The sequence below is a fragment of the Durio zibethinus genome, chromosome 24 (assembly GCF_047325235.1).
Source record: "Durio zibethinus cultivar Kanyao isolate XHJ-2024 chromosome 24, ASM4732523v1, whole genome shotgun sequence".
NCBI lineage: Eukaryota > Viridiplantae > Streptophyta > Magnoliopsida > Malvales > Malvaceae > Durio > Durio zibethinus.
In genome coordinates this window covers 5,449,684-5,521,772 of record NC_143185.1, presented here as the reverse complement: position 1 = coordinate 5,521,772, position 72,089 = coordinate 5,449,684, and the positions used below count along the sequence as shown (strand labels likewise).

General features: G+C 30.2%; 4 protein-coding genes and 2 pseudogenes across 7 annotated transcripts; 4 read left to right on the top strand and 2 right to left on the bottom strand.

Annotated features, from left to right (window-relative positions):
- Nucleotides 1-2,600: 2,600 nt before the first annotated feature.
- On the bottom strand, nt 2,601-5,607 carry LOC111316017 (two-pore potassium channel 3-like). 2 transcript variants are annotated; one of them, XM_022918031.2, is made up of 2 exons: nt 4,467-5,607; nt 2,601-3,981 (listed from the first exon to the last, which is right to left on the bottom strand). In XM_022918031.2, exons 1-2 carry the CDS (start codon nt 5,492-5,494, stop codon nt 3,939-3,941), a joined length of 1,071 nt encoding a protein of 356 aa, XP_022773766.2. In that variant the 5' UTR covers nt 5,495-5,607; the 3' UTR covers nt 2,601-3,938. The 2 variants fall into 2 exon arrangements, with proteins under 2 accessions (XP_022773766.2, XP_022773765.2); XM_022918030.2 differs by having other exon boundaries at nt 2,601-3,251; nt 4,467-5,598.
- Nucleotides 5,608-21,552: 15,945 nt separating this feature from the next.
- Nucleotides 21,553-32,191, top strand: LOC111316768 (uncharacterized; annotated as a pseudogene). The gene is made up of 9 exons (XR_016333059.1): nt 21,553-21,836; nt 22,379-22,422; nt 22,531-22,648; nt 22,744-22,861; nt 27,506-28,137; nt 29,251-29,891; nt 30,287-30,461; nt 31,119-31,516; nt 31,633-32,191. The product of XR_016333059.1 is annotated as an uncharacterized LOC111316768 (transcript).
- On the top strand, nt 31,811-33,645 carry LOC111316767 (AT-hook motif nuclear-localized protein 16 pseudogene; annotated as a pseudogene). The gene is made up of 3 exons (XR_016333058.1): nt 31,811-31,952; nt 32,234-32,294; nt 32,409-33,645. The product of XR_016333058.1 is annotated as an AT-hook motif nuclear-localized protein 16 pseudogene (transcript).
- Nucleotides 33,646-45,137: 11,492 nt separating this feature from the next.
- Nucleotides 45,138-47,973, top strand: LOC111316016 (uncharacterized). The gene is made up of 4 exons (XM_022918029.2): nt 45,138-45,474; nt 46,005-46,448; nt 47,390-47,420; nt 47,540-47,973. Exons 1-4 carry the CDS (start codon nt 45,363-45,365, stop codon nt 47,709-47,711), a joined length of 759 nt encoding a protein of 252 aa, XP_022773764.2. The 5' UTR covers nt 45,138-45,362; the 3' UTR covers nt 47,712-47,973.
- A 318-nt stretch (nt 47,974-48,291) lies between these two features.
- LOC111316336 (uncharacterized) lies at nt 48,292-49,622 on the top strand. The gene has a single exon (XM_022918324.2). It carries the CDS (start codon nt 48,353-48,355, stop codon nt 49,289-49,291), a length of 939 nt encoding a protein of 312 aa, XP_022774059.2. The 5' UTR covers nt 48,292-48,352; the 3' UTR covers nt 49,292-49,622.
- Nucleotides 49,623-65,407: 15,785 nt separating this feature from the next.
- On the bottom strand, nt 65,408-68,011 carry LOC111316014 (glycerol-3-phosphate acyltransferase 1-like). The gene is made up of 2 exons (XM_022918028.2): nt 67,142-68,011; nt 65,408-66,596 (listed from the first exon to the last, which is right to left on the bottom strand). The coding sequence occupies exons 1-2, from the start codon at nt 67,880-67,882 to the stop codon at nt 65,715-65,717; spliced, it is 1,623 nt and encodes a 540-aa protein (XP_022773763.1). The 5' UTR covers nt 67,883-68,011; the 3' UTR covers nt 65,408-65,714.
- Between the last annotated feature and the right edge of the window lie 4,078 nt (nt 68,012-72,089).

Sequence of the window (72,089 nt, the reverse complement as noted above, 5' to 3'; positions counted from 1 at the left end):
TTAAAGTAATTCTTAAAAGCAAAAATTAATTTCAATAGTAATACTAAAATAAACGTAAATGTTGTTAGATCAAATCATTGGTTCAAGTCAAACTTGAGGGTTCTCTCACGTGGGCCAAGGTTTGGATAGCTTCTTGCTACCAAATAAGAGGAGATGCATGCATTGAAAGGATTAGCACGCTAGCATTTCAGGTATGAACTTGAATTAGGTATAGATCTGATTGATAAGGTCAAAAAGGCTGAAAGAAGCTTTTGGTGGGTCAATACTCTGACTATAACACTTGGTTTCTTTTTCTATGTTAGGGGTTTTTTCTTTCTCTCTTTTTGTGTCTACATTTACTGACAAATACAATGGATTTTTTCGAAAACGATCGTCCAGTCTAATTCTAAATTCGAAGTGCAAAAGGTTCAAATTTGCTTTTCCTTTTTTTTTTTTTTTGGATTTGATTGGTGTCGTTGGGCTTTTGGATTAATACCCATGATGCTCTAGCAAATGATGGATCAAATTGGGTTGAGTTTGAGTTGCATCCAAAGATGGTCATTGATGCTTAGGGGAGTCTTAGGTCGCTCCAAAGTTTTGATAACCCTTAATATTTGTATACAGTTTATATATTTAATAAATTAAAGTTTATTGATTCTAAATTAAAGTTTGTAATTTCATTTATTTATTTTTTGATTTCATAAATTAATTTTATAAATTACAATTTAAGAATGGTTAAAATCATATTATTATTTCTCCATTTATTATATCACAAATTACTTCTTATAAATCTTTAAAATTAAGAAATTTATCACAAATTTTAAAAATACAAACAAGAAAAATTAATAAAAATTAAATTAATTTTTTAGCTTTCTAGACAAGACTTTAAAATTTAAATCAAGTACCAAATGCTTTTTTTTTTTTTTTTGCTTTTTCTTTATATCTTACTACAATTTCTCATGATCTTATAATCTTATACTCAAAATTTCTTTATATCGTATAATTTTTCACTTTTAATTTCATTCTAAATCTTTATTTCATATTGTCCTGCAATATATTTTAACAAAAAAGGTTAAAATCAATTTTGAATTTTTATGTTTCAACTTTATTATTTTAAAAAGTAAATTTTTATTTTTATTTCTATAAAAAGATATTGTTTAAGGATTGATTTATTTGTATTTGTATTTTAATTTTAATATCAATTGGTCCCATCAAAATTAAGTGTCACAATTCACCACTAGTTGAGTCATTCTAAATAAATAAAAAAAAGTCATGTAATTTGCCGGTTAAAATTATTTTGGATTTAAATTATTTTGTATTCTAGTCATTTAAATTTAGGACTCGAATTACTTAAGTTCGGATCATTCATGAGTTCAAATCGTTAACTTTTGAAGTCCAATAAAATTAGATCATGAATGAACTATCGACATAAAATCATATTTCATTAGGTGCAATTAACTTATTCAAAATTACATTTTTATTATTTGTAGTATATCTTTAATTTTGATTTTTGATATCATAAAAATTTTTATTTATGATATATAATTGTAAAAAAAAATAATTTTATTTATGGTGTATAATTGCATAAAAATTGATTTAATTATAATAATAGAAATTCTTTATTTTTAATCTTTTTTACTCATAAGTAAAAGGATACTCATAAATAAGAAAGATAATTTCCAAGGTTTATAAAAAAAATATAAGCAAAAAATTTGAACATACAAAAAGTTATTTAATACTAGTATACTACTAATTTATGTTGTATCTATTATTTTAATTAAATTAAATTTTTTAAAAAATGCTTAATTTAAGTTCAATCATTTTAAGTTAATTTTTCGAATCATTTAAATTTAATTCATCTGATAAAATTGAATTTAAATCGTTTCAAGTTTGAATTATTATGAGTTCAAGTCATTTTTTGGTTTGAATCATATTGAGTATAGATTGATTAGGTTTATTTTTATGATTAAAATTTTTTTTATGTACATCATTTTCATCGATAAAATTAATAAATTTGTGAACAAATATATATATATATATATATATATATATAAATGGACACCCTAAAAAAATCATAAATCCGTCGCTATCACTAAGTAACGATTTAGCCCGGACTTGCATTCCAAGCTTTCTTTCTTCCAAAGGGCTTGCTCATTGGGCATTCCATTCATTATTGGCAGTTCCCATATCTTCCATATCATCTTCCATTCATTATGCAGAATCCAACATAAAGTATCTTGAATCCTGCCTCGTAAGAACATTTAAACAAACGCAGCTTTTACATGCTATTCTTTCCCTAAATTTAAATTTGTTAGCTCTAGATGGAGAATTCATAACATGATTGAGACAAGTTATCACTGGCTACTTCTAATTTTATGGTTTACCGGCATGATTATAATGCAAATATTTTGAGACAAAAAGAAGAAATCCTTGGTGAGTTCTGCTGCATTCATGTTTCTGATTTTGAGCATATGTGCTGAGTTTGTATTAATTCTGCTGTGGCTGATGTCATATAGGTGATATCCCCTTCAATTTTGTTACCCGCAGTTTGTGTGCAAGAAAGCATCTTTTGGTGAAATCATTACTTACTAACATATAAGAACTAAATGAACTCTGAAAACTAAGTAGCATAAATCCACTTTGTCATTGCATTTTCATCATCGAATTGATCAACTTCGAGAATTTTTCTGCTCCGATATTTTATAATTTCTCTGATACCAGTTCCAAGTAGACATCTTTCTGAATTAGTGAAGGATAACAAATGACAAGCAAAAATACTGAGGATCTAATCTAGAGCTTAACTTGGTTCATATAGTCAACCTTAAGAGTTGACATCCAGCAGGTTTGTGGTTCAATTCCAGTAGCTGCAATCTCTTCTCATGTTCCCAGGCTGGGTCTCATTTTGTACTAAAAAAAAAAACTAAGGATCCCTTTGTTTTCACTTGCAAAGAATTTCTCAAATAACTATAACCGTATGGGAAGGATGTAGCACTAATTGCTTGCTTTTATACAAGTTGAAAAAATGATCACCTATCCTTGTGGTTCTGCTTCTGTACAGCATGAAGAGTTTTGCGATTAGGCAATCTCCATGGGCAGAAATGATTCCTGCCTTTTCCCGTCATTCTAGTCAGTCACTATCCATGAGATCAGCAACTGTAATTTTTCCACAATTGCTGTTGTCTAGTGCATCAAATTGGTTGCAGATCTGCAGGATGTCCTTCTCTGCGATCTTTCCCATCTCCTTGAGCTTGTAGATTACAAATTCAGATTTACTGCAACCATTAGAGAATCAAAATGATCTATTACATTCAGTAAACGCCGGAAAATTGGTGTAAATATAGGAACCTGATAATGCAAATGTAAACATCCAAATGGCTATATGATATGACTCCTCAAACAGACAGCAGGGATGCAGTGAGATGATGAGAGAAGGTGGTTATTTCCTTCTGAGTTTGATTGAAACAAATACTTGTAAACATGATAAACTATCAGATTCATGATGATTTAGAAACTTCACACATAGTAGATACTTTCTTAAAGTTCGAATTCAAACCCGTAACTTAACTCAGTTCATGCAGCCATACTTAGAGTGTGGCTTTCTGTGCTCATTACTCATGCTTCATTCCTATATTATACCCTCTTATCTATTATCTCTACGTTATAAGCTGTTTACTCTTCATTGGAATCTCTGCCGGGCCACTATGAAACTTAAATGCCTCTGTTACTGATTATATGTCCCATACTCAACCCTAATGTAACCTACTAGGCAACTACTATTAAGAGGGATGGCTGACTTGGTAGAAATTATTTGGCACTGTAATTGGGAACTATGTATGACCAAGTGTGGTACTTATCTTTCAATCTTGGTGCTTCATGAGTCAGGAGGATAAAAATCTGTTGATCATTTTCTTTGACCTTTGTTGCTGGAGAGAATTGAAATATGTTCCTTTCTAAGAGTGTCATTGAACAACAATTTCATGTCTTTCTTTTGCCCCAAAATATCTGCAAGAATCACTAAGTAAATATTTTGCATATCCTTCAATTCATCAATGTGTCTTAGAATAATTCTGATTCCTCCTATCTCAAAGTCTTGATTGTTCCTTTATCATGTCAAAGATCAACTAAAGCAAGCAACTAAATGCAGAGTGGCACTTTTATTTTTTAGGTAAAAAGTACACCCTAATCTAAGGATAAAAAAAGAATTACAGACGATAAAATTTAAATTTTAAATCTAATTGGATGTCACAGGACTAAGCTTTGGATTCAAAATGAAACGTTGAATTCGTTCTTTAAAGTAATTTCATGAAACCCTTGATTGCTGGTGTGAATGAGCCAATTCTTTCAATTGTTTGTAATATCATCCTGTCTGGTAAAGCAATTATGTATTGGGACATGAAGGAAAACTATATATCCAGGATATAGGTACAAGAAGTACAATAAATTGTTCAAATAAATAGTGCGAATGTATGGTAAAAGATCATTAGTACCTGATGGATCCATCATTATCGAGGTCTGCTGCAACCAAATCCCCCAGCGTCATCTTCTTCTGAAGAACCCATTTCGCGATTTTTCGATTTCTCTTGTCAATCCTAAGCTCAGTTAGGTATAGGAATGCCCTTGCAACAGCTAATGTACTTACCAGTAGCCACAGAATTGCAAAAGACCTCCCTGTTACCGTTGTGAAATTGAAATCACCGTAACCAACAGTTGTCACAGATGTAACAGAGAGATAAAAGCTATTAACCCAGTCCAAGTTTTCCAGAAAATGCGCCGCTACTGTACCTATAGCGATGCAGCCGATGACTACAACCAGAGCCAGGCACACTTTTATTCTTATTCTCATTCTTCCTTTTGCTTTATCTATCATATATGTTTGAACCATCGTGTTGAATTGATTCTCATCGACTGTGCTCAAAAGGACTGACTCTTGTCTATCACAAATGTAAGTAACCAACCCATTAAGCAAAATATCAATGAATCCGAAACCAATCAATATAAAGAAACAGGTGAGAAGCTTTGTAAATGTTGTGTCTGGGACAATATCCCCATAGCCAATCGTGCATAGAGTAACCACAATGAAGTACAAGGCATCTACAGGCTTGAAAGTTTCAGTGCCCTTGAAACTTCCATTGGTCATGAATATCAAAACACCAGTTATTACGTATAAAATCAGCCAAATGAAGGCTTGGCGGACGATGAAAGGAGTTGATTTTGAGTCCGGTTTTGTGTCTTCGGAACCTTGAAATGCTTCCCTAACATCAGTGAAAACTGATGGAGCAGAATGCGAGCGACGAGTGATTTTTCTTTTCTTGTTCAAGTTGGCAATGAGGTTAACATAGGAGGAAGATTTTGGTGTTGTGATGATGGGGATAATGGCATCATTGGTGATGAGATGTGCCGTGGATTGGCGTCGTGACTGGCCAAGATCAAGGTACCCGGGTGAGATCCTTATCGATGATGACCGTCTGCTGCACTCTTCTTCTGGCCCTGTCTTGGGAAGAAAAGGTTGATCCATATTTATTGAATTTTCATGACATCAAAAATCAGACTGCGGTTTTTAGGGTAATGGTGACAATTCGCTTGTCCCGGACACATGGAGCGGAAGTCCTGAAAGAGAAAACTGAAACTACCAGTCAAACCATTAATGTAGGAGAAGTTTGGTTTTGTTGGTGGTTCATCTAACAGTCGCACGGGCGAAAGTATGACCACAGATAACTAACCACTCTGAGTCAGAATTGGTCAAAATTTCGCATGAAAGCTCCAATAGTTCCTGCCTTCCTGGACTGGTGACTGGTGTAAGCTTTTGCCATAAAAGAAATGGGCAAGTTGTTGGTTCTATGAATATTTATGGTAGGGTTTAAGATTTAGTGATATGTCCATCGGAAATGCTATTCTACTAGACCAAGGTATGCAATTAGTGGAAGTTATGATAAAAGGGTTTAGGTTTCGAAAGAGATATGACATTACGAGGTATTTATAGAAGTGCCATACTATTAAATTTCATACGGGGGGTAACTCTTATTTCACATAATGGTTGTAGACCCCCCAAAAAAGGCATGCATAAAAATAAATGCTAAAGAAATTTCAACAAAATTGTCAAAAACTTGGTATAATTGGCGTTACTATTAAACCAACCAAATCGGGTTGGTTGTAAGGTTTTCTTATACAGTAGAAGTATGCGTATAATGCTCTTTGGTAGGAGTATTTTATGGTCAATAAATGTATAATTATATTTTATTACAAGAAATGACTCATAGTTGGCTTAAGGCTATTTTAATCATTTAGTTTGAGCTGACGTGATAAACCGATCTGATTTTTTTTAAGCACACTTCACTAATACCAATTTGGCAGGTCACCAAGCTTTCATATATACATAACCCCTCACTCTTTCTAGATGAAGAGGCCATTCATTTTTTCATAATTCTATCATTTATTAATTTATTTTTTTATCTTTTTGATAATTTTATAAAAAAGAGTTTGTAGAAATTTAATTTTATTCGAAACAATTTAATATTGTTTATCTAAGCTCATTTTAGGAGTCGGTTTGAAGCTTATAAGAAAGTCATTTAAAAATACAAGGTATGAGCCCAAAATGGCTCAAGAAGAATTTGAATCCAAATTGGCCATTAAAAATAACCCAAATGATAAAAGCCAACCAAAAAAATTGGCCCAAAAAATAGTGATGGCACAATTAAGAAAAGAAAGTAAAAGACAAAGGTTATGAATTTGGCTTGAAAGTTGACCAAATAAAAAGCCCAACTATTTTCTTTGCAAACAAAAAAAGAGAAAGCTCAAAATCAAACCAAAAAGAAAAAAGAAAGAGCATGTTTTCTCTACATAAAGAGCATGGAACATGAAAAGGGCTAGGAGAGCCCAACTCAACCTAGTCATTTTATCATCACGAAAAGTCTACATGCATAGAAGACAATCTAATGGAATAAAAGTCGGTGGCACCAACACAAAACCAACCTACTGCAGACAAAAACATAGTTAGTAGCCTTTGGGCATAAAAGAGAGAAAAAGAGAATAGAAAATGGGAGACAACAAAGAAAGAAAAAAAAAAGTTTAGGAGGAAATCAAGAATAGAAAAAGAACCCTTGGGAGGCCACTAAGAGAGGATAAAAATACCAAATAAACAAAAACACAAAAAAGAAAGAAACTGAAAGCAAGAAGGAGGTTCAAGATCAACCATAAATAGAAAAATTAAGGAGTTTTTATCTTTTTCTTTGGAACGAAGCTATAAATCACAATGGAAAGGTAACTTTCCCTCGATCTTTTTCAGTGGATGCCTTTTTTTCGTTACTTTCCTTCATCTCATTTTGAATAGCCTCTTCCTGCTTTTGATGTATTGTGTGTTGCCATAAGGTTCATTTTTGTTCACCTAATTCTAATTTTTGTAAAAAATGGATGCTCTTTTTTTTTTCATCTTTCTCTACATGAAAGATGTAAGTTTTATCTCAAATAATTACATGTGGATGAAAAAAAAGAAGGTACATGGACTTCGCAACTTCATTTTTGTCGGTTTAATGTTATTTTAGGTTTTAAGAGAAGTTTTTTTTTTTAAATAGTGAAATGGCCTCCAAAATAAAGAAGAAAATGTAAGGAGGTTTTCTCAAGAGTTTGTCTTTTTCTGTTCTAGCATGCATAAGGTTTGCAGAGGCTTAAGGCCATAAGAGTTTTCTGCCATAAAAGTTTCCTACCTTTTGGTCATTTCATTCTTTTTTTAAGGTAGGTTGTGCATGAGTAGTTGAAAGTTTTCATCTTTACGATTTATGATTTGTTTCTTGCATAAAGTATATGATGTCTGCTGTTTCATTTGTACTTAGAGCCTAAAATGTCAAGTTGTATCAATTACTGGTTTTTATTGCACGTGAGTTAAGATCGTGCCTCATTCTATACATCATTTGTTAAATCCTTTCTATGTGAGGGTTTGAAAGTTCATCTTTTTTTTAAGGTAGCTAATGCTGGTAAGCTTGGTTAGAGTCTTAAGAGTTATGGAATTTTAGGCATTTTTCAAAACAAAAAAATGATGGGGCTTGTAACATCAAGTACTATTATATTATCATACCCCCTTTTCCTCATTATTTTCTAGCATTAAATGGAAAGAAGTGGAAGTACAAAAAGAAAAAAGAAGAAATGTTTAAGAAAGATAAGTGAGGGGAAACCTTTACACATTTTAGGGTTTTTTTTACATAATGATTATTTGTATGTATGGAGAGAGCTTTACCCATTGGCTATTTATTCATATGATGGCCGTTTATAGGAAATGGTAGAAAGTAAAGGTAGGCTTATAATTTCAAAGCTCCCACTTCCCATATTTTTGTTTTAGGTTGTATACAAGAGGGAAAGAAAACTCAAAACTAGACATGATTTCAAGGTTCCTTCATTCGTGTTTCTTAGCTTAGGGTTTATAGGTTAAAAAATTTTATAATACATTTGTCTTTTATGTTTATCTCTTTCATGCTTTTAAGTTCAATTTAAGCTTACTAAAAAAAGAAAAAAAGAAAAGAGTGCCATCATGAAGAAAGCTTAAAGCTTTCATACTTTTTTATCCTATACGGTAAAGAAAGCTTAAAAATGACATGATTTCGAGGTTCCATCATTCATGTTTTATAACTTAGTTTTATAGGTTAATAAATGTTACAGTACATTTGTTTCTTTTATATATTATACGTTTGTTTCTTTTATGCTATTAAATTTAATTTAAACTTAAATCTTATATATTATGATATTTGTGTGATTTGAACTTTCATGTTAAATTTAATTTCATACAATTTATTTTTTTATATTGTAAATTATTTTTTATTCAATTTATTTTCTATGCACACTAGTTTCATGCAAATAATAATAATAATAATAATAATAATAATAATAATAATAATAATATAAAAAATTTAAGGATGAGAGTTTAAGAAAGTTCAAATAGTAATTTATTAAAATATCTATGTGAAATATTTTTCTAAAAAAAATACTATCAAAGTAATATAGTATTTAAGAAAATATTCAATACAAAAGAATTTTATTTATCTATTTTCCTAAAATTATATTAGTTGATGATAAAACAATACGTAACTACTCTTTTAGTAATGAAATTAATATTGTGATTAATTAATTTTATCTTTCACAAAATTTAATTCATTAAAAATAATAATCAAAAGTAAAAATTAGAATTAAAATAAAAGTTAAATGAGAAAGAAAAAAGTAAACGAAATATCTAATAATGAGATTATAAGAAAGTCCAAGTAGAGATTCTTAATAAATACGTAGGTGAGCAAATTCCTTTAAAATATCATTAAAGTATCAGGGTATCTAGAAAAATTTTCAATAAAAGATTTTATTTACTTTGTCCCTTTCAAAATTTTTAATAATGATGATGAAAAATTAAGAGATTAAAACAAAATTAAAATAAGTGACGAAAAGTATAATATAAAGAAAATAAGTAATATATATTTTTAGTGTGCATATTCTACTTAATTGTTTGCATTATATAATTTTGAAAGTATCGTGAGCTTCCAATGATAAGACTTTGAAAAGTCCAAGTAGTAATTTCAAAAATTCCCTAGGTGAAAATTTTTTTCTAAAAATATTGCCAAAGAATTGAAATATTTAGAATGATTCTCAATATGAAAATTTCCTATTTATTTTCACCTCTAAAAATGAACTTTTCTATGATATAATAAGATTACGAATTAATTCATGTGCATCATATTTCATATATATCAATTATAAACATAAAAGAAATTTTCTATGATAGGACTCCAAGAAGTTCAAGTAATAATTCTTGAGAATTCCTTAAGTGACAAAAGACTTTTAAAAATTATCAAAGTATTGAAATATTTAGCAAATCTTTTTAATACAAAGATTTTTATTTATTTTTTAATTTGAACAATTTTCTTAAAAAGATAAAAAAATTATAAGAGTATGCTTTTTTTTAGGAAATAAATAATTATATTATTACATGACTTTTAAATATTAATAAGTTTTATAAAAGTAAATGAAAAATTTTCCAAAGATAAGATCTTAAAGAAGTCCGTAGTGATTGTTTAGGAATCTTTAGGTGAAAAAATCTATTTAGAATGCCGTCAATGTATTGAAGTATTTAGAATAATTTTTAGTAAAGATTTTTTAATTTTTTAGAATAAAAATGTATTTTAAAATATTATAGTTGTTATATTTTATTACATGCATTATAAATATGGATTTTAAAGAGAAATATGAACCGCTGATGATGGAATTTTTTAGAGTTTTGAGTAGTAATTCTTAAAAGATCCTTAAGTGAGAAAGTTCCTTTTAATATTGTCAAAGTATTAGAATGTTGTAGGAAAATTTTCAATATGTAAAGTTTTTATTTATTTTTCAAAAATAAAAAATACAAACAAAATAATAAATATGTTTTTTTACAATAATGAAAATTAAGAAAATTAGATTTTAAATATCAAAATTAAAACCATTTTAGTCAAAATTAAAAGATAACATATAATTAATTGGTATCATTTTTATAGGCTTTATAGGGGTGCTAATCATTTCTCATGTGTAACAAACTCTCAAACCCATACTATTTTCGTAGACCCAAAAAATTATCTTTTTGATAAAGTTTTAATTAATTTTAAAAAATTTATTAAAATGATAAATTTTAATATGTGGCCAATCGCACTTAGCCAAAACAGATTGGTGGCAACTTCTTTTTTTTTTTTTTCAAATTCATATAACGACCTCAAAAATTATTACGACAGCTTGACGACTTCACTGGAGAAATCATTTTCGTAGAGAATCAAGCCAATGCTTGGTATTTAAATACTAATGTATTATCTTTAGTTTTGTTTTAATGGTCTTAATTGGTATTTAACATTAATTTCCTTAATTTTAGTTTTTTCCTAATAATAATAATAATAAAGGAAAATGAAAAAATTGCATTTCATTTTGCCCATGTCATTTATTATTTGCTCTTTTATTTTATGTTTTGTATGTATTATTATTGTTATTATGAGGTACTTAGAATAAGGATTATAATACTCTATTCCTTTATTCACACATGACACATTTATATCATGTATAAGCTTTATACCCAGGCTCCAACTCTTTTAGGAGAGAGTAAAGTACTTATACTTTCATGAGGTGATAACTTCCACAATAGCAAGCGAAATACTTTTGCTAAAATTAAATCATTTCTATTTGTAGCTTATAATTGGTGAGGATTAGAGTACCTTACTAATCCAGAGTGGATGCCAGTGGGGAACAGTTTTAGGACTTTTTAGATGTAAATAAATCCAAACCAAGCATATAGTAAACCATAAAAGTCACCCCGAGGTAAAGCCACACCCATTTTTTTGTATACTGTTTCCAAAAATTAGGGCAAGTAAGGGAACATTTGTATTGTAATACTTTTCTAATGAGAATCATAAATGTGCCATTCATATTTGTTTTGATTTTTCAAAAAAAAAACATACAATAAGATCTTTATCTCATTTCCCTTTTGTTTTTTAAAAATAATAGAAAAAGAAAACTTTTCCTTTTGTTTCTTTCTTTTTTTTAAGCTTTTATTACTATTTTCATTTTTTTCTATATACTAACTTATTTTTTTTTCCTATTTTTGTATTTATTTTGCATAAATTAATTGGCATACTATGGTAACATAGTGAGGTATTTGTTCCAAGGCATCTTTTAGCAAAGTTTCTTTTCATGAATCCTATAATGAAATATATATTTCTTCTTCTATAAGTGCTCTATGTGAATCATACAATGAGGTCCATAAATGGACCAAAAAAAAAGATCGCTTACCTATTGGTTTTGTGTCGGGGTTATAAAAAAAAGTACATCTAAATCTTATACAAAATAACTTAGAGGATTTGGCTACCATATGAAATCAAATGAATGAAGCTAGAAAGGAAAAATTTTGTGAAAAGCATAGACAAATTACATATCTCATCTCACTAGTAATTGAAGAGCATTTAATTAGAGCAGCCGTCCAGTTTTGGGACCCGTTAGATATATGTTTCACATTTAGTGAGAAGGATTTGACATCGACCATCGAGGAATATTTGATTTCAATACGATTGGAATTACAGTATCCTAATGAGATATATGTCAAAAGACCAAAGTCAAGCTATTATAAGAAGATATTTAAATTGATGGGAATGAAGGTAGAGGTTGTGAATGCTTTGATGAAGGATAAAGGCAAAGGTGTTAGCTTACCTTGGCATTTCTTTCGTGATTCATTTTGGGACACTTGAAAAATGATCAAGGCAAGGCAATGTTCACCTTAGCAATTTATGGCATGGTGATCTTTCCAAAAGCTTTAAGGTACATTGAACTGGTGGTAGTAGATCTATTTAAACAAATTAAAAGTCAGGTGACTAATCCCATTCTAGCCATCCTAGTTGAGATAATCAAGTAATTGAATTTTTATTGTCAGAATGGGGGTCATTTCATAAAAAGTGCACAACTATTATTTGTTTAAATAAAAAGCCATTTCAAATGTAAGAAAAGTGTTTTTTCAAAGCCTTATCTTTGAAATAAAGCCCTGGTCAAAAAGTTTTGTCAAAGTCAATGGCCAATATTAAAATTCAAAAAAGAGTAGGTAGTATTTTTTTGAAGGCTTACTAGTATGCCTTATGTGCTTATGTTATATCAAGGTGGATATGATTTGTGGGTACTACTTTTGATATTGTGAAGAGTAGTAAGTTATGCTCCACTAATGATGTTAAGGTAATTTGGTGCGAAGTAATTTGTCCCTGCAACATATAGACTCACCCAAGTATAATTTGCTTATGGAAAAGTGGGCTTGTCAAGAACAACAAAACAATCAATTTGGGTATGAAAAAAGACTTGGAGGCTAAGATTAGGACCTATCATTGACAAAGTCACACTTGATTACTTGGTTTGGAAGGCAAAGCATTTTAGAAGCGTTATGCTCCCTTTAGATGATTTATGATTTCAACAAGTTGACTTATGGGCAAAAGAACCCTTGTTAGAAATAGAGCTTGCTAGGTAAGAACTTTAAGTAAAAAAAGAGAAATTAAAGAAAGTGAATTTGAGACTTCGAGAAAAAATGTGACAAAAGAAATATAAAGCAAAAGCCTAAGAAAGTAGACTAAAAAAGGTAAAGCAAGATTACGATGTAGCCCCAAATGATCTAAAGGATTTACATCAAAAAAATAAAAAGATGCAAACCCAATTAAAGGAAAAAAAAAGTGCTAAACTTGGTATTAGGCAACATAGGGAGATGATTGAACTTTAAAAAGATATGTAACTTTGGAAGGCAAAGCCAAAAAAAACGAGGAAAAAGTCATCAAGATTTCTTGAGAATAGAAAAATTGGAAAGGTTTGTATTTAACGGCTTTAACAAGGTTGATGGAATGTCAAAACGAGAATGCTAGAATAAAGGCTCAAACAAAATATGAAAAGAAAAAGCACTATGAAATGCAAAAGGAGAAAAAAGTACTTTGCCAAGTTATTCAAGAGATGAAACAGCAATTACGAGACCATAATGACTATATTTCCACAATCATCAAATAATGGCAAAATAGGAAAGATGATGGGAGATACACTTATGATCTTGAGGTGGATGCTCGTATGAAATGAAAGGTAGAGACTTAGGAAGACAACAATACATAGAGCATTTGGCTAGTCAAATTTGCAAGGCAAAGAAGAAAGCAAAAAAGATGGTTAAGAGGCTAAAAGCTTTGATACAAGAGATCAACCCAATTGAAAGTTATAGGCAATATCTATTGAACTTTTTGGTTGAAGCTAAAGATCATTATGAGCAAATTAAATGTTTTTATGGTTACAATTCTAGAATGATAAACTCTCTGTAATCAAAAGTTATTTGAAATTAATGAAAAGTTTTAATGTTTAAGATATGTCTTGGAGTAAATACCTTTTAATGCATTCATGCATACAGTGTGCATGTTCATGCTTTCTCAATGTTTTATGTCATTAAAATGATGTTTTTAAATTAAAATAAAATTTTACTTTCAAAAAAATAATGACATCCTAATTTTCCAACTTGTGGTAATAAAGATTTAAGGATAGCTCAATCATTAAAAATTTGAAACCAATCTACTTGCCACCAATACAATATATGGTCACTGATCAGAATTATGAAAAACGAACAGGTAGTCAGAATAGAAAAAATGAAAAAAACTCAAGAAGTATGCAAGAATGGATGATTGAAATGCAATAGAAGATGCGAAGACAAATGACGGAGTTAAAGAAGTTAGTAGAGGCATGGCCAAAAGGAAAGGTATTGCTAAAACCTCTACTGCAAGAGAAAAAAATTGACCCCAAGAAAACAACAATGTCAAAGAAGAACTACTTTACCCACCTAGGTATATACCACCTCATACCTAAGCTCTTTAAATGATGTATCCATTGCCTATGGGTGGGCAACCTTACCCATTCATGAATGTGAACTTACTGATTAATCAATAACAAAATTAAGGGTAATTTGAGTACAAACCAAGATATAATCTGGTTGATTCAATTTTTGTTTCTGATTTAGATGATCCAAAAGAGCAAGAAAAATTAAGAGGTATATCGAAGTGAAAAAAGAAAGAAAAAAAATTTAACATAAGTATGACTTGCTAGAAGATAGACTAAAAGCCATCGAAAAAATGTATATCTTTAAAAGTTTTGATGCAAATAAACTCATTTTAGTCCCTGATCTAGTAATTCCACTAAAGTTTAAAACTCTTAATTTTGATAAGTATGATAGAACTAAATGCCATCAGCTTATTTCAGAATATTCTATCATAAAATGGCAGGTCACACTAACAATGATAAGTTTTTGATCCACTACTTCTAGGATAGCATCATTGGGTTTGTGACCAGATGGTATATCAAATTAGATAAGAGTCGCATACATTCTTAAAAAGATCTTGCTAGATTTTTTTTTATCAATACAAGCATACATAAAAAATAGCTTCTGATAGGTTGTCATTGTAAAACATGAAAAAAAGAGCCAATGAAACTTTTAATAAGTATGCCCATAGATTGAGGGATCTTACTACTTAAGTATAGTCGTATTTGACTGAAAAAGACATAACTGTGCTTTTCATTTGTATTCTTAAAGCATTATACTATGACAAACTAGTTGACAATGTAATGAAAAATTTTATTGATATGATGATTTTTAGTGAAATAATAGAAAGCGTCATCAAGAGTGGCAAGATTGAGGTAGGTGATACCTTTAAGAAAGCAATGTTACCTAAGAAGAAAGAATGAGAAACATATGTTGTGGCCTATATAAATCAACCACCCAAAAATTTTATCTCATATCACCCCATTCCAACCTACCTTGAATAGAAAATGGGGGACCAAAAAAAAAAGTTTAGGAAAAAATCAAGAATAGAAAATGAAGCCCTTGGGCAGCCACTGAAAAAGGAAAAAAAATACCAAACAAACAAAAACACAAAAAAAAAAGAAATGGAAAGCAAAAAAAAGGTTTGAGATTAGCCATAAATAGAAAAACTAAAGAGTTTTTATCTTCTTTTTTGGAACAAAGTTGTAAACCATAATGGAAAGGTAACTTTCTCTAGATCTTTTCTTATGGATGCTTTTTTTTGTTACTTTCTTCCATCTCACTTTGAATAGTCTCTTTTTGTTTTTGATGTATTGTATGTTGCCATAAGATTCATTTTTGTTCACCCGGTCATAGTTTTTGCAAAAAATGGGTGCTTTTTTTTTTTTTTAATTCATCTTTATATACATAAAAGATACATGTTTTATCTTAAACAATTACATGTGGATGAAAAAAAGAAGGTATATAGACTTTGTAGCTCCATTTTTGTCGACTTAATGTTATTTTATGTGTTAAGAGAAGTTTTTTTTTTTTAACAGTGAAATGGCCTTCAAAATAGAAAAAAAAAGGTAGTGAAGTTTTCTTAAGAGTTTGTCTTTTTCTGTTTTAGCATGCATAAGTTTTGTAGAGGCTTAAGGCCATAAGAGTTTTCTACCTTCTAGTCATTCCATTCTTTTCTAAAGGTAGGCTTCGCATAAGTAGTTCAAAATCTTCATCTTTACAGTTTATGATTTGTTTCCTGCATAAAGTATATGATGTTTGCTATTTTATTTGTACTTGGAGCCTAAAGTGTTAAGCTGTATTAGTTATTAATTTTTATTGTATACGGGTTAAGATTATGCCTATTCTAAACATCATTTGTTAAATCTTTTCTATGTGAAGATTGCATGAAGCTTTGAATGTTCATATTTTTTTTAAGGTAGTTAATGCTTGTAAGCTTGGTTAGAGTCAAAAGAGTTAGGAAATTTTAGGCATTTTTCAAAATAAAAAATGATAGGGCTTGTAACATCAAGTACTATTATATTATCATATCCCATTTTCCTCATTGTTTTCTAGCATTAAATAGAAAGAAGTTGAAGTACAAAAAGAAACAAGAAAAAATGTTTAAGAAAGATGGGTGGGGAAAAGCTTTACACATATTGAGGGTTTTTTTTACATAATGATTATTTGTAAGTATGGAGAGAGCTTTACCCATTCGTTGGTTGTTTTTTCATATGGTGGCTGTTAATAGAGAGGGGTAGAAAGTAAAAGTAAACCTATAATTCCAAGGCTCTCACCTCCCATATTTTTGTTTTAGGCTTATGTAAGGGGGAGAGGAAGCTCAAAACTAGACATGATTTCAAGGTTCCATCATTCATGTTTCATAGCCTAAGGTTTATAGGTTAATAAAATTTATAATACATTTGTCTTTTATATTTATCTATTTCATGTTTTTAAGTTTAATATAAGTTTAATATAAAAAAAATAAAAGAGTCCCATCGTGAAGAAAGCTTAAAGCTTTCATACTTTTTTATCTTATATGGTAAAGAAAGATTAAAAATGACATGATTTCAAGGTTCAATCATTCATGTTTTAAAGCCTAAGTTTTATAGGTTAATAAATGTTATAGTACATTTGTTTTTTTTATATATATTATATGTTTATTTCTTTCATGCTATTAAGTTTAATTTAAGCATAAATCTTATATGTTATGAAATTTGTGTGGTTTGAGCTTTCATGTTAAATTTAATTCCATGCAATTTATTTTTTTATATTGTAAATTATTTTTGATTCAATTTATTTTCTATGCACACTAATTTAATGTAAATATAATAATTATAATAATAATAATAATAAACGAAATTTTCAAAGATGAGATTTTAAAAAAGTTTGAGTAGTGATTTCTTAAAATCTCTAGATAAGGCTATTTGTCTAAAAAAATACTACCAAAGTAATAGAGTATTTAGAAAAATATTCAATACAAAAGAATTTCATTTATCTATTTTCCTAAAATTATATTAGATGATGATAAAACAATATATAACTACTCTTTTAGTCGCCCTTAAAATTATCTATCTAACTTTCAATAAATCGAAACATATCTCAATATAATTTCTCGCTTTAGAGTGTTTCATATTGAAGTATTGCTAAGATGTTGAAGGTTGGTGTCTTGGCCTTCAATCATTTAAATGGTATCTTTGACCTTTATAAGGTGCCAAAAAATCTTCCTCATTTATGTATCCAACATTACACAAATAGTAAAAATCTAATCTAGTGTTACAATATTACTATACATTTAAAATATATTTTATGGCATAACTAAAATCAAAATATTAAAGTTAATACCTTGTGAGATCCTTAAACTATTTTTATGTGTAATGGTATCCTTAAACACTTTGTCATCTACTGTAAAACATTTCCATCCCTATAGAATATAAATGAATTGCATGTCTGGTGTGCAAACACCAAAAACTTTGGTAGCAATTCCATTTTTTCTAATCTTATACCTAGGCCTATCAACTGAGTCTTCATTTACCCTTCTAAATGTTCCATCTAAGGCACTTAAATAACCCTAAACCCAACAACTTTGATTAATATATTATTATAAAATTAAGATTTATTAATATTTATTCAAAGCAAGTAATGATTAATGCTTTACCTTGACCATTTTGATCTATTATCTGTTGAGTTCTCTGCTATTAGTTCTAGTTTTTTAAACAATAGGAAATATAGTTTTAAAACAGAATTCAACATAATATGAAATTGCCTACTAATTATCTCTTCAGATCTAACTACTTGACGCTTCATAACCCTATTTTTTGCATGATGGGCAATGATTGAAGGAGGCTAATAACTATTTATTTTATTGACATATGTTTATATGCCTTTAATTCTTTTTTTATTTGAAACAATTGATATAATTTTGCAAAAGCTTTCCTATTCATTATATAATTATTCATACTTTGTATATCATTCTTAAAGACTATTTTGTTTTAAGTTTAATAACCTAATTGAAACCTATCAAGAGTTTTATTAGCATAAAAGATTTCATATCCTTTTTTAAGTTTCATAGCAACCAATGTCACAACAACAACAAGCAACAGTTGAAACATACTCTCCATCTAGTTCATTTGCAAAATAAACATTGTTACCAATTACATATTCATTTTTATTGATAAATAAGCCATAATTATTTATAAAAAAGATTTCTGTTAGTGTTGAAAACATGTGTCAAAAGTAGCAATATACATTTGGTATATCAAGATTTAAGCCACATCCAATGAAAAAAAATTCGCAAAAAAAATTTGATTAGATAAAGAAATAGCAAGAAAATATTTGTAGATCGAGAACAAAAAAAAAAACCAATAGTAAGAACATGTATGATAGATCAATAATTTTTTAATCAAGATCTGACCCAGATCTATCAAAATAACAAGAAGACATTGGACACAAACAAATAATATAAAATAGATTGTACAAAACAAAAAGTAGACTGACAATATAATGATAAAGATAAGATAAAATGAATCACATGAAAATGAAATCACAAAGTTAGAAGGTGATGTTGTGTGAAATAGAAAAGATGCGATATAGAGTTTGACTAACGCTTTACGATGTTGTTAAAAAAGAAATGTGGTTTTTATCATGTTCAAATGTAAATTTGTTTTGCTATTTTTTATCTATTATCAATGATGTTTTGAAACTAAAAACCATGATCATTGTAATTTACTACATTTCTAGGTGATCAATTACTACATTTGTCAATGACTAAGTTTTTATAACAATAAACGTAGTTATTAATATTGAAAAAATTTTATATTTATCAAACACTATGTTTTTTGCATAAAAAACACAATTAAAAATATCTTAAATATTCTATTATAAATATTATATCTATTACTATATTTTTATACTAAGAAACATTATTGATATTGAAAATAAAAATTTATTTTGTTATTTTTTAAATGATAAATTACGTTTTATATATAAAAAATGTAGTACTTATAAAAATAAAAAAATTATGATTTATCAATGACTACATTTTCATAACAAGAAACATAGTTATTGATTTAAAGAAAAATTTTTTATTTAACAAATGATACCTTTTTTCATATAAAAAACATGGTTAAAAGTATTATCAATATTTTGTTACAATATTATATCCATTACTACATTTCCAAACTAAGAAATGTCATTGATATTGAAAATATATAATTTATTTTATCCTGTTCATCCCAAAATGTTTGGGCTGTATTGACTTTTTTAGAGTTTAAGAAAAAAGCTTTGACTTTGATATATTTAATATTAAAATTCAAATTTTTTATAAAATTAAAGTTCTATGATTTTTAAAGTTGAAAAGTAAAAAAATTTTAAAATATAAAAAAGTAAGAGTTTTAAATGTTTAAAAAAAGAAAAATGACATAATTTTAGGACATCTCAAAAAAAATATATGGATAAAGAAAATAGTACAAAGTGAGTATTATTTTAATTGATCAACTAAGTTTCGTATGTAAAAACATAGTGCTTTTTAAAATAAAAAAAAATCCATAATCTTAAATTTGTAGTAATCTACTATATTTGTTTTTTTTTTTGAAATTTTGTTTTTATTATATGTAATTTACTACGTGTCCAATCGTTGCCAGGTGTCAAGCTTGTGGTTAGGAATGTAGTTTTGCCCAATCATATAACTATGAATGTAGCTTTTCATGTTAGAATGGGTTTCGATTTATTATACAATTACATTAATTTTCAAGGATAAAATAGACCAAAAAATGTATTATTGCCTTCTTCTAAGAATCTTAAAAAACCTTAAGGAGAGATGGATTTTTTATTATGGATTATTTGGACAATGTTGAAAATCTTAAAATGCCCCAAGAATCAGATTCCCTAAATTAAACTAAAGATTATATTTAAATATGCAAGATTTAAGAAGATAATATAATTTTTTCTTAAATTAAACGCCCCTTTAATATTCTACAGAGGATGTTATTTTACCTGGCACTCAAAAAGAGTCCATAAAGCATAAAAACAAGAAAAAAATTACAAATTTCCCTCTTTATATAACAAGAAACAAAATGGTGCTATTTGCACTCTAAGTTAGATAGCTTAAAATCAGAGGTTAGTCATTATTTTTTTTATTTTTTCATTTGATTCTGTGTTTAGTTCAACAAATTTAGGATTTTAAGTTTTGGGGAGTGATTTGAGCATTCTGAAAATGAATTTTTGAAAATTGTCAAAGAATTTGGAAAGTGAATGTTTGAAAACTTCTTCAATTTATCGAAATTCATTTTCAAAATCCTTTATAAACTTCCAAACATCCATTTCTTAAAAGTTTAAATAATTTTTGAAAGTGTATTTCCAAAATTTTTCAATGGTTTTCAGGCATTTATTTTTATAATCTTTAAAAACCTTCAAAAAATGGATTTTCAGTACACAATAACTTGGTACTGTAAGAAACATTGACCTCATTATATTATTAGTGGACTGGTAAATCCGACAATGGGGATCTTTAATCTTTTCACCTTTAAGCACTATCCATTTAATTACGTTTGCAACATTTTTACAAATTTGATAAACATGCATCTAAAAGAAATGTTAATTGTGAAGAGACGTTCGTGTAAGTTAACTATTACATCATATGCAATGGAGCGTGACTACTTCATTATACATGCTCGGTAGTCACTTGCATGAATTCATTTTCACAATTAATGATTTCTTTCATATGCACGTTTGTTATAATTAAAAAAATGTTGCAAACATTATTGAATAGATAGTATAGTTAAAGAATTAGAGGTTTCTATTGTCGGATTAAAATGATTCATACATCAAAGAAATCATTAGAGACCTGTTTGGAGCTCATAACAAAAGACATTCGATATTCTCGTGTCAAACATTAATCAAAATATCACAAAAGAAACCGAAGTAAAAAATTACTTTCAAAAACACATTTTCAAATAATTGTAACACCTTTTGAAATGCATTTTTAGATAATTAGAATGTTTTTCAAAAATGTATTTTTAGATAATTGTAACATTTTTCAAAAATATCTTTTTTGGTATAGTAAAAAGTTTTCAAAAAAAAAATTTTCAATACATTAAAAATTTTTTTAAAAATTCATTTCCAATAACCCAATTGAGAAGGGTACAGATGAAAATTAATTAATTAATAAACATTTAAATAATTTTCTTAAAGCTTAATTTTTTTGGGCTAGATTGAAAAATTTTTGGACGCAAATAGTAGCCTCCTTTTTTAAAACAAAAAATGGCAAAAATAAAAATGCTCCCGAAACAAAAAAGAAAAGAGAGAACAAGAATGAGTAAAAAAATTTTTTTCAATTCTCTGTTTTTTTATTTGATAAGCCACACGTATATATATATAGAGAGAGAGAGAGCGATGGGAAGTGATAGTAAGACCAATGGTAGTGGCGGAGGCAATGGTGCCAATGGACAGATATCGGCATCGGTGAAGAAAGTGGTGCAGAACCTTAAAGAGATAGTTAATAACAACTGTCCAGACTAAAAAATCTACGCTATCTGTAATATGGACCCTAACGACGCCGTTCAACGCCTCCTCTCTCAAGGTTTTCCCCCCCTTTTTTTCTAGTATATAACAATAAATATATTTGTTTTCTCTGCTTTTGCTTTTGTATTTTTCAAGCTACTTTTGTGTTTGGTTGCTCAGAAAACTAAAAAAAAAATATAATTTAAAAAGTTTTTGTTTTTTTTCCCTAATATATTTTCTTATAATATTTTACGGTGAAAAAGGTTTTATTTTAAACTTTTTTAACAATTTGTCAGAAGTTTTAGAAGTTACAAGTTTTCCTTTTTCTCAAATCCCTGCGTTTCTCTCCCAATATTTTTCTTTTTTTTTTTTAATTTTTGCAAAGAATTTTTTTAGCCTAAAAATAAATAATGTGTTGCCTTTTGAGTTCTTTGACTAAAAATGTTTCTATTTGGCTGAAAAACTAAAATCAATGGAAATTTTAATTCTTACGTGATGTGTGATTCAATGCCCTTTCAACGTTAATGGAAAAACAATGTCAAACAAGGCTTTGACAATCTTTGGTTTTGTATCTGAAAATTTGAAAGATATTAAGAAAATTAATAATTTTCAATTTTATAGATACTTTTCATGGGGTGAAAAGCAAACGTGAAAAAAGAAAAGAGGTATTAATCTTTTTAATAATGTGTTTTTTTTTTTTCTCCTTTATTGAATTGATTTTTTTTCCTATTTTTATTTTTGAATTTGATTTTTGTTATTTCTTAATATGTCAGATGAAGAAGCCACAAGAACTAAAAACTCGAGCTAGCAATGGTGCATCCAATCCTATTGTTAGAGGTGGCAGTGAACATTCTTTTGGGCGGAGTAGATCAATACGAATCAGATCTAACGGTATGGCATTTGGAGCATGTATGCATTGGTGGCAATAGTGTAAAATTTTTGTTTTTTCTGGTATTCTTAATATGACATTCTGTTCCTTTTTGTAGAGTTTGATAAAGCTACATATAGCAAAGATAATGGATCAGTTGCTTCTATTCCCTATTCTGCTTCGTCCACATTGCGTGCAACGAGACAAACTTGGAATGACCAGTCTTTCCCTCAAAGGTTGGTTCTATAATGAAGGCAAAATTGTTGCTTTTCTTTGTCATGTGTCCTTGTTTGGTTCTTAAGTCTTAACAGAATATAAATTAGTCTAGCTAACTGATATTTTTACTCGCATAACTTTTTCAATTCTCTTTCATCTTATATACTTTTAATGTGTGCTTGCTACTCATCTTTAGAATGCATGATACTCTATTGATTATTTTTTCTTTCTTTTTTATGCTTTTCTCATTTCATGAATGGATGCTGTGATATGTGTAACCTTGTTTTGTTTATTGTTTGATGAAATGTTTACTTATTCGTTTTGAACATCTTATATTCTATAGAGATATGATTCTCCTACATTAGTGCAGCTTGATTTCCTAATTTATTTTAAGAATATTTTTCATTTACTATTCTAATTTAGTCAATTATTCTGACTGTCAAATTTTTAGAGATTTGTTTATATTTTAGAATAGAATAATTCTCCTTCTTTTTATTATTTTTTGTTTTCTATTTCATGTAAGTTGTTTCTTAATAAGGAACTTTACTGTTCCCATTTATTTAGACGTGTTCCTTTATTGTAGATAGAATAAAAAGAAATAAGGACAATTGTTCTTTAAGTTTCCTATATAGTATCAAAGTCAGGATTTCCTTCTATTGTTATTTCTAAATTTGTTATGTAGTAGGCTTTTTTCATCTTCGCCTACAGGTGATGGGGGTCTGTTAGTATAGTGTTATCCCATATCTAATAAATAACAAATATCCAGTAGTTTTGTCATAAACCATTAGACTGTAGCCACACGATTAGCAGGAGTGAGAACTCTTCTTCTACAGAAGTATGGCATGAGGAAAGTTACAAAGAGATGATGCTCCAACAAACCCTTCAAAACAAGTCTGCAACCTTTGGAACTAGTTTACTAAGTACAAAAAAGTAATTTCCTAAATGCCTTAAATGTTAAACAAGGAAATACACAATCTTGGATTGTTGATTCAAGAGCATCAGATCACATGATTGGAGATGCATATTTATTCAACACATATAGACCTTGTTATGATAGTTTTGCTATAAAAATTATTGATGGCTCTCTCTCAAAGGTGGCAGGAACAAGTTTTATTGTAGTTTTGAAAGAAATAACGCCCGACTTTGTCCTCCATGTCTCTAATTTAAGCTGTAACTTACTTTCTATCAGTAAGCTTGTGAAGGATAGATGTTGTGTCACTAAATTTTTTCCCAACTTATGTGAATTTCAAGAATTGGGTTTGGAGAGGATTATTGGCAATGTTAGGATGTGTGCAGGGCTCTACTTTCTTCAAGATGATGCACTTGAGAGACTACAAAACTCTTGTACAACTTAGCCTCTAGTACTAATAAGGATGACCTTATTATGTTATGGCATTATAGATTAGGATATCCAAATATTTCATACCTAAAAGGCTATTTCCCTTATTATTCAATAACATCTCTAAAGATTTTCAGTGTGAAATTTGTCAACTTTCCAAGCACACTCGAAATACCTACCCTAGCCTTTCCTATAAATCATCTCAGCCTTTCTTAATGATTTATAGTGACATTTGAGGACCGTCAAGAGTTAACAATATCACAGTTTCTAGGTGGTTTGTTACATTCTTTGATGATTATACTCAACTCACTTAGGTATTTCTTATGAAAGAAAATTTTGAAGTTAGCCAAATCTTTCAAAACTTCAATAGCATGGTACAACCTAATTCCAAGCTAAAATCCAAGTCCTAAAAATTGACAATGGAAGAGAATACTTCAACTTTATTCTTGGCCTTTACTTGACCAAGGATGGCATTATCTATCAAAGCTCTTGCGTTGACACTCCACAGCAAAATAAGGTTACCGAACATAAAAACAAACATTTGATAGAAGTGATCAGATCTCTCTTGTTGACTTCCAATGTGCCTAAATATTTTTGAGGAAAAGCTATCCTCACTGCAACTTATTTGGTTAACTGAATGCCTTTTTGAGTTCTTGGCTTTAAAACATATTGTCAAACTCTTCTTGCTTCCAACCCACAAACTCGGTTGATCTCTTCCATTCCCATCAAACTCTTTGGCTGCATTGCCTTTGTTCAAATTAGCCAACAAAACCATAAGAAACTTGATCCCAAAGCTTTAAAATGCATCTGCCTTTGTTATTGCCCAAACCAAAAGGGCTGTAGATGTTACTCATCCATTACAAAAAAATTCTATAGCTCTATGAATGTCACTTTCTTTGAGAATCTTTCATACTATAGCAAGAATGATATTCAGGGGGAGAATACTACTCAGGAATATCAATACTTAGTTGTTGACTTGCCAATTTCCTAGCCAACCCCTCCAAAACCAGATTCTCAACTAGCCCCTTCAAAACTAGATGCTCAACCTACCTGACCTATCAGCCATGCAGATTCTAAAACCTAACCTGTTCAGACAACTCTTGACTCTTTAAATCCTAAAGTTATGCAAGAAAAAACAAAAGAACTAATAGTCTACTCAAAGAAGTAAAAACCACAGGAAGAAGTGAACAACTGTACACAGCCCAACACTAAATATCAACTTGATCCGAGCCTCCAAGAACTTGAAACTAACATAGGTAATGTCCTTATTGGATCTAAAATTGAAACTTGTGAGCCAACTGGTGACCTTAACATTCCTATTGCATTAAAAAAAGGTGTGAGATCATGCACCAAAGACTCTATCTGCAAGTACATTCATATGACATGTTAAATCCAAACTTTCGAGCATTTACTACTAACCTTAACAATATGCAAATTCCAAAAAATATTCAAGAAACCCTTAATGACCCAGATTAAAAGGCAGCAGTTCTTGAAAAAATCAAGGTACAAGAGAAAAATGGGACATGAGAAATATTAGATGCCTAAAGGGAAATACTTGGTTGGATGTAAGTGGATCTTTATAATAAAGCACAATGTAGATGGAAGTATAAACAGATACAAAGCTAGATTTGTTACAAAAGGGTTCATTTAATCCTATAGGATAGACTATGAGGAGACATTTGCTCCTATAGCCAAACTCAATTCAATTAAAGTTATATTGTCACTAGCTGCCAACTTGGATTACCCTCTCCACCAACTTGATATCAAGAATGCATTCTTAAATGGTGACTTGGAGGAGGATGTTTACATGGAATTTCCCATAGTTTTGAAAGGCAAGACAACATGGGCAAAGTGTGAAAACTCAAGAAATCTTTGTATGGACTTAAACAGTCTCTTCGAGCTTAGTTCAAATGATTGACCAAGGCAATGAAGAGGTTTGAATTTCTTCAATGTCAATCTAACCATACTATGTTTGTTAAGTTCATTAATGAAGGAAAAAGAGTTTTTCTTATTGTTTATGTGGATGATATCATAATCACCAGAGACCATAAGGAAGGAATAGATGATTTGAAAAAACTCCTTGCAAAGGAATTTGAAATTAAGGACTTGGGGTTCCTTAAATATTTCCTTGGGATAGTAGTGGCCTGGTCTAAGAATGGAATATCAGTGTCTCAGCATAAGTATGTATTTGATCTACTCAAAGAAACTGGCATGATTGGATGCAAACTTATCGATACACCCATAGACTCAACTAATAAAATTGGAAGTGAAAATGAGAGCTCTCTCACGGACAAAGGGCTATACCAAAGGCTACTTGGGAAGCTTATTTACCTTTCCCATACATAACATGATATCAGGTTTGCTATAGGAATGGTGAGTAGATACATGAATAATCCAACCAAGGAGCATCTCAAAGCTGTTCATTGCATCCTACAGTACTTAAAAGAAGAGTCCTGGTGAAGGTCTATATTTTAAGAAGTTAATGGACAGGGCAGTTGAGGTGTACAAAGATGTTGATTGGGTTGGATCAGTAATAGATAGAAGGTCCACTACTGGATATTGCACTTATGTTTAGGGCAATTTGGTCACTTAGAGAAGTAAAAAGCAAGTTGTTGTTGCTAGGAGTAGTGCTGAGGCTGAGTTTAGAATAATGTCCCATCATATTTGTGAAGGAATTTGGCTGATGAGGTTACTTGGAGAATTAAAAGTTCAGACTGTGACATCTATGCCACTGTTTTGTGAAAATAAGGCTACTATACGTATTGCCAAAAATCCTGCTTATCATGATGGGACCAAGCACATAGAGCTGGACCAACATTTAATAAAGGAAAAGATAGAAAATGGGTTGGTCAAACTGGCCTATATCTTTACAAATTCACAAATTGCAGATATTTTGACTAAAGCTCTTCCTAGAAGCATTTTTGATGGATTGAAATCCAAGTTGAGCATGATTAACATTCATAACCCAACTTGAGGGGGAGTGTAGAAATTTGATTCTCCTACATTAGTGTAGATCTGATTCTCCTACATTAGTGCAGCTTGATTTCCTAATTTGTTTTGGAAATGTTTCTCATTTACTCTTCTAATTTAGTCAACTATTTTGATTGTCAAGTTTTTAGGGATTTGTTTCTATTTTAGAATAGAATAATTCTCCTTCCTTTTATTATTTATTATTTTTTGTTTTATGTAAGTTGTTTTCTAATAAGAAACTTCACTATTCCTATTTATTTAGATGTACCTTTTCATTGTAGATAGAATAAGAAGAAATAAGGACTTAAGTTTCCTACATATTATTCTGAAGCAATTGTTTTAATGCTGATAATAGAAGACAGTCAATAGGAACAGGAGATATGATTGATTCATCTTTGCAACCAGCTCTTGGATCACAATCCACTTGGGTGGGGGCCACCTTAGGACTTGTTATAATGGCTGATATTGTAAGAATGGGTAGACCACAGAGCAAAGGTTCACAAATGCCATGTGAAACATCTTACACCCCTCAAGATACTGTTCCACCAAACTCGGCCATCTACCAAATGAAACCTTCACTTACTACTTCACCTTCACAAGTTGGAATACACCAAGATTTGCATTCTTCAAATTTGAACATGACTTGTGAATCTGGAGAGAAATCTAGTCAGCATGTTGAAAATGAATGCCTTGTGAATGACCCAGTAACAGCTTCTAGTGATATTGATGCTACTATGTACTCAAATCAATCATACTTACATAGTAACTGAGCTAACTTGTCAAGTAACCGCTGGCCAGACAATATTCTAGCATCAGAGAGCAAAGCTGCCACAGAGAATCTTAGTTCTGTTCATGTCAGATCTGATCAAGCTTTTAATAAACAAATATTTGTGAATGATTCGGGAGGAACATCTGAACATGATGATGACCTTTGTAAGGATACAAGTTGTCTTGATTCTTATCTGCAAATCTATGAACCCCAGGAAGGTAAATTTTCAGATTCTGAGTTTGACTTTATGGAATTTTCCATTTTCTTTATTTGATTTTTAATTAAACTAAAGACAGACTTTTGTAATATAAAGTGCATGGGATGCTATAAAATAATCATGGATTCTGCTGATGCAGTGTTCCTACTTTGATGATTATAGCTATCTGGAATGTCATTTGTAGTCTACTTAGAGTGAAGAACTTGGATCTCTTTACAGAATTTCTTTTGCTTTGTTTTGCAACAGTTACTATGTATTCTATCATTTATTCTCCATTTTTAGAATGCTCTGTAGGTCAATTTAAAAATTTTGCTGTGTAATAGAACATTGGTGGTATTATTAACATTTTTTTTGGAAAATATTGAACGTAGTTCTTTCTGATTAAAAACAAGAAATTTCAGCTCTGACCAAAAAGTGATTCTGTCTAGTTATATGCTTTATGCTATAAAATAACATTATAGTCCGTAGCTTGTATAACCATATGTAGTATGCATTAGCTTGTGATAGATATAGAACAAAGAAAGTGCTAGGTTGTTAAGTTACATTGTTGCTTGGTCCTTTCTAGAAGAAAACAATGCAACATGGAGCTGTTTTTCTGTTTTCTATTGTCATCTGTCCTTATTTTTGAAAGTACAGAAAAAGGATTGGAAAGAGATAGAAAAAAGGTTCCTAGTATTCTTTGTCTCTTATATGCAGAGACCAAAAACTGTTATTGATGGTAGAACATTACGGACTTGTTTATTCTGTGATTCGTTGGGCGTGTTATGTAGTTGGTTGAATGAGAAGTGCCCATGGGAAAAATAGCTCTACTATATGTAGCTGTAGCCTTTAAATATAATTTCATTCGAAAGTTGCTGCAGTTAGTGAAATTCCCGTGCAACACTTACTACCTGCATTATTGATTCTCTCTTCATCTATCTATTCTTTTGTAGTTTCCAAGTGTATGCTAGATGGTTGGTTCATGGATTTAGATTCAGTGCATTCTAGAATAGCTAAATGCTTATGGGTGATTCATTATGCCATGTTTATTTTAGTCGTGCAAAGCAGCAAGAAGTTAATGTTGAATTTTTTCTTTTTTTGGTCTTGCTTTTCACCCTCTGGCATCCAATCTCAGGAATTGGTAGAGGTTCTGATATATCTGTTTCAAATCCTACTGTATCTTTGTTTGATGATGCCATCATAGCTCTATCATCAGCTACGGTGAACTTACAACAACTAAGTTGAGGGGAGGAGCGAGCAGCAACTCCTACAGAAGATAACCTTGGAGTGGTGCTTCCAAATCATTTGCAAGCCTGTTCTGCTGATTGCTTTCATTTGAGCTTTGGTACATATAAATCTGGCAAGAGTACAGCATTGTCCCTGCTACAAGCATCCATTTCCTTGAGAAATGACTTGGAAGAGACCTTGACAACTCTATGCATCTCTTTGACTAGTTCCAGTTTTGGCTTCCTTGTTCCTGGTAGTTTGTGATATTTGGATGTCTTTCTCTGCAGGGACTTAGTATATCATAATGTAGAGCAGCTTGAGTTTGATTTTGATACTCATAGAGCAACTGCAGGTTCTAGGAACTACAATCCTCCCAAATTTTTGCAGGTAGAGCTGAGGAAAATAGATATTCTTGATTCATCTGGGAATGATTATGTCTCCCATTTGTCTATACCTGGTTCTAGTTTCAACAATATCCAACAATCACGTTAGGCTTTGTCTTTTGTGGTTGATTCAAATGGTAGGAATCTTCCTCCTTTGCAAAGTGAAGTGGTAAACAGTTTTTTAACTCTCTTGTCTCATTTGCTTCTATGACGTTTCTGGGCTTGTATGAAAAAAGAATGTGGAATTTTTTGGTAGTGCTTGCTGTTATAGATAATAGCATTAGAAACATTTCATAAAAATGCAAGCTTGAGAGCTATTCTCTTTCTTGCATTAAAATGTTTATAGGCTTTTATTATGTGTATGTAATACCTAATAATTCTTTTCATCGGCTACCTTCTTAATTAATGTTGATTACGTCACCAATGCTTAGCATGTCCTTTTCTCTTTAATGCCTAATTCATTCATCTGATATGGTGCTTATGCTTGTGAAGTCAGTTGATTTATTTCTGATTTCAGTTTCTCTCGAACTTTGCACTGATCTTGTGACTTTTGGGTGCTAGCAATCATATTTGAACTCTGTACCTAGTGATTTATTGGCAGCAACTGTTCAGTCTATAAAAGCCAGAGATTCTGCCACATTTCTTGTGTCACAGTCAATTTCATCAAGATACAGCAGTTCTGCATCATCAATTAAGAACCCAGCTGCATCCATGTCTGAGGTTTGAAATCAAGGATGTATTCTCCGGGGTGCCTCAAAAAATTATCGAGTTAGGTAAAATTCATTTTGGCAGAGACTATTTTCATGTCAATAATAATTGGTTGAATCAGGACACCCCTCTTTTGAACCACAAGTTCGGAAGACAGCCTTTCAATATTATGGAAAAGGTTTGTCCTAGACTTTTTACCGTTTTGATGCTATTTTAAGTGGGATGAAAGTTTTTTATCTTTTATTTGGGGAGAGTACTAAATCTGGGTACTATGACTGCTGGCCATACAATGTTGGAATATTCCCACCCTAGATTTTACTCTGTTGGGTTGATTTTCTAAGATGTGGTAGGGACAGGTATCGACTTAAATCTTACAAATGAAAGATATTTTGACCACTTATAAACCACATTATTCTTTTGCATTATTTAGTGGGTCTTTTCATGTAAATTGGTGTCAAGTTTCAGATGAATTAGAGGCTGTCTTTTTTCATTAGCAGACAGCCAACATGCATTTAAATTATTTCATTATGTCAAATGTGTGGTGAATCTGGTATTGCAATTCTGTTAAACTAAGATTTTGGTGCCCTTTGCTACTTAAATGGACTTAAGTAATTAAATTATTTTATTTTAATTGGTCTGTTAATTCAGGTTTTAAATTCTGGAGCCTTTTCTGTATCCCACGCAGCCTCACAGGCCCTTCTTGGTGCCAACCGTGCCACTGGACCAATTCTTAGGGAGCATTTGTCTGCACATTCTTATTCTCAAATTGGCTACCCCGCTTTACCTCAAGGCCATACATATACACCATCTGCTTTGCAACAAGCATATCCAGATGAAAATGTGTTCCATGAATCTCATACAGGGATAAAGTATAGTGTCCCACACTACAGAAGTGCTAGCATGAGAAGCCTGCCTTTATCAGGTTCTTACACGGGTTATCAAAGTTCAGGGAATTCTGCTGATATTTGTGGAGATTTTCCGCACAATCTATCTGCAAGTCCAGCAGGCAGCAAAGTTGGTTATTATGACTTTTTACACGCTCAGTACTGGAATGGAGGAGCTAATTTGAACCGACTTCAACAGGTAATAATAATAAGCATATTTGACTAGATGATGCATGTGCTGTAATGTTTAGACTCTAGAGCATGGACCACAAAACTGTTTCTTTCTCATCTTTTATATCATTTATGTGTTACCAGAATAATGGCTCCTACTACATGTGCTAAGGGCATGGTTCAAATACCATATCAACTATTCCGGATAGTGCTTATTACTTTACAAGTACATAATCATCAACTTGATTGTTATCAACAGGGCCAGCTACACTCACAGCTTCATGGAGCTTTGGGATGTCCTGGTATTTACAATTCTCAAGCAGGGATCCCTATAGAACAGCAGCAGCAGCAGTAAAATCTTGGAGACATGATTTAAAATGGTTCTAAAGGCCCATCATCTAAACAACAACTTCAAATTTGGCAGCATAGCTAATTAAAATATTTTGTTTTGCCTTCCCAGCAAGGTATTACAGTTCAATCAAAGATTTCAGTGCTTTTTTTTTTTTTTGAGTGCTTTGGCAATTTCCAATTGTACATACGTAAACAAGGGAAGTTGACTGGCAATTGCCTCCGCCTCAACATTGTATTCTATCTAATTTTATGTTGGGGTATGATTGCTATGATTTTTTCTTCTTTTTTTGATGGGGCGATTCATACGCAACTCATGGATTAGTTATTTATTTAACTGGATACATTTGTTATCTTTTCTTATGTTCCCTTTTATCTCCAATGTCTTTTATTGCAGAAATTATGATGTGGATATTTGTTGGGAAAGGCAATTAACATGATTGAAGGGTTAGTTGGAGGTAGGCAGTTAGAATACATGGAACTATCACTTAAACCATCTCCTAACCTTCAATCATTCTTTCGTGTTCTTACAATAAAATCCATTGAAACCAACTACTTGAACTGACATGCAGACCGCAGTATCAGCAGTTCTGAGTGTGCATGAATAGGGCAAGGCACAGACTTGAGAGTACCCATGAATCATAACCAAGAACAAGACGAGGGGAGTCTCCATAGACCAGGCATTGATGAAATGCTAATGGCTCCAAAAATGCCCAAGGCAGTGACACCTGTGTCTGCTGCTGAGAGAGAGAATATTAGGCGGCCTCGAGGGAGGCCTACAAGCTCCAAAAGCAAACCAAAACCACCCATTATCGTCACTCGTGACGGTGCTAATGCAATAAGAGCCCATGCAATGGAGGTGAGCTCAGGCTGCGATGTGCTCGAGAGTATAGTTAATTTTGCAAGGAGAAAGCAGCGCGGTATTTGCGTACTTAGTGGGAGCGGGCGTGTAGCCAATGTTACACTCAGACAACCAGCTTCATCTGGTGCAATTGTTACTCAACGTGGCCGGTATGAGATTCTCTCCTTGCTTGGATCAATCCTGCCCCCTCCAGCCCCACCTGGGATTACCGGGCTAATCATTTACCTCGTTGGGGCTCAGGGACAGGTTGTGGGTGGAGGATTAGTTGGTCCACTCATTGCTTCCGGTCCTGTTCTCATCATGGCTGCATCCTTCATAAATGTTACCTTTGATCGTCTACCATTGGATGATGATGAAATAGCAGCAGATATGCAGAATCAATATCACCAGAACGGTAGGAATCATCACCCCGACATTTCTGATTTTTATGGAATGCCGCAGAACTTGATCATCGATGGCACAACGCCTCCTGAGAATGAGATAGACTCCTTGGCACCAGTACGAACTACGTCAAAAAACTTAACCTGATTAGCCAGCAATTCTTTGGAGATTCTCACATCCTCCAAATATCGTCATTTAATGTTATTATTTATTAAGTTTTTCTCATAGCAGTACCATCTTCACAGCTTCAGTTTCTGATCCACATGGAATTAGTGCTTCTTTTTCTCTGTAGCATTCATCAGCCAAGCAAAGATTTGATCTCCACCACCCATCTTCTGAAGTATCAGTAGTTACCAACTTACTGTGCACTTAAATACCAATAGACATAAGATTTCATCTCAAATAAATGAAATTATTGCTATTCTTTTATCACCAAATAGTTGGGAACCATGTATTAATTGCAAAAGAAAGCTACTTATGATAGGAATCAACAATTTGTAATCCATAGTAAAACGGGCAACAGTGTATGACTTAATCCTGTGTTTCTAGCTCATTCCTTATATTTAAATGAGTTTAAATTCATTCGATAATCAATACAGAATATATCTCCTTTTTTTAAGGGTGCAGCTATATCTGGTAATTCATATGTTATAAAACATTGGCATTTTGTGTATTCGTATGTTTTATATGAGAATTATGTCTTAATTCGTGCGAAATAAAAAACACGAAATTCAATTTTTTATTTTTGTTCGACTCATGATTTTTTTAAAATTTTAATTCATATAATATCCGTGCCTTTTTTCATATTATTTTCTGTCTCGCGTTTTAAATTGTTATCTAGGTGCAGCCTTCCACCTGAAACTAACTCATGAACTTCATCATCAACTTCAGTCAGACTACACCCTGGTTCTTTCTCTAATTGCTTCTCTTTGATTAAAAACCTTTTGCTTGATTGCTTCCTCAAATTGCCTGGTCGCAGCATCAACATTAGCCATAATTATTAAGTACAAATTCAGAGCTTTCAGCTGGATCAAGTCCAACATTTCCATGCTTCCTGCAAGCTGAGAGCAAAGATCCCCATATAATGGCATCTTCATTAATGGGCATACATTTTATTAGCTGTTCTGCCACTTCAAGGACCCCAGCACCTGCAACTATCGTGCTTAATGGCTAGTTTGATTGTCTGTCACCAATGAGAAAACTGTCTGTTGCTTTATCCACCATCCCTGCATGATTACAACCATTAGGACACCAATGAAACTGACATAGTTCTGGTTGGAGACTCAAAAGACTCTAGCTTAGAAAACAAATGAATTCCTTCTTGTTCACAGCTACTGGTAGCTAGGCCTAAGACCATGGCGTTCCAACACGATAACCCTTCCTTAAGAAACGTTCCAAAAACTCGTATAGCCTTTCCAACATTGCTGCACTTGCGTTACGTCTATATGCTTAATTTTGTATAGAATGCGGAAGGAGACCTCTCTCTTCATTCTTTATTTTTTTTATTAGATTTATTTTTATTTTTATGTTTTTTTTTTAATTTCTATTTGATTTTTTATTAAACAAATTTTGTAAAAAAAAAATCAATAAAAATAGAAATAATAAAATAAGCAATATCAAATTGATTTTGATTCGCACTTATATAATATAGGTTTATTTTTTTAAAAAATTGAGAACTTGAAAATAGAATTGAATTGGAGATAGATTTAAGATATTTTGTTCCATCTCAATTGTCTACATGACACCTCCTCTTACTGTTTTTTTTAAAGCTTTTACTTTTTTCATTTTTTTATTTTCTTAATTTTGTTAGATAAATTTTATAATAAAATAGTTAATTGAGATAAAAATAACAAAATAATTCATAGCCGATAAGCTTTGATTCGTCCCGATCCAATTGGAGCAATTTCTTTTAATTTGAAATAATTAGGTTTAGTTTTTTTTTAATAAATTTGAGTAAAAATAAGGCTTTTGATGTTATGTCTCGACCTTGGTATATACAAAAAATATATTTTATTATTTATTTAATTTTGTATTTATATATTTATTTTATTAAAAACATATTGTTTAGAAATAATGTCCCATTTGGCCATGAACTATTACACTTTTTTCTAATGTGATAATAAACAAACAAAATTTCTAATAAGATATTTAAACTACATTTCCGTTTGTTAATTTACTTCAACCGTTAATATCATTAATTCTAAATGCTGATGTCGTATAAACATCCAATAAAATATTGAAATGTGTCAAAAAATCAAGTTAACGTCACATTATTAATGACATGTTAGCATAAAAAAAATTTAAAAGTTTCTAAAATTTTTAAAATAGTTTGAAAAATTATATAAAAATTATAAAAAATTATAAAAAAATTTAAAAAGATTCTAAAAAGATTCAAAACATATAAAAGCTAAACATTTTTTTTTTATTTAATTTCCTCCCTCATTCCACAAAAAAATTCTTTCTCTTTCAAACAACAAACAACCGATCTTTTTTCAATCCAATTTCCTACGCCAACCATTGTTACCTCCATTGCCCGCTGCAGGCTACTGCTATTTGTTGGCATTGGTTTGCCCTCATATTTCACCAAAAAGCTCCATTTTTCCTCCTTGTTCTTGTTTCCAAGTTGGTTTTTGCAAAAACATCATAGATTTCCCTAGATTTAAGCTGGCCACCACTATTCCAAACGTGATTTCTTTAAAGTATATTCTTTATCTAGCCCTAACCTCTGTCCTCACAAAAAAAAAAAAAAAAAACCAAGCCAAGACCCCTTGGAAAAGCCTTGAACTGAGACTCATGGCTCCCTCTTTTACTATTTTTTTTTCTTTTCTTGAGTTTTACTTCTACTAGTTTTTTTTTTATTGGAACTGTTTATCCCCATTCTGAGGGATGTCTTTGATTTTTTTATGTTTTTTGTGTGGTAAGATAAGGCTGTGTTTTGTTATGGTGGTGAAGGAAAGGGATTATTTGAGGTTTAGTTGGTGGGTATTGGTGGTGTAGGGAGTCGAATGGTGGTGACTTGGATATAGAAGACAGTGGACTTGATTTGAGGGTGGTGGGTGGATTGCCAAATGGTGGTTGCTTGCAACGATATTGATCAATGGAGGTTTGTGACAGTAGGGTCTTAACCATGGGTGTTGAGATTGGCTAAGGGTTTTCGGTGATGATGCTAGGAAGGGTGATGGGATTTTTGAATGTTGAGAGCTTTTAAAATTTTTGTGTTTTCCTCTTTAGCCACTCCCTTTGTGGTCTCTTCCGATTAACAGTTCTAGTAGTTTAATCTGTGGATTGAACTCTAATGCATTTGAGACATTACCTTCCTTTAAAATTCAATTTGGGAGAAATGAAAATGAGAAAAAGTCAACCTTGAAGAGTTTACAAGATTTCCAAAGGTTTATGTTGAAAGAATCTTATAATTCCTCAACTATGTGTGCCATAAAATATGAAAAGAAGAAACATGTGCAGCTATTGGCTGATTGTGATTAATGCCGTGGCTCTCATATACCAAATAAGATATTTAGCTTCATTAATAATAGTTTTAATTTCTCATTTAAAATATTGTTAAATCTTCATTTTTTTTATTTTTTTATTTTTTTAAAATTTTGATTTTTTTTAAAAATTTTTAATTTTTCTTAAGTTTTTATAATTTTTAAAATTTTTTTAAATATTTTTGAATTTTTAAAAGTTTTTTAAAAATTGTTTAGAATTTTTTAAAATTTTAATTTTTTTTTAGATTTTTCAAAAAATTTTAGAATTTTTAAAAATTTTTTTTAATACTAACATGGTATTAATGATGTGGTACTACTAACTGAACTTTTTTTATATATGTTAGCATCTTATTGAATATTTATGTTACGTTAGTATTTAGTATTAATAATATTAAGGGTTAGGATAAATTAACACACAAAAATGTAGTTTAAGTATTTGAGTAGAAAATTTTTTTGCTTAGAAACCACATTAGAAAAAGTACAATAGTTCAGGCGTTAAATGGGATAGTATCCCTATTATTTAATATCTTAATTTAACAAATTCATATTTCATTTCATTTGACTTTTTTTTTTATTTTTCAAAAAAAATTTCTTTATTAGATAATTTTGTAAAAGAAAAAATTAATAAATTTAGGGATGACAAACCTATATCTAATGAGTTTGATTCACCACAATTTATGTGTTTTTATAGATTTAAATACTCATTTGCCCCATATACCATACATTTTCTTTTAATTTTGTACCTAAAAAGATAAAGTTACTAATTTTGTAATCCAACTTTCATTCTATAATTCATTATAATATCCCAGACTAACACTATTAGTTAACTTGCTAACGTGGCATAAATATCCAATAATTTACTAACATGTGTCAAAGTTCAGTCAGTGTCATATCATCAATTAACACATCAACGTTACAAGAATATTTTTTAAAAATTCAAAATTTTTTTAAAATGAAATATTTTAAAAATTATAAAAGATTAAAAAAATATGAAATATTATTAAAAATGAAAAATCTTAACAATATAATAAAAATCCAAAAAATTCAAAAAAATTTGAATAATTCTAAAATTGAAAAATCTAATTAAAATGAAATTTTCTTAAAATTTTTTAAAAAATGCAATAAAACTTAAACAAAATCTAAAAATTGAAAAAATCTAAACTTTTTCAAAAAAAAGTGAAGTTTTTGAAAAATAATTCTAAAATTTTTTAAATTTTGTAAAAAATTAAAAAATTTTATGGAAAATTAAAAAATTTTTTGAAAATTTTAATAAAAATACAAAAAATTCATAGAAAGTTCTGAAAATTTTTTAAAAATAAAAATTCTTAAAGTATAATACAAAATCCAAGAAAATTCAAAAAAGTTTTGAAATTTTCTAAAATATATAAAAATTAAAAATTTATAAAAAGTAAAAATCTCTCAAGCTAAAAAAATTCACAAAAAATTTAGCAAGTATATAAATTTAAAGAAATTTATTTTTTTAAAAAAAATCTAAATATTTAAAAAAAATTAAAATTTTTTAAAATTTAAAAAATTCCAAAAATCATAGATATTTTTAAAAAATTATAAAAATTGAAAAATTTAAGAAATATAAAAAAAATCAAATTTTTTTTTTATTTTTTTGAAATTTTAGAAATTCTAGGATTTTTATTAAAATTTTCAAATTTTTTATTGTTTAATTTTTTCGAAAATTTTTAAAAATTGTATAGATTTTTTTCATATAGTCAAAATTTTCAAAAAGATTTTAGATTTTAGATTTTTTATTTCCATATTTTTTATTTTTGCTTTAATTTTTATGAATTTTTAGAAATTTTTTTATTTAAATTTTCATTTTTGTTAACTTTTCAATTTTTTATTTTTCATTTGATTTTTTTTATTTTTTTGGATTTTGGATTTTTTTTTATTTTAAAAATTTTTTCATATATTTTTAAATTTTTGTAATTGTTAAAATATTTCAGATGTGTTTGAAATTTTTAAAAAATTTTAAGAATTTTTTGGATTTTTTAAGAAAATTTTGAATACTTCTTTTAATACTGATATGGTAATTGTCAATGAGGCGTTGATTGGACTTTTGATGTGTATCAATACTTTATTAGATGTTTATGTCATGTTTGTTGGGCTAAAAGCCTTTAATCCAATCACACCAGCGGAAGCGAAATCAAACAATAAATCAAACACATAAGAGACAACAATTTAACGTGGTTCGGTTCAACTAACCTACATCCACGGATGAGAAACAAGATCCACTAGTTGTAGAGAATTACAAACTTACATCAAATCATCAACCTCACTCAACAATCAATACTCATAAGACACTCTCAATCTCCTCTAGTCCTATGGAGTATTCTCAACCTAAACAAATACAAACCTAAACCCTTGTGCATCCTTTCAGCATAACCAAACACATACCCATATGCTCCCATACATCATACCTATGTGGACCCTTTCAGTCTCTTCTAGTCCACTCACAAACAAACATACACACCCATAAGACGTAGAGCCTCAATACTTTTATGTGGTGTTTATCTCATAAAATTCTACAACTCTCTTACATCTTTTTCTCATATTTAACCCTGTAGAGACTTCACCTATTTATAACCATACAAACTTGCCCATTAAGAATCCCTCTCCTCTTAAAATTCTTCTCCTGCAAGTCAAACTTACCTATTAAGAATCTTCTTTCTCTTAGAATTCTTCTTTTACAAGTCTTCTTGTCCATCAAGCAATATCTAATAAATCTCAAACACATCTCTAACAAATCTCAAACAAATCTCTTATGAGATTTGAGTCAATATTCCCAACAATGTTAATAACTTGATTGATGACGTTAATCGGAGGTAGCAAAATAAATGATGTAATGAAAGTTAGAGTATGAAACAAATAATTTTATTTTTTTTATCTACAAAACTAACAAAAAGTGTACTGTACAAGAGCAAAATGAGTATTTAATCCCTTTTTAAATAAAGATTAGGTTAAATTTTACTGTTTTGAGCAATCTAAGCTAAGTCAAAATCAGATTTGTTGTGCTCTAACCCTCTCTCATCGAAATATATAAAAAAATATATTTTATTATTTATTTAATTTATATATTATATTAATAAAAATATTATGTAATATCTTAATTTAATAAAAAATTATAATTATATATAATTAAGTTATAATTTATTTCAAAAAATAAATATGCTTATATTTATCTATGTATTGTCATTTATTAAAACTTAACATAAAAATTTTACTTTTTTCATATTTAAAATATAATTTTAAAAAAATAATCTCACAGTTAAGCGCGGGTCTAATTATAGTGTCTTGTAATTACAGTTGCAAAATGTCATTCACCTCTAAATTTTGCTTTAGTATATAATCATGAATCGATTTCCTTGTGCAATTGCCATTAGCATATTCAAATGAAAAGGTCCAAGTAAAAAGGTAGGTGTTTACAGGCACTCCAACTGTTAAAAAACAAGATAATTTGAGGGAAAAAAGTTTCTTTTGACATCTCAAAAATTTTTTTTAGATATTTTTTTTATCGAAGAAATTAATAAATTTATAGATAATTATTTTATATATAATATAAGTGAACACCTTCGAAAAATGAAAAACTTAGATACCCCACTGACAATTGTTCTCAAGCAAGTAGTGGCATTTAGCAAGCTGACCATTGTAAATTCACTAGGCCGGATGATTTCTCTCCTTGCATTTCTTGGAAAAGCTCCAATGCTTCCAAGAACTTACCGTTCCTAACATAACTACTAATCATAGAATTCCATAAAACAGTGTTTCTTGACACCATTTTTATTAAACAGTCTCCTGGACTCATCATTCTCTCCACATTTAGCTAGCCCTAGCTATAATGTGATGGAAAGCAGTGCTGGTGGGACAAAGAAATTCAAATTGGCAAGTAGTGGCTGCAACTAGAGGTGTAATCGAGTCGATATGATGAGAAACTCGAGTTCGAGCTCGACTCCCAACTCGCAGCTCGATACTCGGTTCGAACTCGATCGAATTTTATTTTTTTAATTCGAGCTTGATTCGTGATCGAATTCAAACTACTTAAATTCGTTCGATTAAATTCAAAAATATGTAAAAATAAGCTAGATTTTTATATTCGATAAAAGCTCGATTATTTGTGTTCGAGTTCGAGCTAGAGCTCGAATTCGAAATATTTTATTAATTAAAATAATTAAAAAATTTAAATATAAAAACTCGATTAGGCTCGCGAGCTACTCGAATTGAGTATAAGAATACTCGAACTCAGTTCGATCGATGAGTCGAGCTATTCGAAGTCGACTCGATAATAATCGAACCAAATTCAAATTTTATTCAAATCGAACCCGAGTAGTTACGAATACTAATGTATCATTTACATCCCTAACTGCAACAAGAAGCTCAGATATGAGCCAAAACCGAAAGAAGTTGAGCTGAAACCAAAACAGAAAGGAGTCGAGCTGAAAATTGAAGGGAGTGAGCTGGCAAAGGAAGAAGCACAAGAGCTGAGAGCTGAGGAAGCTTCAGGAGCTGACTTACAGAGAAGCTGACAGAAAGATCGGTGTAACCAACTGAGCTGACTTGGCAGCTTATCATTAGACAGTTATAACTGGAATTCGGTTATAGCAGCTGCCCAGAAATTTTGTCAATAATTCAATAATTCTGATAGAATTTACTTTTTCATAGAATTTAGCCATTATGGCATATATAGGAAGAGAGCTGTAACGATGTAATTTTATTAATGAAAATAGCTGTTCTCCTTCTTTCTCTGAATCTTTAATCCATTCTTTCTATTCCTACTTCTCTACTTCCCCATTTTGCACGACCAAGTCACTGCTAGTCTATGGCATATAACCATTGAATTCCCTGCAACAATACTAACATGTCAAGGAAAATAGAGAATGCAATTTGTGGATTTGAGCTTTGAGAGAAGCCTCTAATGACTCTTTTGACCAAGTAATCAGGGATTAAGCCTCCACAAAAAAATAAAAGTTTCTTTGACCAATTAATTTTACACTCTTGGTATATCTTTGCTCTAGGATCCCTCGATGTTCAATAACCACTTTGAGTTCCGACTAATTTGAAGTCTAATTTGAAGTCTAATTTGAAGTCGAGTCAGATCAAACCCTATAAAAAAGACAAGTTCTTTCAAGTTTGTTTTTTCCGTTTACAAGATTCAAATATGAGATCTTATTTAAAGAGAACCAAACTTCTTGCCACTCGGACCAATAGACATTGGTTACACTCTTGGTATATCAATCTTTGGATTCCATTAACATGTCCTCCTCGTCTCATTCATGTTGCTAACATAAATTTAATTTCTTGCAATCTTTGTTTATTGCAATTCACAAAGAAAATTCAAGTTTAACCAACGGTAAGTAACATTTTTGGTTCTCCAACATATCCAAGAATCTTTCTCTTCTTTTTCTTTTTCTTTTTTTTTCCCTTTCTTTTCTTTTCCTTCTAGTGAGCGCATTTCGATTTAGACCTAGTTAATTAATTAATAGTAGCTAGGGATTCATTTTTTTTATCCAAAAGAAAAATTCATGCCCTTAACAATGCTTAATTTAATCCCATCCTGACTCACATGTTTAAAGTAGTTTTTGAGATTATGGTCCAAAGATTCAAAATGTGCCCCATGTGAAAAAAAAAGAAAAAAAAGTGCATTTTGAGATGGGTATCAGGCACTAATAATTAAAATTGACATACCATAATTATTGGCCTTAGGGAAATTTTATAATTTGTTGTCTCCATCAAATACATTCCTTAAATTTTAAATAATCTAATTAATTAAGAAGTGGCTTTATTTGAGGTTTAAAATAAAGCGATCTATCCAATTGCTCAAAAGTGCATTTCCATGGACAGAATTTTGGACGGTCCACTTCGAAAACCATTCTCACCAAATCTAGTTTCTTCATTAACCCATGGCCCCCTCCCCCTCCATTAATTTCTACTTTACCTTACTTTAGCAATTGAAAGATATAGAATTAGAGGGCATAATTCAATATTTGATACTTCTCTCGTTCTACAAAGGAAATGCTAGAACTAAACCCCCACTGTGTTATTGAGAACATATTTTGTATATAGGATGGATTCAATTACATAGATGTAAAATTAATTTAATTTTACATTATTTCATATTTTTAAAAATTATATTTTGTTAATTAAATTTTATATTCTATTTACATAAATCAAGCATTTTAAATTTTTAAATAATTGAAAATATACAATCCTTTATTCAATAATAATAAAATTTCAACCATTTATACTTGCAAAATGGTTTCTTTGCGTTTGATTCTTATTTATTATATACATAGACTTTTAGAAAAACGAAACCAAGTTAAAAAGAAAACATTTTCTCATGTTTAATTTTTAATCAAATTCATTGCCATTAATTAATTTCTTAGAAGTTAAGATAATTGGTGAGTCCCTGGAAACATTCTTGGTCTGATGGGACCTTCCATTCAAAACTGTTTTTATAATCCCTCCATATTTAAGTAGAAATCAACTGATGAAGCTTTTGACTGAAATGTTCATTACTAATGATAAAAGAAAGTTTTAATTTTTTTTTTGGTTCAGGATAAACATGGGAAATAAAGTTGATTTGACGATGCTTCACAACACATGCATGCATAGAATCATTATTTGGTTGATACTTAAATTTTAAAAATTTTTAATATAATATTTAAATTATAAATAAATTAATTAAAGTGATCGATGATAGTGTCACATATGGTATGATGGGTCATGAACCCCCAAAAATTTTAAAAGATTTTTGAGTCTATATAATTAATTAATTTTTTAAATATACTTCCCAAAATAGATGAATAGTCATCTCAAGATAATATAATTATTTTAATTAATTTTTTATTTATAAATTTTTAACTTATAATTTTTTTTAAAAAAAAATTAAAAGCATTATTTATTTTTCAAGTTTAATAAAAATTTAAACTATCTTCACTAAAAAAATTTAAGTATAAATGAATATATTTATAAAGTATGAAAATTTCTTTTTATAGAATGATTTATTTATAGTGTTATTAATTAAATAATATAAATACTTTAATACTAATAAATGACAAGGTATATTAAATTTTAAGCAAAATTTGTAAAGTTTGCAAGTAAAAAGGTTTTATACATGATGAGAACCACAACTAAAAATCAAAATTAAAATTACAGTTTAATTAAGAGCTTGTTGAATGTATTATCTACGTGTAAATTTTGAAAAATTTATAATTTACATACCATTGTTTTATTTTAAATAAAAATATTTGAGTTTCCTTCGTATTTAATAATTATATTTTTTATTTCAATATTTGAATTTTTTATATATGTTGTTTATGATTACAATATGAAATATTATTATATTTCACATATATTTTCATAACTTTTGATAAAATAATATCATATTATATGCTAAATAAAATTTTTTAAGTTACATATTTTATTTTTTATGACTCTTTAACTTAAAATTCTAGATCATTACCGTATTAAATATTTCATTAAAATTTAAAAATAATTCATGATATTAACTTATTTTATAAAAGAGGTTGTAATTTGAAAAAAAAATTATTACAGTTATTAGAATTTGGTTTCTAAATCTATTAAATATCACATTTTAAAAATAATTATATTAATGAATTAAATTAAATTCCAAATTTAAAATTCATTGTTACATATTGATTTATTGCATTCACCAATCAAGAGAAATCTAATCTCAATTGATAAAAATAAAAAAAAAATTAAAAAGAAAATATTTCCTCGTCTTGCGAACTGAAATAACTCTTGTGAATATCAGCCTCTTAACACAATAAAGTTTGAAAATAAAAAACTCAGACAGGATAGTGTCACCAAAAAGAATTATATGCAGTTGGTAGTGACCAACCACAATGACTTCCCCAAAACTCAATCCCAACCCACAAAGACAAACACGAGAAAAGAAGAGAAACAGACAGAGAAAGAGAACTTGATTATCCTTTTTAGTAGTTTGGGCACGTTTCAATCTCATGTTGGGAAGCTTGAGCCAATTACCCTCTCTTTTTGTTTTCGTCCTTTTTCTTTCTTTTGCTCTGGTTCAGGTGGCAGCTCTAGTGAGCATTCAAGTTGAGTCCAAATTTGAAACACTTGACTTCAATTTATGCTAATCAAAGATCATTGAATTTGTTGTTTATTCTAATCAAACACAAGCTTGCTTTGCTCAAATATATATACGAAGCAAAAAGCAATCGCAAGCACATGTCTTGCGAAAGACAAGCTTCTTCAAATAAATGTTAGGCTTTCTTGATTTTCTTTTTTCGTACAAGAGCAGTAGTCTGTAAAAAAAAAAGTATAGATATTTAAATTTAAATTTAAATTTAAATTTACTAAATATTATTTTTTTTAAATAATTACGTTAATTAATTAAATTAGATTGAAAATTAGACTTTCTTGAATTTTTAGTCTTGTTAAAAAACAGTGAAAGGAGACACACCCAATATTAAAAAAAAAAAAAAAGTAAAAAGGCCAAAATGCATGCATCACCATCATCATTACCATCATCTCTTTGTTTACTTCCTTTTCAACCGTCCATTCACCTTTTCTCTCCTTTTGCCACCCTTCTCTTGCTTCTTCTTCCCACCCCGTCATGTTTCCTTTCCCAAGTTTCTTCTTTCTCTCTCTCTTTCTCACAATCACAATAGTGCACTTCTCTTCCAAAATATATTTGTATTTATATATACATGGCAAAGGAGTCTTTCGATCATTGATGTTCCTCTAGTTTATGATATCCCTTGTTTTTCTATGCTTTTCTTTGTCCCAACAACAGCAGAAAAACAATGAAGAATTGGGTTGAAGAAGCAGCGGGAAGTGATAAGGGCCTTATAGAAATGGATACAAGGAAAATTTTCACTAAAATATTCCTCCTATACTGCCTCTTACTCTGCCCAGGTGACTTGGTTTATTCATCTTTTCCTTTCATGTTCTTGGCTTCATCATCCATTTCAAATATAATTCTGCTTCACTGCTTTTTCCTCTTCTGGTTTATGATGTTTTCACCAATTCTACATCCCTTACTTTCTTCTTCCTTCGCATGATTTAACATGTTAATGTTCAATTGTTCATGTTCATATTTCAAATTCACTATAATTTTGAATCATGGAATCAGTTCCCAGTAGTGAAATTGTCATTTCAAAATGATGATGCAGTTGTTACTCTGTTTTATTCTTTGAACTCAAACTTTTCATCGATTTACATGTTGGACATTGAATTTTCATAGCTTTCCCATGCGGGCAATACCTCCCTCTTTCCAAAATCAGCACTGTTCTTTTACTCCACTACCCATTGCCTGTTCTTTCAAAAATTTAATCATTGTTCTTCGACTTTGAACATTTCCCTTTTCCCTTTTGTCATTAATTGTTGCATATAAAAACAACCAAACCTTTTGTACCAAATTCTCTGTTTTTTAAATCTTGATTCAGGTCCAAGTGATACAAGGAAGGTTGATATTTTCACTGACCAAAAGGACATTAGCACTCCAATAGCAACCATGCCTACAATAATTCCGACCACTCCTACTTCATCCAGTCCAGTGTTGAATCCTAATTCCAACCCGGATTCGACATCTCCGGTGACCATGACACCGATGACAGTTCCAACGATAATTACAAGTCCGATATCTTCACGGGGCAGCTGGTGTGTGGCTAGCCAAAGTGCATCACAAACTGCATTACAAGTTGCTCTAGACTATGCATGTGGATATGGTGGTGCTGACTGCGCAGCAATTCAGCCTGGAGGAAGCTGTTACAATCCCAACACAGTTCGTGCTCATGCTTCTTATGCATTTAACAGCTATTTCCAGAAGAATCCAGTTCCTAGTAGCTGTAATTTTGGAGGGACTGCTATTACTACCAGCACTGATCCGAGTAAGTTAAACATGGTTTTACATCTGACTTCTAGGTCCAGAGTCCTGACTAAAGAAATGAGCTGGGCCTAGATTGCCCATTCCCAATACTCAGCCCAACTCCTATATTTGTTGGCAATACTTCTTCCAAGGATTTACTTCTATTTTGGTCCCAAACTGTTTAAAAGGTCTAATTTAATGTCTAAATAGGGTTGTAAATGAATTTGACGTTTGATAAATAATTCGAATATAAATTTGACTTATTTTTGTTTATTAAATTTAACAAATGATTATTAATAATATTTTAAAATTCATTAATTAAATAAAAAAATCATGAACACAACAAAATTTATTTTTCTTTGGTTCGTTTACATATGAAGATGTAAACAAATAGAGCATTTAACTAACATAACATGAATAAATTTAATAAATGATCACAAATAATATTTTAGCAATCGTTAATTTAATAAATAGATAATAAATATAATAAAATTCATTTTATATTTAATTCGTTTACATTCCTAATTAGTATTTTTTTACAATTGTATGATAGGTGGAGGCCTTTTGGAGTGAGCCATATTGTCTAAGATTTTATCCCTTTTATTTGGCTAGATAGATATCATGCCATTTGGTTTCAAATTTTGATGGTTGCCGTTTATGTCTTGACTGGACTCAACTGGGGTTATAAAAACTTTTGTAAGCGATTTCAACCTTAGTTAGATTTCGACTAAATGGTTGCTTGATTTTGGATAAGCATTTTGCACTATATGCTGAACCTAATTTTGACTAAATTGTGAATAAAAATAGAAGTAGGATAATAAAACAGAATCAATTCAAATCAAATTAAACATTGAAATATAATTTAGTGACAAATTTGACATTCACAAGTATGTACTTATGAATTAATGTGACACAAGTTTACAATAGAAATTGAGGATTTATTCATCTTGATCATGATTGCAGGTAGTGAAAGATGTCAGTATCAATCCACAAGGTAAATTTTCCTATCCCTCCCACTTGCCTGATTCATTTGCTTTCTTTTTTTTTTTTTTACTTTTTTTTTCCACCGAATTACCAGTGTAAATTATATCATTGTCAATGGTAAAATTGCAGCACAAGTTCCTCGGTCCTAAATGCTACCAATTCAAATGGTTCACATGTTTTTGGAGTTATGCCAACACACCCATCTCCATCGACAGCGTCCGCCATCAAATTAAATCCCAAGCAGCCTATTTTTATCATAATGGCATGTCTCATTTTGCTGCTGGTCAGATACCATCACTAGAATGAACAAAGGAAAATTTCATTTCACTCCTTGTTTTTTTCTTATATCAACTCACAGTGCAATTCTCTTCGTTGCCACAAGGTTTTTAATTTTTCGTGGAAACTAAGTTGAACCAATAGTTTGTGGAGCGTTGCTAATTGGTTGGAGGGTACATTAATCCAAAGAGCTTATTGTTGTATTTTTTTTTCCCTTTTAAGTTGTAAATATTAAAATTTAAAATTTAAATATATTGAATATTATCTTTTAAAAATGAATTATAATATTTAAAAAAATTTTGAATTTTGAATTTTGTTTTTAGATAAGTCAGCTTAACTGGATTTTGGATTTTTAATTTTGTATTTAAAATAATTATAGTATTTCCATTAGAACAAAATTAAAACCTTTTCAGCTTTGGCATTATTCTCGTAATTAAAGAGATCAATGATTTAATTAATTTTCAAATTAGATTAACAGTTCAAAATAACAATCTCAGCAAGTTGGTTGCAACCATTTAGTGGAACAGTTGGTTTGGCTGGCGATCATTATATATTTTATATACGGTCCCATTAAATTTACTTATTCGGCCTACCCAGTACAAACACTTATTCGGCCTACCCAGTACAAACACTCCCTTAAATTACATCTCCGTTTTGCAACCTTTAATGGAGGACTATAGCCTTTCCATACCTCTCTTAGCTACCCCTGCTTCCGCCCTCACCACCACCGCTACCATCACCACCACCGCTACCAGCTCCACCACCAAAGAGGACGATAAAAAGGATTTTTTCTTATCAAGTTCTCGTATTATTTCCCGGCTTCTTTTGGTAATTTTCATTGGAACAATCTCCGTATGGGCAAACCACGAAGCATCAAAAGGCTTCAAGGTAACCATAATCAACAACGCCAAAGACTCTCCAGCAGGGCGACGCTTTGCTCTCTTCTACGTATCGAATGATGAAGGCACACGGATCATCCTGAACACAAGCGCCTTGGTCGAAAACATTCTTTACCCAGATTCCAACCAAAACAAGAAACCAGTTCACCATGTCATTCTCCAACTGGCTAGCAAAAACCTGACGACCAAAGTCATTGTAGAGACAAGCAAAAGCAAAGAGTTTGTTTACGTCATCAGTTTAAGTCCATCAATAATGGAAGAAAGTAATGTCAAGTACGCTGTTAGATCAGCCATACAGCGAGGCATGGCTCGGATATGGCTGTGGGATGGTGAGTCCAGGGCTCCACCTTGGCTCATAGATGGCATGGAGGAGTACATATGGATGCAGGCAGGATTTGGTGATCATGTCAAAGAAACAACAGTACTATATCCAGGATTGAAAGTATTCGGACCAGAACAGTTCTGTTTTGTTCTTTCCCAAATGTGTTCCAACTCCAACAACTTCAGCTCCAAATTGAAGTTGAACATTAGTATTTCTGGTGATGGGAATTCAGCAAAATCATCAGGTAGTCTTTGCACGGAGGATAAGGACCCAAAAATTGTGGCACAGACTTTGGGTTATCTTGAGCAGCAAAAGAAAGGGTATGTTCAAGGATTGAATCAGATTCTAAGAGATGGGTGGGATAGTCAACCATGCCATCGATGAGCTGATGAGCTTTTTAGCTGTCATTTTTTTGGAACATCATGATCGGCATGGGATCAATAATTGGATTGGAAGTGGACATTACCATAATTTAAGAACGTGAGGATTACAATTAGTGTAGTTTATTACAATTCTCTTATTTTTTGTTTAGGTTGTCTGCTTCTGCCTACGTAATTACAATTATTTGTGTAAGTTTTCTATGGTCATTATAATGTGAATTTATTTGTTATATCTTCTTTACATTAAATTATAATTAACTTTGTTTGAGTTGTTTTTTTCCTCTTGTTCTTTGTATGGGAACTTCTATTTTTTATGTTGGAGAACTACTGAGTCAAAACTTTGTAATTTGGGAGTAATTACAAATAGTAAAAACTCAAGTTTTACCTTAAGACAAAGATTAGTTTGAAAGAACAAATTTTAAGATTTGATTTGCTTTTGGTAGTTGACATCAAATAAAAAGATGAGACAGTAGCAGACAAAGAAGGAATAAGGCTTGCACAGAAAATGAAATCTCCCAAAGATTATTTTGGAAACAGACTCTGTCGTATTAGCTAAAAATTTAGAGTAAGAGCTTAATGACGGTGACTGGAGAATCAGACAGGGAGTAAGGGATAAGGTTTGAAGAGGTAAAAATAAGTTGTGTTGCTAGAGAAGCAAATAAAGCTGCAGACAGGACTGCAGGTTCGTACGGAAGGAACATGCGCTTGTCTAATTGCGTTGTGGTATGCCCATCTTCCTTGGTTCATATTCCGGGTAAGGATGGGTTACCTGCCCCACCCATTAGCCTGTAAAGTTAGAACCTGAAGCATGCATGGAGGGTATGTATAACTCACTCATAAGTATGTTCTTTGCATGTTATATGGATGTATTGTCTATGATATCCTTCTGATCCTATTAATAAAATCTTTCATGATTGGCCAAAAAAAAAAAGGAATGTAATTTTGTTTGGATGAATAGGAACACAAATCTTCTCATGATTTCAACTTATCTTTGGAGATAAAGATGAAATTTGTCACTGTATTATTGGTCAATATTAGTATTTCAATGCATTTCAATTTCGTTTTATTATTATTATTTTTTTTTGCACATTATTAGCTCAAGATTATAGTAAATTAAAGGAAAGGTGAATTGGTTTATAAGAAATCATATATAAATATATATATATATATTTATACTTGATAAGATATGTTGCATGTATATCTATATAAATAAATTTTTTGAATGACACGTAAGATAATATTAATTAAATATTATTTAAAAATTCAGATATTAATTTGAGTTTAAATGCATTTTTATCCGGATATATTCAAATCCAATTATATATTGCTTAAAATAATAATAATAAAAAAACTTTTTATATATGACTTTTTAATATTAATTATATTATATACTATAATCTAATATATTAATATTTTTTATTCTATTTATTCTTTTTTATTAATATTATATTAGTGTTAGATTAATATTAATTAGTGATCTCGGCTTAATTAGTTCTTTCATCCGTGATTAACTGTTGGCATCAGTCCTAATCCTACATTTTGTCTATGTGAACAAAAGAGAAGGGGCTCTGCACGAAAAGGATTGTACCGTGAGAGTAGCAAAAGAGATCAACCTCCTTCGAATATATAACATGGATTCTGACAATGCGATAGAGTCGGGCTTTTATGCTGACCCGAATGAATTATTGTGTAGTTTATAATAAATATTGATTTAAATTTAAATTTATTGTTAATTCAGATATAATTAATTTATTTTTTAAATTTAAAATTCTCTCTCTCTCTCTCTCTCTCTCTCTCTATATATATATATATATATATATATAATATTTCTTGCTCTTACATGAAATCCGTGCATTTCTATATAGTAATTAACTATTTTCATAGTTTTTTTTTTTTACAAAAAAAATTAGTTCCGTTCCCATCTCCATTCCTATTATTTAGGAATTCAAAAGAACCTACTGATTTTTACTTGAATAATAATTTTCTTTTTATGTTTATATGTTAATTCGTCTAGGTTTTGATCAATCTTTTTTTTTTTTTTTAATGTTTTCATTAAGTGTCTTTAGTTTGTAACCATAAATGATGACATATCATGCTAAAGAAGTTGTTTATTGAAAAGTTTGGAGGATCAACAAAATATTTTTAAAGTCTTGAAATAAATTTAGATATTTTAACATTGAATTGTTTTATTAGTATTGATTTGAATCTTTTTTGTAGTTATATTTATGCTATTATAATTTGAAAATGTGATGAAATAAAGATTGGAACATTGATTAATCAAGTTTACTAGCTATGACCATTTTTCTTATTACTTAATATATGCTTGATTTGTCATTTTGCTTATATACACTACCAAAAAAAGGTTTTGCCAACGAAATTTTCCATTGATAATAGTTTAAATTTTATCGATAATATTTTTATCGATGAAATGTATTGACAAAAATTTTCATCAATCATAAGTAAATCGATAATAGTATTTCCTTAGTAAATTAAAAATTTTAACGATAATTACCAATGAAAAATTTTGTCGATAAATTTTTCGTTAATGAATTTTCGTTGATAAAATCCATCGATAATAGTTAATATTTATGTTGATAATAGTTAACATTTCCATCGATAATACTCATTTTTCAATTTTTTAAATTATATTTTGTTTATAATTTTTTCTTTTTATTATATTTGTTATTAAATTTATTTTTAAAGCAATCATATAAATATTAAAATATACATACATAGAAAAAATAAATAAACAAAACTATACATTCATTTATAAAAAAATAATAATAACTTCCAAAATTATTTACGAATTCTAATTAAATGAAAATATAAAAAAATACATCAAAGAGTGTACAAGTAGTTAAAGCTTTAAAAATATGAATGTTACCACGAGTAGTTGGATAAAGAATTGTTGTTCCAAAAGATGCAATCACTTCACAATCTCTAACAAGTTTTGCAGATTTTCACAGATTAAGAGTTAATTCTTAAAAAAAAATTGGGAAAAAATTTCTTTTTTGAACGAAATTATAACTTTCATGCATTTGTTGTTTCTCCAATCAATATAAAGGTAAAAAATTTATTTAATACAGCTACAAAACAAAATGCTATATCATCTCATTTTCTCTTGCACAAACTGAGAACTCAACTTAACAAAGTTTTCCAGAGAAAATAATGGGGGGTTCATTTGACCAATGCAACCATATAGATAGATTAAATAAAAATGTACAACTAAACAGTTGCCCATACATAGATTATGTCATTCCATGACTATGCAAATATATTCAAAACCAACACTAAGGAAACCTTATTGCTCATAACATAAACAGTCCACCCTACTTGGTCAATCTCACTGGTTTCCACTTCATTTCAACATCAATCACAAATAAAATTATGACCAAGGCTTTAGTTCAACGGTTCAACTATAAGCCTCAACACTCTTTTAACACTGATGCAATGGTTGATTAAATTATAAATGACATCAATAGGCAGCAGAGTATCAAAAACTAAACAGGCAAATGAAGACACGCTGACATGCTTTCAAATATGGAGAAAGCAGAGCACATTATTCCAAGGCATACAATCATAACAAATGAAAATTAGAAATTACAAAGTCAGTACCTTGGGATTTGTCACATTAACTCCAAATGCACTGAAAGTATCATACAGAAGTTTCTCATCCACATCCAGAAATTATAACCAGATCATCACAAATTGAAAAAAGAATGTAGCACTTCATGGCATCTCCACACTTCTAAAGATATAGTAATACATACAGGGTCAAGGCTCCTTACAAAAAGGTTTGCACCGAAATCTAACCTCTTTTTATCTTCAGACGCCTGAAATCAATCAAAATAGAAAAACCATAAAAAAAAAATTTTGGTTCTTTAAATGCAACACTATTCCCACTTCCAATGTAACCAAAGTAAAATTTCATACCTTATTTACGCGTATTGGCTTGCCATAAGCTTAATCATGTTGAGCACCTTAATCGCCTAAATTTCAACCATATAAATCTAATTATGCAAAAAGAATAAGAAAACAAAAAGGAACATAATGGCCACAGTCCATGAAGGAAGAAAACTTACATAGCCTCGGATATTTCTTCATCCTTCTTGCTTTGATCTAAAGAAGATTGTGCCTCAGATTGTCGTTTTCTTTTTTTCTGTGCAATACTCTTAGTCAATTTCTCTTACAATGAATTGTTTTGGGCTATTCCTGAGGTTGTTGGATAATCAGGATGGGTGGATCCTCCCTCTGGACGTGAAGTTAAGCTACTGATATAATTTCCAACAACTTTGTCCAATCCCTCAAAGTGGCTTGATTGGGCATATTTCCCACCAGCAGATGAATCAATGAAGATTGTGCATAGTTGCTCATATATGGAGCAGTCCTTGATTTTGATAGGCTCAGGCCTAGGCTGTGCCTGTAAACACAATCTCTCAGGAACAGACAATAAAGGTGCCAGAAACAAACGTTCAACAAGTTAAAAAGGAAATGTACCCCAATGTCTTCAAACCCACAATAGGAGTCCTCCGTGGCTGCAAAGTCATTTTGATCATAAGCTGATTTGAGGTTGTAGAAGCATGTTCGCAGAACATCCCAGTGCTTTCTCAATTGATTGTTATAGAAGTTGAGATCTGTTTGCTTGTTGAATTCAGCACGCATGTTATTCCAAGTTTTCTTGTCAAAAACATTCTTTGGTCTGTTTCCCAATTGAATTTGCTTGACTACCAAGTCCGCAAATATCCTATCAAGGGATGCTGTCCACCTTGTTCTTGAGCGCTCCTCAAACTCGTTTATTTTTAAATGGAGCCTGAATAGCTCACAAATAACTTTGCTTGTTACGACACTCCTAATTGATACACTTTGTAGTAGGGTTGGGATTGCAGAGCCTCTGAGTGTTGACTCAGCTTTCTACTCTTATATTATGCAGTGACTATTAATTTAATAATCTAATAATTAAGTTATAAACTAAGAAAATGGTTATGAAGCTCATTTATTAGATTAATGGTTTTTTCGTCTTTGTCAGTGTTATAACGTCTAGATCCGAGAATCCATCGCTAGACATTGACTTAAGGAATCGCCACCAATCTTTTTTATCTAGGTGCGATTAATCAACTAAAGAATCTATCCTTTTAGGGAACACCTAAGTTTAAGGGTCCTTAAAAGAATAGGTTCGAGTCTACTAACCAGAACAAAATTCGAGAGTTCGGTTACGTGTGAGGAAGGTTATAGCACCCTCACAACGCCCATCAAAAAATGGTACCAGCTTAATTTTGTGTTATCCAATAAGCCTTAAAAATTTACCAAGTAATTAGTTATTGAAAATTATTCTCAATTAACTCTAATACTTTTAGCAAAAAATTGAGAAAATTCCCTCACCTCAAGAGTATGCAAGAAACTACTATTTCACTTGCAGAGACTCCGTCGTCAGATTATTTAACATTAAAGAAAATCCAAAGAAATAAAAAAGAAAAAGAAAAATGATCGCTTTTGTACAGAAAAAATTGATACTTTCAACTTTTCATAAAAAAAACCTTTTTTTTAAAAAAAAATTATTTTTAAAGAAAATTGATACTTTCAACTTTTCCCTAAAAATATTTTTTGGAAACTTTAATTTCGAGAAAAATTGATATTTTTAACTTTTCCTCAAAACTTTTTTTGAAAATTTATTTTTTAAAAAAATTGATGCTTTCAACTTTTCTCAAAAAATATTTTTTTGGAAACTTTAGTTTTGAGAAAAATTGATACTTTCAACTTTTCCTTCAAAAAAACCTTTTTTGAAAATTTATTTTTAAGAAAAATTAATACTTTCAACTTTTCCTTAAAAATATTTTTTGAAAACTTTAATTTCGAGGAAAATTGATACTTTCAACTTTTCTTCAAAAATATATTTTTTTGAATTTTATTTAAAGAAAATAATAAAATAAAATAAAAATAAAAATAAAGAAAAGTAAAATAAAGATAAAAATAAAAGAATATTAAACAATTCTAATATAATAATAATAATAATAATAATAATAATAATAGATAAATAAATAACGAAAAAAAAAACCTGGGAACGGCTCGGCTCGGCTTGAGGAAAAAAAAATAGCTCGGAGACTCGGCTCAGGATTCTAACACACCAAAACCGTTTTTTAGCTTCTGTTTCTTCTCTGTGTCTGTCTTTTTTCTGTATGTCTTCTTCTGTTCTTCCAGCACCTATTTATAGGGATTGATCATAAGAGTTTCTGATCAATCCCAACTCTTTCTGGGATTTGGATTCAATCTTTGAATCCAATCCCAACTCTGTCAATTCTCAAATCACAACTAAATTCATTCCAATTTTTTTATCTTAATCTTAACCGAAAATTAATCAAAATAAAAAGATAAATATATTAATAGATAACAAAAAAATAATTAGATAAATAAAAGAAATAGATAAATAATAATAAATAATAAAAATAGATAAATAATAAAAATATTAACAGATAAAAACAATAAAATATATATATTAAATAATGAAAATAAAAATAAAAAACCCATTGGGGCCAGCTAATTGGATCTTAAACCGAATCCAATGGGCTTAGACCCAAATATTATTGGATCAGGCCTAATGGGTTTGGGTCCGAACTAAATAAGGTGTCTACAACTGCATCTTTTTGCACATTTTTTGCGAAGCAGGAATTGTGCAAAGACGTAGACACCCATTTAAGACTCAACTTGACTTTTTTTTTGCTTTTATTTTTTTTTTGTTAAAATTTTGATCAAAGCTCCTCTAAGCAGAGGCTTAACGACTTTAAGAAACATAAACAAAGCTCCTCTAATCAAAGGCTCAACGACTTTTGAAAAATAAACGGCTCCTCTAATCAGAGGCTCAACGACTTTGAAAAAATAAACGGCTCCCCTAATCAGACTCAACGACTTTGAAAAAATAAACGGCTCCTCTAATCAGAGGCTCAACAACTTTGAAAAGTAAATGGCTCCTCTAGTCAAAGGCTCAACAACTTTGAAAAAATAAATGGCTCCTCTAATCAGAGGCTCAATAACTTTGAAAAGTAAATGGCTCCTCCAATCAGAGGCTCAACGACTTTGAAAAAATAAATGGCTCCTCTAATCAGAGGCTTAACAACTTTGAAAAGTAAATGGCTCCTCTAATTAGAGCTCAACGACTTTAAAAAAATAAATGGCTCATCTAATCAGAGGCTTAACAACTTTGGAAAAATAAATTGCTCCTCTAAATAGAGGCACCACAACTTAGAAAAGTAAATTGCTCATTGACAATCATGTCCAAAGGACTTATAGATCGTGATTGAAGAAATTTTGTAATGGGAACTCAAATATTCATAATTTGAGTTCAACATTCATAGGTTCAGATTCGCAAGAACCTTCCAACTTCGTAAGAATTTACTGAAATTTGATTCTCAAAATTTCAATTTCATTCAAATTTGCAGATCTCAATATTTGCATTTGCAACTTGCAAGACTCGCATCAAAGATCCTCATTTGAATTTTAGAGGCTCACATCTAAAAGTTCAAGGCTTTTTAAAGGTTCGCATTTGGCAAGCTTGGGATTCACATCAAAGCTTTTCATTTGAGTTCAAAGGCTCAGCAATAAAACTTAGAGTTTCATATCTAAGTTCAAAGGTTCTCATTTAAAAAATTTAGAGATTCATATCCAAAAAGTTGAAGCTTTGTATTTTGGAGATTCACATCCAAAAGTTTAAAAATTTTCATTCTAGTTCGAAGATTCATATTCGACGAATTTTAGGGTTTCACTTCTCAAAGATTCTCATTTTGAAACTCAAAGATTCTCATTTGAGTTCTAAAAAATTCTCATCAAAATATTCACAATTTTTTTCAAGCGACTCAAAAATTTGCATGAATGAATGTTATGACCAAATATGCAAATGCCCTCTTAATAATGCAAATACGATAACCTATATTCTCATAGTGCCAAGCATGTCTAAATAAAGTTTAATTCGTCGAATTATGTGCATGTATTATTCAAGCAATGATGCCCCCATGATGCATGTAATGCAAACATCTATGTCATAAAATTTTAAATAATTGTGGTAATATGGCTCTCAAAACCCACCATTTCGCATATCTTCTTTGTTCAGTTTCTCAATGTTTGAAATAAGTTTCATCCATCAATCATCACTTGACCACTATTCATGGACTTCTCAGCACTAACAAATTTCAAAACAAGTTTCATCCACCATCACTGGGTCATTACTCATAGGTGTCTCAACATTAACCATTCCAAAACAAACTTTGTCCACTGATTATTTTCATCATTCAATCATAACTTACAAGTCATATCGATCAATTCATCCTTGTACTCATCACTTGGTTATACCGCTTTTCAAGATTTGCCCCATCTTCATTTTATTGTCTAATCCATCATCATATTTTTTATTTCGTCACATCATATATCCTTCCAAATCATCTCTTTTAGGTTTCTACCATTTTTTCATTTTGTTACCACCATCATCTTAGATTTCTCTTTAAATGAATGCAAGACTTTTTTATGCACATTGTCATTCATTCATTATCATTTCAATTTTTGACAATTATAATGCACTCATACATTTTCTTAATTTATTCTAGGGATGTAACAATAAGAGAACACAAGATGAATTATGGTAAAGATAATCAATAAAGATCTATTTTGATACAAAACAAATAGGAAAGGAAATAAATTAGATACATGTCATTGGGATGAATGGTATGTCCAAACGATGAAGATTCAGATAATTCTCAACATTAATCTAGGATTTTTTTTCAAAAACTCATTCCATTTACTGTTGAAGTCATTTTGAGCTTGGCGAACTTTACCCCATCTTTGAGGGATCTTCAGATATCTTTAATCTTCCATCTATGTGAACCATTTGACCTGAATCTTTTTCTACCAAAATCACCCTTTCAAGTTTTCAATTTGAATCTATTTTTTTCATTTTCTCATTTTTTTTTCTTTTTTTTTTTCATCATCTTTTTTTCTTTTTTCTCATTTTTCATCCATTGTTGATATCTTTCACACATCAAACTTTAGAGCAATGCAGCATGATTCTATTGTTTTATCATGAGCATGCCTTCGCTCAACATATGATCATTCAAGTTGAGCATTCACACTTGATCTAAATGAACTTTTCAAGGTTGTAATGTAGGTCAAGGTGAGGAGTCATAAAAGAAATGGATATAATAGGCTCAAAACATATATTAAAAAGGTTCAAGACCAAAAGATCATTTGATGCAACTTGACATTTTGCCCCCACATCATTTCACTATTTTTTTCCTCACACAAAGGATTCTTATTACTTTACCCCAAATCATGTGTGGCATTTATTTTTTTTCTTTTACTTTTCTTTCTCTTTCCATCTTTGAGACCTTTTGTGATTTTTTTTTCAAAAATTACCCTTCAATGTAGAGGGTGATCCTTGGTTGGGGTTCTTTAGAAAAAGAAATCATAATAGGCTCAAAGGGGTGGCAATGAATGATTTTTCAAGTAGTAAAAGAAAGATGACCATTTTTCATCTCAATTGTGAATACTTTTCTTGAACATCATCTATTGAACAAAGCTCATGAACCTGTATAAAAGATTACACATCTTCAAGACATATCTATTTCACCTCTGGTAACAACTTACTTTTTTGCTCAAATCATCTCTTTATATTAATGTGGATGAGTTCTCAAAATTAAATCTCAGAATTATTGTTATCATTGTCTAAATATTCATCATCTGAAATTTGAGAATGGAAATATAAATTTATGAAAGATAGCAGAGTATGGAGTAATGGTCGAGTGAAAGAGAAAATGTAATGAAATGCATAGCATTCAACCAGTTTTAACATCCTTCTTTAAAATCATGCCCATGTGCGATCAAGTGAAGGATTTTTATCTCGCCCCCTTGATTTATTACGACTCTTCAGGCCTTTTTGAATTAACATATTCTTGATTCTCATTCAAAGCATTGACATTGTGATTAGGCAATGGATTACCACTAACATTATGTGTTGTTAGTCTTTCTTGTTCAAAACTTACCATTCCATCCTTGATTAATCGTTGTACCTTATGCTTTAAAGCAGTGTAATTTTCAGTAGAATGGCCAGCAATTTCATAGTGGTAATCATAGTGGGCTATAGGCTCATACCACTTAGGATAAGGTGGCTTAAGTGGCTCCACATGGCTAGGGATAATCAAATGGCTATTATAGAGTTCTCGATATAACTCTGTATAAGTCATGGGGATTGGATCAAATACATATTTTTCTCGAGTAATCAATTGCTTTCGTGAACCACTTGCTGGGTTGGTAGGATGAATTTGGGCTACTGCAGGAGTTTGAATGTTAAGGCTATATGTAAGATCTTGAGGGCTAAAAATTGATCGGTATGTGGATGAATAAAGTGGTTGTGGAGCTAGCTGGTATGGGTAGGATGAGGCATTATTTATAGCAGGATAGTATGGAGAGTAACCTTGGGGTGGATAGGGTTGATAACCCCTGAATTGTTACCTATCAAAGCTCATAGCTTGAGCTTTAGTTTCTTTCTTTTCTGATGCCTTCTTGGTTCTCCTCCTTTCAACTTACCATTCTTATTGGCACTTTCAATAATTTCTCTAGAGATCACCATGTCGATAAAATTTTTTATTGCATTCCTTATCATCCTTTCATAATAGAGAGATTTCAAAATGCTGATAAACAATACTGTAATTTTTTTCAGTCAAAAGAGGCTGTACTTAAGAAGTAATATTCTTTCACCTCTAGGCATACTCTTTAAAAGTCTCATTTACCTTTTTTTTTAAGTTTTGTAAAGATAAATGATCAAGGGCTAAATCCATGATATGTCGATATTGATTGATAAAATCATGGGCCATGTCACTCCAGGAATAGATGCAAGCTCTATCTAACTGGATGTATCACCTAACAGCAGAACCAGTAAGACTATCTTGAAAAATATGCATTAGTAGCTTTTCGTCATAAGCATGGGCTGACATCTTTCGACAATATATGGTAACATGAGTTTTTGGGTACTTTGTGCCATCATATTTTTTAAATTTTGATACTTTGAACTTAGGAGGAATGACCACATCAAGGACTAAGCAAAGCCCAGTAGCATTAACTGAATCATAAAAACCAATTCCTTCCACAGTCCGTAGCCTTTATTCTAGCATACTAATTTTAGAGTTTTCCTGAGCTTTCACTTTTATCTTTTCCTTGTCTTTTCTTTTCAGTTCATCCAGATCATGGATTTGAATTGGTTCAACTACTTTTTCAGTAAATACAGGATTCACATAGCTATGGTAATGCCCTGGATTAGAAGCTGATGGCATTTCAGGATATGTAAGATATGTGTAGTATTATGATGGAACCTCTTGTGTAGACTGAGCTTGAGGTGAACCAAAACCAGGTGGATATAGGGGGTTAGTCACTTCTTGTGATACAAGACCTTGTTGGCTTGTGTTCTCTTCTACTATTTTTCCCTTATTTAATTTGTTGAGAGCATCCAAAATTTTACTTAACTCATTCTCAATCTTTTTCTGAGCTTTTTCTAATTTTTCAAATCTGTAAGAGTTTTCCTTCTTCATTTGTCTAGCTCTGGCTCTTATGTTATATCGATGGGTGAAGTTGCTTGATGGGGCTATCTTTGAACCTTTAGCACCACAATTATGATTAGAAATAATATGCTATGCTTCATGTATGATACGTTGATGCACGAATGAAATGTACATTTTCATGGATGAAATCTAATATGAAATAAATGCAAATGATAATGTTAAAACATGATCATACGGATGCATAAAATCAGACAAACAACATGGTTAGTTTCATAGATGAAATGAAAGTGATGCCGATGCATAATGTTACATATGATAATGAAAATGATGCACAAAGTCAGACAATCAAAATGATTAGGTAAACACCCTTTTTATGTCCTATTTTCAGGGTATATCTATCATTGGATAGAAATGACCCTATCTTAGGGTTAGGCACTTCTAAGGTTCACTATATGTGGTTCAAGGTCAAAGTCTAAAGGTTTTCAAATTACTCCTTACATCATTGTCCATCACAAACTAGTAAGGCATCCTAATCCTCACCCATTACAGGCTACAAGCAAAAAAGGTTCAATTTGAATGGGAGTATTTCTCTAGCCACTGCGGAGGCATTAAACCTCACGAAAGCAATAGGTACTTTACTCCCTCCTAGAGGGACAATGCTCGGGTATAGAGCTCATGTTATGCATATGGATATGAATAACATAATTAATAAAGTAAATAAACATGAATGAATAAAAAAATCTATACAAAAGGTTCAATTTTATTAGGCTTTTGGATAACATAAATTTATTTGCTGGCTTGACTCTTGGACGTCCCCAGCGGAGTCGCCATGCTATCATAACGTCTAGATCCGGGGATCTATCGCTAGACATTGACTTAAAGAGTCACCACCAATCTTTTTTATTTATGTGTGATTGGGACCTAAAGAATCTATCCTTTTAGGGAATACCTAGGTTTAAGGGTCCTTAAAAGAATAAGTTTGAGTCTACTAACCAAAACAGGATTCGAGAGTTCGGTTACGTGTGAGGAAGGTTATAGCACCCTCACAACGCCCATCAAAAGATGGTACCAGCTTAATTTTGTGTTACCTAATAAGCCTTAAAAATTTACCAAGTAATTAGTTATTAGAAATTATTCTCAATTGACTCTAATATTTTTAGCAAAAAATTGAAAAAAATTCTCTCACATCAAGAGTATGCAAGAAACTACTATTTCACTTGCAAAGGTTCCGTCGTCGGATTATTTAACATTAAAGAAAATCCAAAGAAATAAAAAAGGAAAAGAAAATTGATCGCTTTTGTACAAAAAAAATTGATACTTTCAACTTCTCCCCAAAATATTTTTTAAAAACTTTAATTTCGAGGAAAATTGATACTTTCAACTTTTCCTAAAAAAAACCTTTTTTTTAAAAAATTTATTCTTAAAGAAAATTGATACTTTCAACTTTTCCTTAAAAGTATTTTTTGAAAACTTTAATTTCGAGGACAATTGATACTTTCAACTTTTCCTCAAAACCTTTTTTGAAAATTTATTTTTAAAAAAAATTGATACTTTTAACTTTTCTCAAAAAATATTTTTTTGAATACTTTAGTTTCAAGAAAAATTGATACTTTCAACTTTTCCTCAAAACCTTTTTTGAAAATTTATTTTTAAGGAAAATTGATACTTTCAACTTTTCCTCAAAAAAACCTTTTTTGAAAATTTATTTTTAAGAAAAATTGATACTTTCAACTTTTAATTTCGAGAAAAATTGATACTTTCAACTTTTTCTCAAAAAAATATTTTTTGAAAATTTATTTTTAAGAAAAATTGATACTTTCAACTTTTCCCTAAAAATATTTTTTGAAAACTTTAATTTCGAAGAAAATTGATACTTTCAACTTTTCCTCAAAAATATTTTTTTTGAATTTAATTTAAAGAAAATAAAATAATAAAATAAAAATGAAAATAAAAATAAAGAAAAGTAAAACAAAGATAAAAATAAAAGAATATTAAACAATTCTAATAATAATAATAATAATAATAAATAAATAAATAAATAACGAAAAAAAAACCTGAGAATGGCTCGGCTTAGCGGCTCGGCTCGACTCGACTTGAGGAAAAAAAATAGCTCGGAGACTCGGCTCGAGATTCTAACACACCAAAACCTTTTTTTAGCTTCTGTTTTTTCTCTGTGTGTATCTTTTTTCTGTGTGTCTTCTTCTGTTCTTTCAGTACCTATTTATAGGGATTGATCAAAAGAGTTTCTGATCAATCCCAACTCTTTCTGGGATTGGGATTCAATCTTTGAATCCAATCCCAACTCTGTCAATTTTTAAATCACAACCAAATTCATTCTAATTTTTTATCCTAATCTTAACCGAAAATTAATCAAAATAAAAAAATAAAAATATTAACAGATAACAAAAAAAATAATTAGATAAATAAAAGAAATAGATAAATAATAATAAAAAATAAAAATAGATAAATAATAAAAATATTAATAAATAAAAAAATATATATTAAATAATGAAAATAAAAATAAAAAACCCATTGGGCCCAGCTAATTGGATCTTAAACCGAGTCTAATGAGTTTAGACCCAAATATTATTAGATCAGGTCCAATGGATTTGAATTCGGACTAAATAAAGTGTCTATAATCAATTTTAATCATTCTTATTAAGCAAAGCCTGACTGGTGGTTTAGCGTAACTAATGTTGTTTAGAAGTACTATAATTAGCGTAACTAATGTTGTTTTGCTGAACTAATTTCAGTTTAATTAATTTGGCATAGTGTTTGGTTTATGGACGTAAATTTGTAGGTGTAATTAGGACGCCCAAAAGTTGAAGCTATATAATTGTAGCGGTCCAAGATTTTGTGAGTGATGAAATGGTTGGCGTTGAGAGAGAAAGGCGTGGGTGAGTACCGATGGCATTGGATTTTTGTCATGAGAAACTAAAGTTTTGCATTTATGGCATCATTCATTGCAAGCAGTACAGACTGCAGAGGATTTGAGTTATGTGCCACACATTTCAATGTTTGTACAGGAAAAGGGTAGCTCACTCAACCCTTATCCTTGCCCTTATATATCTGGTCGAGACTTAAACCTTTAGATTTATATGATTTTAGATCATGAAAATAGTTTTTTTCACATTTTAGATTAATTTAATTATCATAATTTATATTAATTCATAAAATGGATTTTATAAGTTAAAGATTATATAAATTTTTATATCTTATGATTAATTTTAATATACAATAGTTTTAGCCTTTTTAATCTTATAATTTTATTTTATAACAAAAATTTCACAAGTTAAAATTTTGATTTTTTTGATCTTATGATTTTATCTCATATAAAAGTCTTCACAAATTAAAGGTGATACGAATAATATTTCATGATCAATTTTAATACACAATCAATATGAGACTCATAATTTTTTTTTCAAGACTGTGACATCTTTCTCTATTCTAATGAATACCTAACATCTTTAGTGGATCATTGTTAGTACCTTCAAAATTAACTCTGACATTACTTGTCACGAGTAAAAATTTAAACTTCAAATTATACTATTTCAAAACATAAAAATGATCTTTTTTACGTTTCAAATCAACATAATTATTACGATTTATATCAACTTGTAAGATATTATCTTCTTTGACTTCATGATTTTATTTCACAAAAATAACTTCATAAATTAAAGGTGACATGAACTCTTATATCTCATAATTAATTTTAATATAAATCTGATATAAAATTTATATCTCCTTTCTAAGATCATGACACTTACCTTAGCCTCACTTTGTTTACCTGAAATATTTACCATGCTTTTTTATAATTGAGATTGTTAAATCAACATTAAAGAAATTAAAGCATCAACACTTTATCAACCCCAACCTAAAACTCCACCTAAAACTTATGTGACCAAGACTCTTAAGGTAAAAGAGAAAAGAAAAAGAATTTAAGATTTGTTTAATTAGTTTACATAATTTTCTTTAAAAATAATATTTAATAATTTTAAAATTTAAATTTCACCGCCTACAATACTTTCTACTATTTCAAAATTATGATTTCTTTGTAAAAGAAATTTTGTGTTATCCAGAAATATTTATATATTAAACAAAAGTGAAGGATTAAATTACATAAAAAAAATTTATTTTTTATTTCTTTTAACCATTAATATCAATAGATTTTAAAAATGAGAGAAACAAGTCAACTAAGAAAAAAATAATTTAATCACATTCTTTAAATTTATTGAAATCAATTATTAAAAAAAAGTGTAAAACTAAAAAAATTTTATAATGGTTTAAGTTGATCCCTCTCTATTAAGTAAATATATTTTTAATATTATATTATATTATATATTTAGATTTGATAAAAAGTATTTTTATTTTAAATTAAATAAATATATCCTTGTTAATTAAAGTATTCACATTCATTTCTAAGTTTGACACATAGAACTAAGTTTACATTCCAAATTATTACTTGGAAATGAGCCTCAAACATGCAGGCAATGTTTAAAAGGAAAAAAAAGTCCATGCAAAACTAATAAATGGATATTTGCAACCAGTGTTTGGATTATCTCTGCCTAACTGATTAAGATGGCTGAATTGAGTATTCGAGAAAAGCAATTGACAGTTATTATTTATAGAATTGAAGGATGATTTTATAATATGGTGGTACCCTCATAGTATCACTTTTACATAACATGTTGCAGTCTGCCGTCATAATAAAACAATAGAAATAAATTTCAGACTCAATGGTGCAATATATAATCTGGCAAAAAGAACCATACGAAAACTGTGGCTGATTGGATAGGGGACTGGAAAACAGGTAAGCAAATAGTTAAAAGAACTGACATGTATAAGTGAATCCCATATGGTGAAGGTGTGCAAATTAATTTTGTTGTCCAGGGTTTGTTAATTTCTCTTATTTTCATGGACGATCCCTTCATTACCAGCTAGCATCAAGTACTTGTCCCTCCTTGTAAGGGTAGTACACTCAAATCCCAGAGCATCAGCCAGCTTTCTCTGAATATAATTTGCCACTTCAAAGCTAGATCTTCCACCTGCACATGTTAACTCCTGAGCCACCTTTGCAAGGATATGAACATGGTAGCTAGGTCTGGGGTTCATCAGATAGAAGATGGGATCCAAACATTTTAACCCACTTGCAGTTGTCCCATAAAACATGCTTACATGTACGTTCATGGCCACTGGGACGATCTCATCAGCTAGCTCAGCAAACAATGAGCTAAACCTCAACAAATAAGGCTCTCTGCATGTGGTTCCTTCAGGGCACACTACCAAATCACCTTCACTCAGCAACTTTTGTATGGTTTCTCCATCTTGCTTCCTGTCCCTTGTCAACCGAACTGTTTTGATTGGAGCTATCATTTCAGACATTTTGCTCAAGCTGTAGGTGACTGCAGTCAAAGGCTTGCACAATGCTGTGCTAAGGAAAACTGGGTCCAAAAGAGTTCGATGGTTACAGACATATAGAACACCTTTTTTATGTTGTGAATTTGATGGAGGGAAGCATCCATGGAATCTCAGCTGCAATCCACTCAGAGTACCCAAGAAAATAGCTAACCTATAAGGCATGCAGATCCCAACGAGAATCCTAAATATGGCAAGAACAATCCCAAATGGAAGCCACAAGAACATTGAAAGAGTTGCAAAAGGAGTTGGCAAGAAAGCCAGCCTCCCATCATGAAATATAAGAGGCTTCGGGTACTTTTCCCTTGGCATTACACAGCTTAGGTTGTTTCTGCCATCTTCATTGTGCACAACATAGGCTTCCTGTCGCAATCACAAAATTGAATAGACAACTTTTTCAAGTCGTTGAACTTTTACACAAGAAAGGAATAGGCACATGTCAAAGTTTACAAGAAAGTATATCTTGGGAAAGGGGAATTTCCTGCAGAGGTATATCTTGGGAAAGAGGAATACCGTTGAGTAGAGATTATATAGGAAACTAATTCAAAAGGGTTTTCCATTTTTTAGAAAATGATCTTGGAACATACAATACAATGATCATAAACCAAATTCCAGTCCATATAATTTAAAACACGATAAGGATATCAAAATTATATAAAAATATAATTTAAAATTTTAACAAAAATCTAAAAATAAATTTGACAGAAACGTCGACCAAATTCTTAATGAAAGGTCTTAGGTGGGGTTACCTCTGTACCAGGTAGGTCTAGTGTTAAAAATTTGTTACCCAAAACTGAATGAATTGTATAGTTTGATGTATTTCCAAATATGTTCAATGACCACGGATTATTTGTTTTCTTTTGTCAAATAATTTAACATTGAGTTGAAGCAACAAGAAATAAGAATACCTTGCAAAGGGAGATAAAGAAATGGTCATGGAGGGTTGAACTTCCGAGGCCAACATCTGGCTTTCTATCTCCAAAGTATTCCTTTAGGGCTTTATGCTTTACAATCAAGCCGGAGCTGGACAGCAAACCTGTGAATCGGTTGCCAACAGTGTGCAATTCAGTCCCTACAACTCCATTGACTCTCATGTATTCATGGAGGAATCCCTCCACCATTACTCTAGGTATACTTGTAAAAACAACCATTGAACTTGATTTAGACCAAACTTCATAGGCATAGAGATTCAGATTGTCAAGATAAAACTTTGGCAAAACAGCCTTGCCAACACTCTCAATGTCCTTTTTCCTAAGCCCACAGAAGGATATAAAAATCATAACCCTCAATTTCAGCTCATAGTTCAAAAGCCACAAAAATGAACATGATAAAAGCAACAGAAAAGCTCTCAAAATGCTACCACCTTCAAAAGCAACAAGCATGAAATAAGGGAAAAAGTTTTCTGATGTTAACAAAACTCCATGAATATCACAAACCAATGTATCAAACCTTCTGTTATTGCCTAAATCACACTTGGTGACACTAGGGAACGAAGAAGCAGCTTGTTGCTGTGATGATGACCTAATGTTTTGGTTCTTTAGAAAGAACCCATAGTTTCCCATCTTCCTTCTAGCTCTATACCATGAGTTAGCCAGCAGCTGGTGCAAGACCCAGTCTGCTAGTTTCAGAAATACCACAGGGAAAACCATGGCTTTTCTGCTTCAGGGGCCAATGATATTTTTCAGAAAGGAAACTAGAAAGAGCTTAGAGAAAGAGATGGAGAACGAAACAAAGCTATGTCTAGAAGAGGAAGAAAATATAGGAAGGGGTTTGTGTATAGAAGTGGAAGGAAACAGAGAATACTTATAGGCGTCATTAAAGGGGGAGCTACTGTACATGGGGCAGGCTAATGGTTGACCACAGCGCATTTGGTTAGCCACACCGCTAGCATTGAATGCTCAATCAATCTTCTGCTGATCTTTCTTCTTCTTTTAAACCCTTTAAAATTATATACTTGTTACATTGATCTTTGTTAATTAAGTTCCATGAACATGCCTCTAGTTCCGTATGAACAGCAGCATTATTTTTTTCCTTGGCTAAATAGTTAGGTTGGATTCTTGGTGACCGCTCTTCTAAGTTTTGGGGTCTTTTTTAAGGAAATTTGATCTCTCTCTCCAACTTTTAGTGTTATTTCATATCTTCAACGTATGCTTATACCATTAGTCAGATTTTGTTATATGTATTTGATTTTTATAAAATATTGATAATTTATAAATTTTTACAATATTTTATGTGAAAATTATATGTTATAATTAATATAAATATAAAAAATATATTTATTAATCCATTTAATATTTTTTATTAAAATTTTATCATGTATTACTTTTTTTTTCTTTTTTTTTTTCATAACGTCGTGCGTTAAAACCGGACAACTTCGGTGGATTTCAATTTTTTAAATCTACAATTTTTTCATCCACGTGAACCAATCCCAAGTTAGATGGCCTGTATCAACTGATCTATGACTTTCTTCCAAACAATTTTCAAGATTGTTCACAGGTCAAAATTTATCAGAAAACCACTTTTTCCATTGACTTTTCTTTAGATAATAAATTATCAACGTCTTGATTATCTTGTTCAGTGTGACTTTCCCGTTCGTTCTTTCCATTTTTACTTGATCAAATTGTTTAACTGTTATTTCATGGATATCTGATTGAATAATATGGTCGTCACGTGAGATTAGTTGTACATTAATGAAGCCTAACAGGCTATTGTGATCTAAACATCATTTCAACAAAAATTTATGACTACATTTTTCTCCAATTACCGAGACGCTACTTGATTTAAGCCAGCTGCTATTGCAGCCTGTTAGGCGAGAGCAAAGCCACCTACATTTTTTATGTGGCTACATTCATTTATTCTTTACCGAACCTTTGAATTGGAAATTCTTTGACTTTTTTTTTTTTCTTTTAAGGCTGGCTTTTTTAGCAGTTAAGATCATGCAATTGTCATCCTTAACAGGTGGGTGAACTTGCAATCATTTGATTTGGATTTCATATAGATGTACTCTGTGGGTTATAAGGTTTCTCTAAATTAAATTCATGACCTACCTTGGAGGTACAGGGGGGAAATCTTATTTTAAATCCTAGATAAAGATCAAAACTTCCAAATTAAGGAGATTAATGGATTATTTGCATTCTATCCCATCAAGTTGCTACAGGTGGATGCGAGGCTTAAAGTAAAGTGTTTATGAACACCCTAAATATTAAAAAAAAAAAAAAAACAATTTGAGGGAAAAAATTTTTTAAACATTTTTTTGTTGATAAAATTGATAAATTCATCAATAGTTTTTGATTGAATGATTGTTACTTAATGATGTATTTATAGTACTTATGTCTCTTTTCAATATATAAACATTTGTTGTGGATAATTGTAATAATATAGTAATATATTATTTCAAAGTTTTGTTTATAATTTTCTTATATAATATAAGTAGCCACTAAAAAAACCTAATCTGACACCCAGGGTGCAATGGAAAATTTGAGAATATCTATTAAACAATCTATTTAATTTAATCCCTTTGCATGGATGGAGACAACCATCGTCAAAGAATCTATTAACTACTTGGAAATTCCTTTGAGTTTTGTTAGGATTAACACTTAAGATCACGCAATTGTCGTTAATTATGGAGTTGGTAAACTTTCAATCATTTGATTTCGATGCTTCCATATAATCATGCATGCATATTGAGTGCATGGAAACATAAGTGAGATCCTGGAATTTATCCAACAAAAATGACAAATGTGTTTCCTTTTCTTTTTTTCGGTCATGGAAAACATGAGACAAGGAAAAGCCATGTAACATTCATGGGTTTTAATTGTTTTATTTCTACAATAGAAAATGTGTCTTCAATATATCACTTGATTACGTGATTCAACTTCACCAAATTTTTTTCCAGTGATTCAACTTAACCAGTCACTCTTCCGTTTCTTATATATAAATATATATATGTATGTATATTTCAACAAAAAAAAAGAGGCATAACATCCAAATAAATCCTCAAGCTTAACAAAAAAAAAAGCATAAATAAACTTTTTATTTTTGTTGCATGATTAAATTTATGAACTCTTATTTTATTATAATTATAATCATTAAATTTGAAAAATAGATGAATAAATTTTAATTTTTAGAATTATTAGAATAGCATTCCCCAAGTATTTGTCATATAATTCCAAATAAATCCAAATAAACATTTCTTCATAAATTACATGAACCAATCAGAAAAATTAATAATATAAGATTGATTTTCGTAATATTAAGGTTCTAATTATAATAAAATAAAAATTAATAACATTAATTTCATGCAATAAAATAGGAAAAGTTTATTTTATTTTTTAACAAAGTTGGAATGACTTATTTGGATATTGAAGCCAAAAATATATTTCAAAGGGGGCCAAGATCACCTTCAAATAAATAAATGTTATAATGTAACTTAAGTTTCACTCAATATGATATATTATTATGCTAAAATTTTGAATATATTTTTTTACAAAAACTATCTCAATTTACTGAAATTGTGCTATTTGGTATTCTTTGATAACATATATGATTGTTTGTACTACATTCAATATATATACAAAATATAATTACATATCCTATCAAAATATATATTATGTAATTATTATATAATTAAAATAAACCCACAAAATTATTGAATACATGAGTTAAAATAATATAAAAAATATAAAAAATAAACAATCACATGCCTTCCTATTGTAAATACACAAAAATGGATAAATTTAAAAATAAATTATTAAATATACTGACTATGAGAGTATTTTAACTCCACAAGCATGGTTAAGATGGTAATACATATTTTTTAATGTATATTTCAAAAGATAAAAAAAAATCAATTTAAAAGAAGTGAATATCTGTTAATATCTTAATTCTACTTGTGTAATTAAAAAATTTTATTGTCAGTATATCAAATAATTTCTCGATTTAAAATTGTATAATACTTTCATGATAAAAAAATTGATAAAAATTTTCTTTAAAAAAGAAAAAACTCTTTCCCATCTCATGTTCTTTAAGCATATTATTTTTATGGGATGTTTTAAAATTATATCTTCTTTCTTTTTATTTCAAGCAACTAATACTATGAACTTTTTATATTTCAAAAATCATTTATCCTATTTTTTTTTAATTTTTTGGTATTAAATACCATAAAACATTAATGTTGTTTCCAGGAAATCCTTTGAAGATGTCTTCTATTTTGTTAACAATCTCTTACACCTGTGGTAGTCTTGTATTGGCTTCAATATGGAGAGTCAAACATCAATTGTACATGACTTTAAGGCAAGTTCTAGGGGATGATTTCCTTTAAACTTATTTGTCCACACTAGTTCTTAAGAAGTAAAAGGGATTGATTAAATAGTCTAAAAGATACAATGAAGTCATTGTTAGAATTTACTTTGCACTGGTGAAATTCTAACCACTAAACTCCTTTAAATACAATGAAAATATAGTCTTAAACTATATTGTTTTGCAATAAAACAAAGTTTTAAAGACTTGTTCCTATTTTAAAAGTAAGAAGAAGAAAAAATAAAATATTTTCTAATGTTCATCAACAATATGAAAGTGCTATAATAATCTCTACTTAGAGAATTAAACCAAGGGCCATGTTCCTTTAATTAAATTGTTTCATCTAACAATCATATTATTTAATTGAGAACATATCTCTTTGAATAATTAAAGATACTTTTTTACAAGTAATAAATCACTTAGTGAAATATCATGGTTTAATTGAACAAAAACTTAATGTTTCATCTTAAAAATATAGCTTTTTATCTAGGACAATCAACTTCTCCTCAAAGTTAGGCAATTGCTCCTTTGTAAATTCTAGTTTCAAAAATGCTAAGG

Bases quoted from the DNA above. Each gene is read 5' to 3' on its own strand.
- LOC111316017 (XM_022918030.2), bottom strand. From the start codon at position 5,494: ATGGATCAACCTTTTCTTCCCAAGACAGGGCCAGAAGAAGAGTGCAGC. The intron at 3,252-4,466 runs GTACTAATGATC...TAATGGTTGCAG, and splicing joins GATAATGATGGATCCATCAG to TAAATCTGAATTTGTAATCT.
- LOC111316016 (XM_022918029.2), top strand. From the start codon at position 45,363: ATGAAGAATTGGGTTGAAGAAGCAGCGGGAAGTGATAAGGGCCTTATA. The intron at 46,449-47,389 runs GTAAGTTAAACA...TCATGATTGCAG, and splicing joins TACTACCAGCACTGATCCGA to GTAGTGAAAGATGTCAGTAT. The intron at 47,421-47,539 runs GTAAATTTTCCT...GTAAAATTGCAG, and splicing joins TGTCAGTATCAATCCACAAG to CACAAGTTCCTCGGTCCTAA.
- LOC111316336 (XM_022918324.2), top strand. From the start codon at position 48,353: ATGGAGGACTATAGCCTTTCCATACCTCTCTTAGCTACCCCTGCTTCC.
- LOC111316014 (XM_022918028.2), bottom strand. From the start codon at position 67,882: ATGGTTTTCCCTGTGGTATTTCTGAAACTAGCAGACTGGGTCTTGCAC. The intron at 66,597-67,141 runs GTATTCTTATTT...TGATTGCGACAG, and splicing joins TCTTTATCTCCCTTTGCAAG to GAAGCCTATGTTGTGCACAA.